This window comes from Apium graveolens, chromosome 4 (assembly GCF_009905375.1).
Source record: "Apium graveolens cultivar Ventura chromosome 4, ASM990537v1, whole genome shotgun sequence".
Lineage (NCBI taxonomy): Eukaryota > Viridiplantae > Streptophyta > Magnoliopsida > Apiales > Apiaceae > Apium > Apium graveolens.
Window position 1 is genome coordinate 228,840,565 of NC_133650.1, and position 72,089 is coordinate 228,912,653.

The 72,089-nt window shown below is 34.6% G+C and overlaps 2 non-coding genes across 2 annotated transcripts; both read left to right on the top strand.

Moving 5' to 3' along the window:
- The first annotated feature begins 27,872 nt into the window (after positions 1-27,872).
- LOC141721992 (small nucleolar RNA R71) lies at positions 27,873-27,979 on the top strand. Its single transcript, XR_012575031.1, has one exon. It is a non-coding gene; the product is annotated as a small nucleolar RNA R71 (small nucleolar RNA).
- A 6,852-nt stretch (positions 27,980-34,831) lies between these two features.
- On the top strand, positions 34,832-34,938 carry LOC141722440 (small nucleolar RNA R71). The gene has a single exon (XR_012575458.1). It is a non-coding gene; the product is annotated as a small nucleolar RNA R71 (small nucleolar RNA).
- Positions 34,939-72,089: the final 37,151 nt, after the last annotated feature.

Here is a 72,089-nt window from a genome sequence, read left to right on the forward strand (position 1 = left end):
CATTATTACAATTGATAAAGATACATAGTCTGGTACATCAAAAGTTGAAAGCATAGCCTATTGGTAGTTCCTACCTCAGCTAAAGCGACATCAACGCCTATAGGAAACTGCGGAACGTTTCCTATCCGCTCGCGAATTGGGAGCTTGGTCCTATTCATCTTATCTATCTGATGTTGTGTGATGAAAGAAGAAAGCAAGGGTGAGCAACAAGCCCACCGAAATAATATGTATAATAATTAACAATATATGAGCATTCTCATAGTACTCATGAAAGTCTTGGTCAAGAAGAAATGAACCAAGCTGATATCTTAATGCGATGAAGTCGTAAAATATTCAGTATATATACATATATACTTTTCAAAATCTTGGAAGTCCTCTTCCATGCATAATACACACAGAGTTCCGGTGTATAACTGTATAAAAATATCATTACAAGGTGATCTAATATATCTAACCTTGTCTCAACATTTTTTTTTAAACCTTTATCATTCATAAGACAATCATTAACTAGATATAAGTTTAAAAGATGAAGTTACAAGATACTCCAATATACTTATATCTTTTCCGAATACTACTTGAACTACCACCGTTCAATGTATAAATAGTTCATCCCATAGATTAAGCTACGAGACAAAACTTGTATAGAATCAATCTTTAAAATATCATCAAAATAAAATGAAGTTACGAGATACTTCATTTGATGCAAATATCATTTTGAAAACTTGACCCTGCCAACACTCAACAATCGCCCAACTGTAGCCTTTCTATCGAAGTGCTCCGGGTAGTGTTACAGAAATATCCAATTGGATGGTGAACTCATTACGGGAGTTTTGTCGTGCCAGGAAGACCACTTACGATGATCAGTCGTAGTAGTACAACCCCACCATTTTCTACATGTAGAGGAGAACCTGTCGGATTTACTTGTCAACCGAACACTAGACTCCTAAGGAATGGACCGTCTTAGCAGAACTTCTAGGCCATTTGGACCAATATAATTAGGCTGGGTCGGCGCCACTCGACCACTTATGCCACTCCTAGTTCAGATGAAATCCATGACTCTGAAACGTAAAGCTCGTCCCCACTTTCCCCAAGTAGAAACTTGTTGATACGGCTCCACCAAGAAGTCGTATCTAGTTGGAAAGGGAAACTCACCGATATTTCCCAGGCGATGCCTATTAATGGATTAACTTGTTCCTAGAATTTTACTTCCCGAGTATTGGGTAAGTAATCAAAACTCTTTTATCAAAATAGCAACCTTTTTGCGAATATACAATACACCACAGAGCCGGATCCCTCAGGTTTTGAGCGAGTATTTAAATCCCCTTCGCAAGGAGGATCTTAAATATAAAATGAGTTTTGGGATCCGCTCTAACTTTTAAAATCATTTTGAAGACTCGTAAAACATTTTTAAGAATGTTTGGAGTAATGCTGATTTAATAAATAAATCAGTCCCAATATATTAGAAAATATCTGAATATTATTATTTAAATAATATTCCCATAAAGAATAAACTTTATAAAAATAATTGAAGTAGAAGTTTTAAAACTTATACTTGAAATGAATATTAAATAACCAAAGATATACTTATACGAAAGTACTATCTTTATTTGAATAATCAAAAGTGAGTTTGATTATCGACACATTATTCTTTAATAAAATAAAGAATAATAATTAGTAAATAATCGGAGTCATAAGTCCTCGAATGAATATTCAAAATAATATTCATTAATAAAATAAACGGGGTCATAAGCCCTCGAATGAATATTCAAAATAATATTCATTAATAAAATAAGGTTATCGAATAAACCTTATTTGATTCATAGTTTTAAAAACTATTCATATATATATATATATATATATTATACTCGGGAGCCTCGACTCCCGGTTTTAGAAAAAAGTTCACCTTTGGGTCCCCTATACTAAGGATATATGCAAATTACCGCTTATCTCTAGCATAGGTATTATCAACTGAATCAACAGATATATGTATCAAGAATACGAAACAGGCATGCATATATACCATATCACATGCTACAATATATCGCAAGAATTTGCTAAGTAACCATTATGCATCTATCACAAGATAATGCATGTACAAATGTATACATCACAACAACAGTATAACGGATAGAAAACTTGCCTGAGCGACTGGGGGCTATAAATGGCTTAGGACGAGTCTGGTAACCTATAAACAACATATAAGTTGGAATTAAACCAAAGTCACTTATAAATCTATACTTTAACCAATTTAGACTCTAACGCTCGTTTTGCTCTTACTGATTCTCTTAAGTCACTCGAGTACCCTCGGCTCCACCATTTTTAATAAATTAACCACTACGAGTTTTAAGGAGATTCTTTCGCGAGTGTCTTATCAACTGCCTAACACACTTTACATAAATGTTTCATACTCCAATTAGTCCTTTTAGGTCTTTAACCTATGTTTCAAAGTAAGGCGAGGGGTAATGATTCGTTCGCGAAACGTCATTACTTAAAACGGCCGTTTCTCCTAAACCGTACATCGGAATCAAACGAAGTACATATCAAAACAAAGCTCGTAACATGAACTATCTAATCATGGCAATGGTCAAAACCTAGCAGTGAGTTCACGGGTCCTAATGTTAAGAACAAAAACAGCCTAAAGTAAATTGGACATTACGACGGCTTTGTTTACGCGATTACCCAAATTTAAAACACTCCAATTCAACCCACAATCAATCCACAATCACAACCCAATCAAAACTCCATAACAGCCCCAACACTCAACATTAACAATTTATACTTATTCTTAAATTTGAATTTAACTACACTTAAGTTCATTAATCAACAATCCAAGAATTACCACTCCAAAACTTCACAAAACTAACTAATCTCTACATTCACAACAAGCAAGCCTCCCATGAATTAAAATCAACAAAACTAAACCTAATTACTCAAATAAAGTTAGGGTTTGGAGGGGTTATACCATCCTTGGAGAGTGGAGAATAAAGAGAATGGCTTGGAATCACCCTTAAAGTCCTTATCCAAGCTTAAACTAAACAAAACTTCAAGAACAAAAAAAATAGTTCTTGAAAAACACTATTCACCATCTTCTTCCATGATTTTTAGGAAGAGATTGTGAATGATTTAGGAGCTCAAACTTATAGGATATCCATAACTATGCATAAGGAGTCTTAGATAATTACCTTGTGATTTAACAATGCTTGGAACTTGATTTTTGATTTTCTTGCTTTGGAAAAGAAGAAAAAGCCGAGAGCATGGAAGAAGAAAGGTGAGAAAATGTTGTGTTTTTGGTGAAAATGAATTGTTGGCTTGGTTGGTTGATTTTTTGATTTGTTTTGTTTTGTTTTATTACCTTTTTTACCATGGTAACTTTTGTGTGGTTCTAATTCAACCAACAACACACTTTGCTTGGTCATGCTTATGTCACCATGTGATGTCACCCTCCCTCCTTTGTCCTCTTCTCATTGGTTTGATGACATCATCCCCACTAATCTCTTTGATTAGCTTCTAATTACTTGGCTAATGACCGTTGATCTGTTATACGGTTCGCTTAACTTTCGTTTTCGTTTATCGTTTGAGGGATCATACCCGGGATCTTATTACTTGGGTTCCCTTAACCTTTCTCAATACATTATATTCCTTTTATGATCCTCTCTTACAATCCTTGAATTTAAATCCTTTTCATCCTGTTACTTTATACTCAATTCTTTCGATATCTGGTGGATTTTCGGGAAAAATCAAAGAGTTCGGATTTAGATTCTAACGATCTTTACATACACTTATATACCACATAGAGTACTAATAATATCCCAGAAGATCAATAAAAGAACCCATTCATAGTGTGGCATGAAAAGTTTTCTTAATCAGCATAATCAGCAAAACACTATTCATAAGGGTTTCAAAAATTCCAAAAATTGGGGTTATTACAGTCTCCCCTCCTTAAAAGGATTCCGTCCCGAAATCAGATAGAAAATGAGTAGGGATACTTTCTTAGAATTGTACTTTCTAACTCTTACATAATTTTCCCACATTATGGTTCTACCATCAAACTCTGACTAGTTTGATAACTCTTCTCCTAAGCATTTGTCCATTTTTGATCTATAACCCTTCTTGGTTGCTCCATGTAGGTTACGTCTGGTTGCATGTCTATGCGCTCATATGCCCCTATTTGTCTGGCATCCGAATTACACTTCCTTAACATTGATACGTGGAACACGTTATGAACTTGCTACATGTTCGGGGGTAGGGCTAGCTCATATGCTAACTTCCCAATACGTCTTAATACCACAAAGGGTCCAACAATTCGTAGGCTTAGCTTTCCTTTCTTTTTGAACCTCATCAATCCTTTCCAAGGGATACCTTTAACATTACTAGGTCCCCAATTTCATATTCTTCATCCTTTTGTGTCGTATCAACATACTTTTTATGTCCATCTTGGGCTACTACCAGCCATCCTCTGATTAAATCTATTATATCCTTGGTCCTTTGAATCACTGCTGGTCCGGGCATCTTGCGCTCTACAATCTTCATCCTAACATAAGGGAGATCGCCATTGTCTTCCCTCAAGGATCTCATAAGGCGACATCTCGATAATGACATGATCTATTGTCGTGAGAAAACTTAATCCGCGTTAAGTGATCATTCCAAATTCTTTCAAGTCTATTGCACAGACTCTCATTATAGCTTTTAGCATTAGAGCTTTTACTTCTCAATACCCATTCTTTTCCAGTTCGTAATCGCTACTACCTTCCGTTCCTAATATTATACTGATTACACTTTTGCTCGTTAGCGTTCTATAACCTCTTAATAATCGCGTCAACCTTAGTATCACGAACGCGTTAGAATCAGAATACCACCATACTTGGTACCACTTCATCTCTAGCTGCCTCCATCTTCGAAAGCTTGGTCCTTCATATAGAAGTAAAAGAATTTATTGAGAGATCACTATGATCATGAACACTTGTTCTATTGCATAGTTAGTACAGAAGGTGGCCAGCCTTTAGTACTTGACAAGCAATTAAACAACATGTGGTATCCTACTAGGCTTCTATCACACAGATAGATAGTCATTCGGCAATACCTCCCCTTCTGGAAGGGTTGTTCTTCTCAGCTTATACAAAATGAAAAGGAGAGAAAAGAATGAATTGAAGAGAATTGTATATATATAAATTATGCTGCCACAAAATATCTGGCTTGGAATTTACCTCTGAAACTCCCTCGATATCAAAACTCGAATCTGGGACCTCATTCTAGACATCATCGTTACTAGAATTTTATGCTTGCACTGCAACCTTCCTCGTATAGTAATACAACTCTCTATTGATAGATGGAATAAGTATTCAATAGGTAAATAATCGACCTAGTTTTTCTATCAAAGATAACTTATACGTCAACACGACCCGATTAGTGGTACTCAATCTCAACATCCATTCCAATACAACTCTCACGGTTGTAATCGACTCATTACTCGCAGAATCATTGCTGCATTATTATGGTCCACCACTGACCTACTGTCATCATTCACTTTCCATGAAATCTTAATATCTAACCATACGGAGTCCATACATGTCGTATAGAATTCTTCTAAGGAGTTAACATAATCACCATTCATAATTCATGAAGAACACTCCAAATTCTGACGTACTTTCATGACATGAAGCAGATAAAATTGCAGAAGAGTTTCAATCAAAGCAACGATAGCAGGTTAATACCATTCTTAATCATATGCCTTAAATAGAAGACTTAACTCAAAGGTTTGTTTAGTCCTTTTTAAACATGGTCCTGGCTTATCTCAAGATAGTACCTTCTGAGATAGATAGCCCGCTCATGGCGATTACACGAATTAAACCTTTACCAACTACTATTACGGTTGGGTATTGCACAGTCATCAGAAGGAATGTCAATCTTCCAAACCATAATACAACCTTCACAGCTTTTGCCATCATCACTGTATTCCCTTGGCACAAGCTCCTATAATTATCCTCTTACCTTTAAAGTGTCGGCCACCTCTTTGGCCTTTCCTGATAGTAAAATTTCCTTACAGTCAATGTCATTTTAACCACCTCCAAATAAATTTTCTACCTCATTTCAATCACTGCTTATGTGAAGATGTTTTCCTTAAAATCTGATGAGTAAAAAAAAAATATCACCATTTTTCCATAAGTTATTGCCTCAGTCTTTAGAGGTTAATCACTGTCACGACTGACTCTCCATCATACTTAGAACATCTTTTATCTTAGGCCCTATTTGCCCTGATCAAAGTCACTTCTAAATCTATACTTTAATCCAAATTAGACTTTAACGCTCGCTTTGCGCTTACTGATTCTCTTAAGTCGCTCGAGTACCCTCGGCTCCACCATTTTTAATAAATTAACCATTTCGAGTTTTAAGGCGATTCTTTCGCGAGTACCTTACTAACTGCCTAATACACTTAACATAATTGTTTCATACTCCAATTAGTCCTTTAAGGTCTTTAACCTATGTTTCAAAGTAAGGCGAGGGGTAATGGTTCGTTCGCGAAACGTCGTTACTTAAAACGGCCGTTTCTCCTAAACCGTACATCGGAATCAAACGAACCACATATCAAAACGAAGCTCGTAACATGAAATATCTAAAAATGGCAATGGTCAAAACCTAGCAGGGAGTTCTCGGGTCCTAATGTTAAGTACAAAAACAGCCTAAAGTAAATCGGACATTACGACGGCTATGTTTACGCGATTTCCCAAAATTTTACCAACCAATTCAACACCAAACCATCACCAATCAATCCCAATACAACCATGTGACCATATCACTCATCAACCACTTTAAACCATTTAAACCAAGCTCAAATCATACCATGAATCATCAAGAACAACTAGTGCTACTTTTTAACTCCAAAATCAACAAAAGCACTTAACCACTAAGATCTCAACATGACAAAACAACTACTACACTTAATCTCTCATTCCATCATCATAATCATTTATACCAAACAACTAAATGCTAAGATAATGAAGAGTTATACCTTCCTTGAAGTGATGTGAGTAGCTAGGAAGCCTTAAGAAGCCTTGAGATGTCTTAGGGATGCTTGGATCTTAAAGGAAAAACAAGAAAAATCAAGTTAAAAATCTTGAAATCACTATTCATTATCTTCTTCATTGATTTCTTGGAAGAGATTGAGAATGATTTGGAGGCTTAAACTTATAGAATAGCCATAACTATGCATAAGGAGTACTAGATAATTATCTTACCAATTTAGGAAGCTTGGAACTTGAATTTTGAAATTTCTTCTTCTTGAAATGAAGAAAAGCTGAGAGCAATGTTTGAAGAAATGAAATGATTTTGTGTTTGTGAGTTGTTTTGCCTAGCTTGGTTGCTTTTGATTTGTTTTTGGTTAATTACCTTATTAACCTTGAACTTTGTGTGGTTATCATTCATCCACACCTCCTTCCCCCCTATGTCATGTTTATGTCACCTTGTGATGTCATCATCCCTTACTTGCCCTCTTCTTATTGGTTGGATGACCTCATCATCCCTAACCTCCTTGATTAACTTCCTAATTGTTTGCGTAATGACCGCTGATCTGTTATACGGTTCGCTTAACTTTCGTTCTCGTTTATCGTTTGAGGGATCATACCCGGGATCTTATTACTTGGGTTCCCTTAACCTTTCTCAATACATTGTATTCCTTTTATGATCCTCTCTTAAAATCCTTGAATTTAAATCCTTTTTATCCTGTTACCTTATACTCAATTCTTTCGGTATCTGGTGGATTTTCGGGAAAAATCAAAGTGTTCGGATTTGGATTCTGACGATCTTTACATACACTTATATCCCATATAAAGTACTAATAAGATCTCAGAATAACAATAGAAGAACCCCTACATAGTGTGGCATGAAAAGTTTTCTTATTCAGCATAATCAGCAAAATCACTATTCATAAGGGTTTCAAAAATTTCCAAAAATTGGGGTTATTACAGTCGTCACCAACCTTTGCTTCGGTTTTTAAAATCTTTTCTCGCATTTCTCTGTCCATTCAAACTTCTCAGTCTTACGAGTAAGCCGCGTTAAAGGGGCTACTATTTTTACAACTTGAACGAACCTCTGGTAGTGACCGGCCAATCCTACCTCTGGTAGTCTCCCTAACCATGATCATCAATTCCTCAGTGGTCCTTTATTTATTCTTGTCAGGATCCTCCACGGGATCCTCCTAAGCAACAATCCCTTCTAGGACAACATCCTCAACCGCTACATCCTCAATATGAACATCTTCCGGTCCCGCGTTAGGATGCTCTATCGGATCCTCAATCTGATCTCCAATAAGTAATAAAACATCATCGCGTCGTTGCTCCTCAACCTTAGGGTTCGGAGTCCCACTACCATATACGATAACGAACTACGCTTCTATCACGATATTTATAAGGGTTCCCATAAGGGTTTTAACTGTCAGTACTACGTTTGGTAGCCCGACTATGAACTTGGCAAGAGTTCTTATTATCTTAGTGAACTTATTATCTTAACGTCACATCATCTCTGAGGTTTATAACGCTTGGCTCTGATACCATTTCTGTAACACCCTCAAATCCGGGGTCGGGGATCCGGGTTGTCACGAGTTCCATTTCCCTTAATAACACCCAATCTTAATAAACAATCAACTACTTTGTACTATGACCCCACAATAAACACACACACCACAAGTTATAGTCTCAGAGATGAATATTCAAAAATAACACGAGTCATTTTATTCCAAAATTATATGCCATTACACCATAAAAGGATTTCTGAATAAATTTAAATTTCTTTGCCATTATTACAATTGATAATGATACATAAGTCTGGTACATCAAAAGTTGAAAGCCTAGCCTATTGGTAGTTCCTACCTCAGCTACAGCGACATCAACGCCTATAGGAAACTGCGGAACGTTTCCTATCCGCTCGCGAATTGGCAGCTTGGTCCTGTTCATCTTGTCTATCTGATGTTGTGTGATGAAAAAAGAAAGCAAGGGTGAGCAACAAGCCCACCGAAATAATATGTATAATAATTAACAATATATGAGCATTCTCATAGTACTCATGAAAGTCTTGGTCAAGAAGAAATGAACCAAGCTGATATCTTAATGCGATGAAGTCGCAAAATATTCAGTATATATACATATATACTTTTCAAAATCTTGGAAGTCCTCTTCCATGCATAATACACACAGAGTTCCAGTGTATAACTGTATAAAAATATCGTTGCAAGGTGATCTCATATATCTAACCTTATCTCAACGTTTTTTTTAAAACCTTTGTCATTCATAAGACAATCATTAACTAGATATAAGTTTAAAAGATGAAGTTACAAGATACTCCAATATACTTTTATCTTTTCCGAATACTACTTGAACTACCACCGTTCAATATATAAATAGTTCATCCCATAGATTAAGCTACGAGACAAAACTTGTATAGAATCAATCTTTAAAATATCATCAAAATAAAATGAAGTTACGAGATACTTCATTTGATGCAAACATCATTTTGAAAACTTGACCCTGCCAACACTCAACAATCGCCCAACCATAGCCTTTCTATCGAAGTGCTCTGGGTAGTGTTGCAGAAATATCCAATTGGATGATGAACTCATTACGGGAGTTTTGTCGCAGCAGGAAGACCATTTACGATGATCAGTCGTAGTAGTACAACCCCACCATTTTCTACATGTAGAGGAGAACCTGTCAAATTTACTTGTCAACCGAACACTGGACTCCTAAGGAATGGACCGTCTTAGCGGAACTTCCAGGCCATTTGGGCCAATATAATTAAGCTGGGCCGGCGCCACTCGACCACTTACGCCACTCCTAGTTCAGATGAAATCCATGACTCTGAAACGTAAAGCTCGTCCCCACTTTCCTCAAGTAGAAACTTGTTAATACGACTCCACCAAGAAGTCGTATCTAGTTGGAAAGGGAAACTCACCGATATTTCCCAGGCGATGCCTGTTAATGGATTAACTTTTTCCAAGAATTTTACTTCCCGAGTATTGGGTAAGTAATCAAAACTCTTTTATCAAAATAGCAACCTTGTTGCGAATATAAAATACACCACAGAGCCGGATCCCTCAGGTTTTGAGCGAGTATTTAAATCCCCTTCGCAAGGAGGATTTTAAATATAAAATGAGTTTTGAGATCCGCTCTAACTTTAAAATCATTTTGAAGACTCGCAAAACATTTTTAAGAATGTTTGGAGTAATGCTGATTTAATAAATAAATCAGTCCCAATATATTAGAAAATATCTGAATATTATTATTTAAATAATATTCCCATAAAGAATAATCTTTATAAAAATAATTGAAGTAGAAGTTTTAAAACTTATACTTGAAATGAATATTAAATAACCAAAGATATACTTATACGAAAGTATAATATTTATTTGAATAATCAAAAGTGAGTTTGATTATCGACATATTATTCTTTAATAAAATAAAGAATAATAATTAGTAAATAATCGGAGTCATAAGTCCTCGAATGAATATTCAAAATAATATTCATTAATAAAATAAACGGGGTCATAAGCCCTCGAATGAATATTCAAAATAATATTCATTAATAAAATAAGGTTATCGAATAAACCTTATTTGATTCATAGTTTTAAAGACAATTCATATATATATATATATATAAATATATATATATTATACTCGGGAGCCTCGACTCCCGGTTTTAAAAAAAAGTTCACCTTTGGGTCCCCTATACTAAGGGTATATGCAAATTACCGCTTATCTCTAGCATAGGTATTATCAACTGAATCAACTGATATATGTATCAAGAATACGAAACAGGCAGCATATATACCATATCACATGCTACAATATATCGCAAGAATTTGCTAAGTAACCATTATGCATCTATCACAAGATAATGCATGTACAAATGTATACATCACAACAACAGTATAACGGATAGAAAACTTGCCTGAGCGACTGGGGGTTATAAATGGCTTGGGACGAGTCTGGTAACCTATAAACAACATATAAGTTGGAATTAAACCAAAGTCACTTATAAATCTATACTTTAACCAATTTAGACTCTAATGCTCGCTTTGCGCTTACTGATTCTCTTAAGTCGCTCGAGTACCCTCGGCTCCACCATTTTTAATAAATTAACCATTATGATTTTTAAGGCGATTCTTTCGCGAATGTCTTACCAACTTCCTAACACACTTTACATATATGTTTCATACTCCAATTAGTCCTTTTAGATCTTTAACCTATGTTTCAAAGTAAGCCGAGGGGTAATGATTCGTTCGCGAAACGTCGTTACTTAAAACAGCCGTTTCTCCTAAACCGTACATCAGAATCAAACGAACTACATATCAAAACGAAGCTCGTAACATGAACTATCTAATCATGGAAATGGTAAAAACCTAGCAGTGAGTCCACGGGTCCTAATGTTAAGAACAAACACAGCCTAAAGTAAATCAAACATTACGACGGCTATGTTTACGCGATTACCCAAATTTAAAACACTCCAATTCAACCCACAATCAATCCACAATCACAACCCAATCAAAACTCCATCCATACTACATCATAACAGCCCCAACACTCAACATTAACAATTTATACTTATTCTTAAACTTGAATTTAACTACACTTAAGTTCATTAATCAACAATCCAAAAATTACCACTCCAAAACTTCACAAAACTAACTAATCTCTACATTCACAACAAGCAAGCCTCCCATGAATTAAAATCAACAAAACTAAACCTACTTACTGAAATAAAGTGAGGGTTTGGAGGGGTTATACCTTCCTTGGAGAGTGGAGAATCAAAAGAATGGCTTGGAATCACCCTTAAAGTCCTTATCCAAGCTTAAACTAAACAAAACTTCAAGAACAAAAATTTTAGTTCTTGAAAAACACTATTCACCATCTTCTTTCATGATTTTTAGGAAGAGATTGTGAATGATTTAGGAGCTCAAACTTATAGGATATCCATAACTATGCATAAGGAGTCTTAGATAATTACCTTGAAATTTAACAATGCTTGGAACTTGATTTTTGATTTTCTTGCTTTGGAAAAGAAGAAAAAGCCGAGAGCATGGAAGAAGAAAGGTGAGAAAATGTTGTGTTTTTGGTGAAAATTAATTATTGGATTGGTTGGTTGATTTTTTGATTTGTTTTGTTTTGTTTTATTACCTTTTTTACCATGGTAACTTTTGTGTGGTTCTAATTCAACCAACAACACACTTTGCTTGGTCATGCTTATGTCACCATGTGATGTCACCCTCCCTCCTTTGTCCTCTTCTCATTGGTTTGATGACATCATCCCCACTAATCTCTTTGATTAGCTTCTAATTACTTGGCTAATGACCGATGATCTGTTATACGGTTCACTTAACTTTCGTTTTCGTTTATCGTTTGAGGGATCATACCCGGGATCTTATTACTTGGGTTCCCTTAACCTTTCTCAATACATTATATTCCTTTTATGATCCTCTCTTACAATCCTTGAATTTAAATCCTTTATATCCTGTTACCTTATACTCAATTCTTTCGATATATGGTGGATTTTCGGAAAAAATCAAAGTGTTCGGATTTAGATTCTAACGATCTTTACATACACTTATATACCACATAGAGTACTAATAATATCCCAGAAGATCAATAAAAGAACCCCTTCATAGTGTGGCATGAAAAGTTTTTTTAATCAGCATAATCAGCAAATCACTATTTATAAGGGTTTCAAAAATTCCAAAATTGGGGTTATTACAGTTATCCTTGTACCAATTACGAAGTTGTCATTTGGTTTGGATACCAGCTTCCCTTTAATCTTCTTGCTGACGGATTGAGCTCATCTTGCTTTACAATCACCGAATCAATCCGGATCTATCAGAGCTTCAGTACCTTTCTTAGTTTCTTCTTCAGATAGAAAACTAGAGAAATATAATTCATACTTAGTAGCCCCGCTAATCATTACTCCACCATCTGGATCACCTAAGAACTGGACTCTGGGAATAATATTGACATCAAAACCTTTGTCTCAGCAGATATGTTCTTCAGTGTCCTCTGATTTTCAATGTGGTGTAGTTTCTGACTAGTTGATCCTCCTTTTGCTCTCCCTAAGTTGTTGCTAGGATTTCCTGAAAATCCTTACCCTTGTTGACTTGCTTTATTGAAATAATGAGTTGTATTATACACTGCCATTCCACTGCTTGGATATGAATCATCAATTTCATTAGTTTCTCCTATAACAGCTTAGAGCATGGAGTTGTGGAACTATACATTTATACTTTCAATCACCTTCTGTTGATCAACCACAAATGCTCTGTAGGTTGTAGACTCCACTGAGTAGCCATGAAGAATATTCTTACAAGTCTTAGCTGCAAATGCCAAGATCTTCAAATAACTGAAAATATTTCATTGTTTGCTCATGTAGAACATTATCTCCAAACACTTTCAGGTTATCCAGTTTTTGCCCATGTTAGCCATTAACTCATTAATGGTCTTCATGTATACATCCAGATCAAGGCTTGATCTTACATGTTGCAAACTGTTTTCACTACTCCAACCCTTTGGTATTAAGAAAGTATTGATTAGCTTGATATTTCCCTTGTAGCTTTAATCAAGTTCCAGTTCTTCCTTTATACCACTCCATTATGATACGGAGCTCCCAGTGCTGAATATGTCTCAAAATATTCTTGATATTATAGATATTAATCAAAATTGCTTCTTGAGTTCAGTCCTATTATCTGACCACAAGATCATTTCTTTTACAGTTGCTTCCAGCTTGATCTTCATTGATATGATCAATCACCATCTGTGATGTCTTTTCTTGAGAACGCACGAACAACAATGTTTAATAAGAGTAGTCAACCACCATCACTAAGTTATATCTTTACTTTGATGTGATGTTGTCTTTGACTCCTCTTTCCGACATGCCTTACATTTATCATCTTTCTGAATTTCAGATGAGGCAGTCCTCTCACTAATCCCTTTTCACAAAAGATTTCCTTGAGTTGATGTTTAAGGGTGAGAGCTTCTAATGCTATAGCAAAACTTTTGTCAGGTGAAGCTTTATAATAGAAACCATTGAATTCACATTTCTTGATAGTCTAGCCACGAGCATATCCTTTCCTTACTCTAAGAAGAGTAAGCTTCTCAAACTTCCTGCTTCAGATGAGACACTAATCCTTCATTGAATTGACATTTTGTCCTTTGATGCAAAACTGTCTGATAAGAGGATTTGTGCCTTGATTCTTCGACAAGAAAGATGCTTCAATTGTTATCAGTGACTCCAATGATTAGTTGTTATCAGTGATAACAATTGTTGAATCCATGATGATATCCCTTTTCTGCATAGCTTGTCCCGTAATGAAAACCTTTGTTGTCATCTCCAAAGATGATTGACGGAATAGCTTTTGTCAACCATATTTGATTGTGAGGCTCTTTCTTTGATCATATGCCTTGAGTATGAATTACCAAGAATATATATGAATCATTTACCCTGTTATGTCCTTCACTCACAAATGGATTAACAGTTCTTGGTACCCAACTTATCAGTTTGGGTCCAGTTGGATTAGAGATTTTACTATAAACAGAGATAACAACAGCTGCAACCTTATCATGCTAATTCTTATCTTTGACTGACCATTTTCTCCATTTGCAGTGGTTCAAGAATTTGAAACCTGAGATATGTGAGTTGGACCATCTTCAGAGATTACTATGAAAGAAAGATATTCATTATTCTCGTCATCTGATCCATCCCAACTCTTTCCTGTGCATTATAAGTTTTGACTGGATGCTTTCCTAAGAAAACATTCCACCTTTGTCTCAACTCTTCAACTGAATCCCTACCCATCCTTGTTTGTCAAGCTTCTTGTTCTGTTGTAGCAAAACCCTGATAGTTACTTGACACATACTACTTGTCAAACCTATAGTTATCAAATCTTGTTTATGTCCCAGCCTCAGTCTGTAACCACCTCTTGAACTGAATCTATAAGAATCTCTGCTTCAGAATAGATAGACTTGATCCTTGGATATAGCTTATGTACTCCTTGTGAATCTGATGCGACTAAACTTCCCTGACAAGTGAAACACTGCCCTGAAGTCCAGTCCCTCAAGTACTTCTACCCGAGTTTCTTCTGATTCAACAATCAGTAACTCTTACATTCTATCATGAGGTTCCAACTTTATTGCATGTGACTGAGATATCTGTTTATCCCCACTATTCTCTCTGACCTCCACAATTCATGCATGTATGATCTCATTGATTCCTGGATAAATATAGCATTGGTACAAACCACTGTGTGAATGTATAATCTGGAATCATAGAGTTGTCTTAAAAAATCCGAGAAAAATTGTACCCGTAGAAATTTCATTCCTTTCCTGCATCTGAAAATCCAATGGTATCCTATGGAGTAAGCCTTTGAGGAAGTTCCACAATTTTCGTCTGTAGACCTTGAAATCAATTTTGTTGGAGTAAGAAAACCATTATCTATAATTTCCGTGTAAGGGAAATTTCCGTCTGAATAGAACATGGTCTTCGTTTTCTTCAAAAGATTAAAATCCACTTTAAAAGCCCGGAGGAATCCTGAGTCTACCAATCCTTGAGTACCCTTATTTAATATTTAGGAAAAATTTAAATTTCTAATATTTTTAATTTTCTTATAAAATAAATTAGTCAAAAATAAATATTTACATAAAATTTAATTTTCAAGAATTTTGAATTTTCTTAAAAATTAAATAAAATGTAAATTATTATTTAAGAAAAATTTAAATTTAAGAATTTTAAATTTTGTGGAAAAATAATTAAATCAGAAATAAAAAATATGGCTAAGTCCAAATTAATTAAAATTCAAAAATCTCAAGTGTAGATAATTTTTGAAAATTAAAAAATCTGAAAATATGAGAACTTGATTGTTTGGGCTGACACACTGGATATGATCTGTATATCGATCAACAAGCTCTGATACCAATTGTTAGGTCCCGAATTATCGTAGAATGGGGGTTGAATAAAATAATCACTAAATTAAAAATTCTTTCGAATATTTAGCGGATATAGATTTGGTGCTCGGTTAGTGGTTCCGTGTTCTTGAGATGAATAGTGTTTGGAAATATAAAACGAGAAACACAAGATATTCGGGGAAGTATATAATCATATATAAATCCGCGAGGGGTGTTGCTACACTCCGGTAAATAAATTAACTGGCTATAATTTAATAACAACAAAGTTCCTAGCTACTACAAAGATTTACAAATCAAATCATATACAATGATCTAGCTTTTATTTGTCTAAGGATTTAATTACCGGGTAACAATTATAATGCCCCTATGAATATACAAGAGTTAAATCGGGCATTATAACGTTACTCCAGTGAGAAGTTAAACGAATATCCAAGGTGTTGAAGCTTCTCTATAAATCTTTACTTCTTCTTTTCATCACCTCTCGTGAGAGAGAAGATAAACAGAACTACTAACAATGATAATTATTGATTGTTCTATATTCTGCTTCTCTGTGTAGACTTTAAATTCATTTGGACAGGTGGCAGCTTTGTGTCCACAAATATCCTTGAATTGTTGTTGTATAATTCACTGGAAAATCAACCAAGTGTTCTATGGCGACTGGAGTATCCTTTGGCTTTTCTTCTATGGCGACCAATTGAGCTCTATGGCGACCACTGGAGCTCTATGGCGACCACTGGAGCTCCATGGTGACCACGAAAATTAGTATGTGACGGTGATGATAACTAATCAGACAACACGAAAATAGTACACGCTACATTTCAATATACGTGTACCCTACTACTCAGCATCCACGATTCAGATAGAAGCTAGGTAGACATCAATTATATTTAGACCCTATATGTCTATAAGATTTGAAAACATAACGGTTCAAGAGCAAGTTATCTATTGAGATTACATAGGGCAACGTAAGATGGTTAAAATTAGACTACGAATCATGCATGTTAAAACATCCATAAACATATGCTAGCATGGCAAGTTCTAAACCCCTATATCCACTTTCGCAATCAACAGAGATTAACAAACAACTTAGATGTTAACTACGCATCGAAGAAGATTAAGCACAACCATACTAGGATATCAATAATTCATCATATGCTAAAAACTTTAAGGCAATCAACTACTAAACTCCATAAATAAATCTGCTAGAATCCCACGATAACGATTAGTTCATAATCGAACGTCTTGTCATCATGGGCTCCAATAAAAATATGATAGTAAAAAAGGTTCTGAATACTATAAGAGAATAATAAAGTATCAAGGTTTAGAAAACAAATCTAAAATAAGCATCCAAGGTATCACCTAATTAGAAGAATACAATAGAACGATTTATAACTTAATCTTCTTCTTAGCCTTGTGTGCTTTTGATTTCCAGAGTTCTCCCTTTGTTCCTTCTTGTTTAATTCGTCTCCTTTTCTTTATTTATATGCCCCTGGTTGATTTGGCCGCTCAGAATATCCAAAACGAACTCAAAACAGGATTCTGCAAATTCGACCTAGCGTGGGCGGGCCTGTATAGAGCGCGGACGCGCTCTGCTTCTGGGAAATGGGCACGGGCGCGCCTGAGTCAAGCGCAGGCACGCTTGGCTTCTGGAAAAATTCCTGCAGAATTCTCGTTTCTCGTTCTGATCTTCTCGCAAGCGATCACACTTCAAAATCCTGATCTCTTATCAACATAAAAGCATATAGAAGTCCATTCCTGTCTCCAACTAAATCCTTGCACATACTCACACAAACTGCATTAAAAATACCACATACTTGAGGTCAAATCATCAACTTAAGCCGATATGAAGCATTCTAAATGGATATAAAATCCACTTATCAGTGGTTGGTCTAGATGCGGATAACTAAGCGAACACGCCGATTGAACATCTGTTTCAATTCAATTCGTAGCTAAATTAACGAATTTGATTCTTATAAAAAAATTCAATCAGACAAAGACCCAATTCAAATGAGTAGATATGAATTTGGTACACTAATCTATTCTGAGACTTATATATAGATAATATTTATGTATATTATATGTTATTAAGTTAGGTTATTTTATAATGTAAATATGGATTTTTGTATGTATATGTTAAATTTTTTGTTTTATTATGTCCTTATAATTTTTTAAAAAATTATTTAACATGTCAGAACTCCAATATGATAACCCAAAATTATAACTGACCGAATATATAGACCAACTTAAAAAAATCGACTCTTGACCCAATTCAAATCTGAAGAAAGAAAAAAAGACATTCTCTATGGTACCATGGTACCACTGTACAATTGGCTTTATCGCTGGTATCATGACACTTATATTTGCGAATACTCTGAACATTTAGTTTTATGTATAATACCTTTGTATTAAGTAAAATGTAATAGAATTGATTTCACACTTCAAAAAAAATTGTAAATTTGATATATTTTTTAATTTGTGAAAAAATATATCAAATATATTCTTAAATCATGTAAAATGGATTTATTATGAGTGAAATATTAATGGTCAAAGTTTAGTTATGGAGTTTAAATATTTATATTTTTGAAATGTCTATTTCATGTATTTTGCACATAAATTTAAAATATAGACCTTTTTTCTAGTCCGAACTCCAAAATCAATCATTTTACATTTTATTTAACGAGTATTATTCATGAAAGATCAAATATAAAAAAATCAAATGTCAAAGTTATCACACGAATAAACAAATGAAGTGATGATACCATTGAGAAATATTAATTATATAATAATATCATAGAGAATATCTCAAAACTAAATTAATTTGTGTGAGAATTTAGAATTATCTGAATCAGATTTTTTTGGAAAATAAATTCATTAATCCCTAAACTATTGGTATTTTCTAAATTAGGTCCCGTAACAAAAATTTCCAACTTTAACGTCCCTAAATTTTTCCAAATTTTCCGTTCAAAAAACAGCAACAGATGTTATCTTTTTGATGATGTGGCACACGGGTTGAATATGTGGACATTTGTATTAACAAAAAAAGAAAAATGTAAATACCAGCATATGCCCCTCTCATGACTGTCAATACATACACCTTCTATATTTTTACGGGACATCACATGGAATAGAATTAGAAGGGGGTTTAGTTTTATCATAAACATACGAAAATAAGGGTTCATAACCGAGGCTTAGGGTTCTTAATTGAGGTTTCATACTTGGAATTAAAGTAATTAGGGTTTATTGCATTTTGATGTCGTTACTATTAAATCATTACTAATTAGGGTTTGGGTTTATTTATTGATGGAGTTTCGTCATTACTTTGTATATTCATCACTAGGGAAAGCTTCAGTTTGACAATGGTATGAGAAGCTACAACGGAGATACGGTCGACGTTCTTAATAATCAAACTGATGTATCTCTTCTGATATTTCAGAATTACATTCAAACTAAGCTTGGTTACAAAGACTTTAAGATTTATTGGCACAAATTTGGTAATTTTGATGACTCTAATTATAAGATTTTGTGGAATGATGATATTGTAGACTATAATTACATTCAAACCAGTTCAACTGATATTTACAAAACTTTATCGAATTAAAAAATATTTAATTTTAGGAGAATAGTATACAATGTTATCTAATTATTATATGAAGAAATATCAGAGTCATAACGAAAGAAACTTAAAAATGATTCAAATAATGATATAATTACAACTTTTCCTTCGAATTCTTTAAAAAAAATCATGAATATCAATAATAAGTCTTTACAAAATATAATTTATTTTTATATTACAACCATGGTTGATACTCGGTTGCGTAAAAAATAGATATGGATTGTTTGCTAGTGATAATGCGAATATCATATATAAATTATTGGAATTTATTTTTTTATTACATAATTTTAATATTGAATAATTATAAATGCATGTTATTTAAGTAATCAATTGTCTCACTAGATGTTAATCATGATTATACATATACATAAATCAGATATTTAACATATAAATAAATGAAACCATCGTGATGTACCAAAAAATATAAGATGCGATAATTACATGCTGACACACGCACATAAAACTTAATCTTACTTTGTTAATAGTACCGTAAATAAAAAACTAACATTTTTCTATATATACATATATACATGCGTTAAATTTAAAAAAATAACATTTTTCATTAAAATCAACTTTTATATTAACAGTATTGTGAATTTTACATTATTGTATATTATGATTGCAAGTCATTCTGAATTCAGTTATGTATTTTTTATCTTTTTAAATTGATTAAGTTAATTGTAAGTTGATAGTGAACTCAGTAATAAAATTGTTCAGTATATATAGTTTATTTAAGGGAAAATGAATTTTTTCGTCACCCAACTTATTGTGTGTTTATAAACTTATCACTCAACTATAATTTTTTTTATTTTACTCACCAATATTAGGTTCGAATATTTTTTAGACACTAACGTTAGGTTCGGATTTGATTATTAGCATTTTGTCAACTTTTTGTAGAATTATTAAAACATAGCGATAACTAGTACAAAAAGTGTCATATGCATCTTATAAAAAAGTTTATATGTGTCTAAGTTTGTCAGATGCATATGGAGGAGTCGTATAATGTCTGAATTATATATGTCTGTTATAGGAAGGACATATATTATTTTAAACATCTGGTTAGAACAGACTTAAATACATTGTAAATAGCCGCATAAAATCATATCATATATGTCTGTTATTTTTTAGGTAGGATACTAAGCTCAAAATCAAAATTATTAGGAAGAGGCATCCCAATTTGTGAACAATGCTAATATAATCCTAATAGTTGTAACAAGTCAACAACTATTTTAGCCTTTTAAGATTAAGAGGATTATTTAACTACTACATATACAAGGAAGAAGATACTATACTACTAAAATTTCTAGGAGATTTTTTTTGATTGAATTAAGAGATTTAGGAAATAAGAAAATAAAAAAAATCAATACAATCAAATTAGGAAATTGATCATAAAGTACTAAAAATATTAAAAAGTTACATGTCAATATTTTACCAAACGTCCACATTGACACTTTCAAAACCCAATGAAGTCACTAATCACAACTCCTTCATGCAACTCTTACCGACCCAGAATCAAAACTTTAAACCCATCCATTCTAATAGAAGCATGAAACAAGTATATATATAAACACAAAAATAGAATAATGTTTTAATAATGTGAATTTGGTATTAAATCAAACAACTCTCACAAGATATTTTTCTTATAAACATAGTTTTATAACTTATTTTTGAAATTTTCTTTTTTTTTATATATAAAAATTTAAACGTTAATTTTTATTAAGAAGAAAAAAATAAAATAATTTATGAAACTACATCTTTTAGGCAGTGTTCAAAAAAGCGCATTAAGCGGCCGCCGAAGTGGCCATTTAAGCGGAATCGAACCATAAAGCGCTTTGATTTTATACTAATCGGATGATTAAGCGTTTTAAAAGATTAAGCGGCAATGTAAACGGATTGCGCGGTTATTAAGCGGATTAAACGGTCATTAAGCGGTCAAACCGATTTTGACTTGTCTAAATTTTAATTGTAAAAATTAATATTTATTTTAATAAAACAATGATCTTCATTAAAAAACTTTAAAACAAATATTTTTAAAGAAAAGTTTATGTTAATATTCTTGATACTTTATTTATTTTTATTATTATAGTATTACACTATTATTATTATATTTAAATTTTTAAAAAGAATATTATTTATCCGCTAATAGACCCGCTTAAAATTCCGCTTAAACGTCCGCTTAAACGTCCGCTTAACCGTTTAAGCGCTAGAAGGTCTCCCCGCCGTTTAGGACCGATTTGTGCTTTTTAGAACACTATTTTTAGGAGCCTTAAAATGCGTGTCAAACTCTCATCACCCAAGGTACACGTCGTGGGGGACATATGGAGTACTAAATATAGAGATATAGACATATATCAAATTATTAAAAATATTACAGGCTACCATTATATTTTAATAATGCTACAAAAAATTGACATAATGCTAACAATCAAATTTGAACCTAACGTTAGTGACTAAAAAAAATATGAACCTAACATTAGTGAGTAAAAGAAAAAAATATAGTTAAATGGTAGGTTTCTAAAGACATGAAAAGTTGGGTGACAAAAAATCCATTTTCCTTTTATTTAAAATAAAATTCAATTTTTTTGGTTAACTCTGTATTCAACATATATATTAATTTTTAACTTTTCCTTTATTAACATACTAACAGCATTCTACAGATTAAGTTTAACGGTTTTGTTTTAAACATACACCGACTAATATGTTTATATTCATTCTTTAAATAAAAATTATACGACACAAACAAAAAAATATATAATTTGCTTAATGAACTGTATTATAAACGTTATATAATTCGGTAATGTCTTGTATACAAACAATACACATTGATAAACAATCAACTTGTATTTGATATATGTTAGATATTTTACAACATTTACAAATAAAAAAACTACTATGAACGTTATAATTGCATGATGCATAAAAAATTCTAAAAAATGACCCGTGCCTCACACGGGTTATTATGCTAGTTTTAAAGAATCAATGGTGGCTTGCAAAAAGACGTGCTTTGTCTGAGATTGAAGGAGAACTAGAAAAATAGTACAAGAGGTTGTACGATTATGGGGTTGAGATTTTAAGGTCAAATCCGGGTAGTACTGTCAAGATTAGTGTGGATAGGACTGATAATGAACAATTATCTACTTTTAAGAGGATTTATATCTGATTTGATGCTTTGAAAACTGGATTTAAGGTGGGATGTAGAAGGATCATGTGACTGGATGGATGTTTTTTAAAGAGTTAGGTCAAGGGAGAATTATTAGCAGCAGTTGGAAGGGATGGAAACAATAGGATATATCCCATTGCTTGGGCTATTGTGGATGTTGAATCTACTGAATCTTGGGAGCTGTTTATATCTCTACTCAAACAAGATTTGGAGCTTGACACTAATTTTGGATACACCTTAATGACTGATGAGCAGAAGGTAGCTTTTGTTAGTCCCTAACAATGCAACAAGGATTACAGAAGGGGGTTGAATGGAATTCTTTAACCATTTTTTTCAAAAATATTAAATGTTCTAACTTAAGATATATATGACAGTGTTTTGATTTGCAAAGTGCGGAATAACAAGTTAAATGAATCGAAACACAAAGTAATAAAAATGCAAGTCTTTAAAACTTACTGGTGGATTAGAAAGTATCCACCAGATATATATATATATATATATATATATATATATATATATATATATTGATAGAACTCTGTGAAAGCTTGAATAGCTCACAGCTGCTTACAAAATAAGAACAACTAAACTTACAGAGAAATGCTAAGGATACAGCTTACAAATGTTTCTCAGAGAATTTTCTTGCTTAGTCTTGTTGTTGTTTTAATTGCTACTCTTGGTTTATATATCACCAAGATTACACAGTAATAAGACAAGATAATAAAACAAAACCTATCAAGTCTAATACTATGCTACTTCATTACTCTATTCCAACATCTTTCAATATCTTCAAAATAGCATGGAAATGGCAATGCTTCTTTGTTCTCAAAAACCCAGTTGAATAGGCTTCCATATTCCTTTTGCATATACACAACGCATTTGATTGTGTTATCGCTGTCAACAGATGTTTGAATTGATTATCCATCAGGTACATGATCATTCGTCGGGTTTCCTTGTTGATCATCCGTCGAGTAACATTGTTGTTTATCCGTCGGGTAGCTATTTGGCACTTGACTTCATTTCATTTATGCAGAATTACAAGACATCATCTATGTACAATTAATCAACCTATTCTGCATATCTAATTAAAGTCAACATGACATATATGCTACTACAGAATCTAAACAAAGGTGTTTGCAGAAATGTGCTACATGACTTATTATAACATAAGCTACTCACTCGGTGGATGTCAAATCATCATCCGTCGGGACTGTATTGAGTCATCCGTCGGGACTATATTTGCTTATCCGTCGATTGCTACAAAATACACTGAGTTAAATCTACTAAGGTGTTTTGTTAATGAAATCATCAAGTTCACAACATATACACAACAATCTCCCCCAATTCATGTCTACTAGAATTGTAGCCATAAATTAAGAGAAACTTGATGATAACAAATCACCCTAAAAATACACATTTAAATGAAAGTAGATAAAACTGTAAAGTGCTGTAATTATCAAAATGTCCAAAAATTTGCTCACAGTCATTTTCAAGGTGCTCCTCTAGCCTGAGCAGATTAATCTATTTCCTTGAACATCTGGATCTCTTTCCAAGCTTTCTGTTGTTTTCTTCTATCTGATTTTGGAGCTGTCTGTGGAATTTCAGTTCATCAGATTCTGAGAGATTTAGCATTTCTTGCATTTTCAAAAGAGTCTCATTGCTAGAGATGCTCAATTGGTCTTCTAATCTGAAGAATCTTCTAACTCCTTTATCATCCATGAATTCCATCAGCCAGTAGGGCCTTAGATGCACTCTACTCCCTGTGTAAGGAATAGTTAGAGTCTTTGGGAGTGCATCTTTGGCTCTAATACTCCACAGTTCTTCAATATTCTTTAGAACAAGTCTTCTAGCTGTCACATTGAATCCAAAGTTCTTCTTGAAGGATGAATAAACCTTTATCAGCACAGATTGGCTTTCTTGAAGGGTCTTGTAAAGTGGCCACTGTATCTCTTTTCCTCCCTTATACTAGAATATTAACCTTTCAGGTAGATTCCTGTAAGCATCAATCCCTCTAACTTCTTCCAGTTCATCTAGATAGAGGTTTAAATCTGAGAATTCCTTGATGTCACAGATGTACATGATGTCTCCCTTGTTGACTTTGGTTTGAGCTTTGGTTAGGGACTTGGATCTGAGAGTTGAGGGCTTCACTTTCTTGACTACTATGGTCTTTGTCTTCTTTGGCTTCATGAAGTGAAGTAGATTGAGTTCAGGTATTGGTAGACTATCCCAGTCTATTGGTTCATCCATTGGAATGATAGGTTCACCATGGAAATTCTTGGATGGATCTATCTTGAATTCTACATGTGCCACAGAGGGCATGGATGTTTGAGTTGTTGTAGAAATAGACTCTTTGGGAAAGTACCCCTCCATCTCCTCATCACTGAAATCCAATTTTCTCTTGATTCTTTGCTTGTACCTTGGCTTCTTTGTCTATGGAGGTTCATTTTACATTACTTGATCTTGAGATTCAACAGTTTCAGATGGTTGTGCAGAAATTTGTTGTGTGGGCTTCACAACTTGTAGCTTGGCCAAGATAGCAGCTTGCTCCTTCTTTTGTTTGACCTTTTTAGCATCTAGAGCAGCTTGCTTCTTTTCTTGCTTCAATCTTGCCTTTTTTTCTCTCTTTGCTTCAGCAAATTGAGGGTGTCCAGCCACCACACAAATTTCCTTACCATTCCTGAAAATTTTAGCAATTCTTCTTTTCAATGCTGAATCAGCTGGATCCTTGTAGAATGCTATAGACCTGGCCAATAGCTTCTTTTCATCAGGCTTTGGTGTCTCATACACTGTGTCCAAGGGGTTCTTTAGTGAAGATTTTGGATAGTTCACCCTTGGCTTCAAGATTAGCTTAGCCTTTGGAGATTTGATGTAGGATGGATGTCCTCTTTCCAGATTCTTAATGCGCATTTCATTCACAGAGATTCGCCTGACTTGAGAGTGATGAATGGCTGATTTTTCTGGCTTCTTTACTAGCCCAAATCTCTTTTGAATATTCTCATCAATTTTCTCCCAGTTGATTGGACTCAACTGCTTCTTCTCAGCTGCTCTCAATGTGGATGTTGCTTCATTAATCAGATCAATGATGTTTGTAGTTGGTGGCTTGGTGAAAGCAATTATAGGCACAATTACTTTGCTAACTTGAATATTGAGTTGTTTCTCCCCCTCACTTGATCCTTTCTCCCCCTTTTTGTTATCATCAAGTTGTGTGGGAGGGAGTTGAGCAGCCACCAATTATTGGAGTAGTGCAGTCTGAGCTTCTTAATTGGTAAGTATCTTGGCCATTGACTTCTCTACAATAGATAATCTTGATTCCATGGCCTCAACTTTCCTATTTAGATCAGCCTCCTTCCTTAGCTTTTGAGCAATTTCAGTCATGGTGGTTGCAGGGAGTCTAGCATCCATCCTTTCTATAACATCTTGCTTGACTTCAAAAATTTCTTGCTTGATGGCATCCACACTCTGACTGTATTGGAGGGCTTAATTTTATGCAGCTGGAGTGCTTCAAGATGTGTTGTGAGTAGCTTCTTTGTGCTAGCATTGGAAGATGCCTGAATAGCTGCTTGGGTGTTATGAATTAGCTTGAATAAAGTTTATTGGAGATGTGAGTAGGAACATTCTTTTGTAAGCATCCAGGCAGGAACAGCTGTATCTCCCCTATCTCCATGCTGTCTTCCTCAGCATCCCCAAAAGAAGCTTCATCCAGTTCCAAATCACTGCCAATGTTGGAAGGCATAACAGTGATTGCATCCTTTGCTCTTTGTAAAGATTGTGTAGTATGCACCAAATTCAGCAATCTTTCAGCCTCCTCATTGCCCTGTACAGCTAGAGTTTGGTAAGTTATCACAAAGTGAGTAAATGTCTCAACATCCAGGGAAATGGAATCTATAACAGCTTGATATTTTTGCTGAAATAGCCTTTCCCTTTCTGCATCATTGACATTCATTGACTCACTTGCAATGGATTCCATCCTTATCACTCCTGTACTTGCATTTCTCTCTTGATCTCTCTTTTATTGCATTAAGGTCTCACCTTGGCTCCCCACCCTCACACCCTCACCTTCACCATCTAAGGTGGGACTCCTCACACTTACTTTTGCCAATCCTGAAGAAATAGATTGCAGTTGTTCACTCTTTTCCTCTCCTTTTTCCTGGGAGCAACCCAGACTCTCACTCATTTCACTCCCTTCCCTCAATCCTAGGAGTGATTGCACTACCACTAAGTCTTCCGCACTTGTAATAATTGATGAAATTTGAAGCTGAGCAGAGACACTCGACAGATAAGGGATATCCGTCGGGTTAGCAGTTTCACTATCCAACGGATAACTGCTGTTAAGCTTATCCGTCGGGATACAATCACTACTCGACGGATACAATCACTAAGTCTTAGCTTTTTCAGGATTTGCAACCTTACCAGACCTCAATGTAATTGCCTTAACATGTTCCTTAGTTTCCTTCTTGTCCGACACTTCAGTATCGCTTGGAAGCATGTCAAGTTAACAATTCATTAATGCATTAGCAATCTGCCCAATCTAATTCTCCAAGGTCTTGTTAAAAACAGCTTAGATCTTGCACATGAGCCTCAACTCCTCCAATTTAGATTTTTCATTAGCTTGCGGTAACTGATGAAGTTGAATTTGTTACCTAGGGGCATATTGTGGTTGTTAAAAACCAGGAGGGTTATACTGCTTTGTTGTGTATGATAAGATTGTTGCATCACATTTTGATTGTTGCTCCAGCTAAAGTTGGGATGATTTCGGTTATTTGGATGATAAGTGGCTGGAGCTTGCTGCTGTGATCTCTGAAAGTTGCTCACAAATTGAGTTGATTTGCTAGAAATAGAACACTGCTCAGTTTCATGTGCCCCCGCACAAAGTTCACAAACACTAGTGATTTGATTAACTCCATAATTAGCCAAAGAGTCCACTTTCATCGTCAAAGCTTGAAGTTGAGCAACTATAGCAGTAGTTGTATCCACTTCCAGAATTCCTGCTACCTTTCCTTGCAACATTCTTTGCGTAGGATTCTGGTATTCTTTAGCTTCCATGAGCTCAATCAACTCATAAGTTTCATTATAGCTTTTGCCCAATAAGGCTCTACCAGATGCTGCATCGAGCATAGGTCTAGACTATGCGCCCAAACCATTATAGGAACAGTTTATAATCATCCAATCAGGCATCCCATGGTGTGGGAACTTCCTTAGTATCTCCTTATATCGATCCCAAGCCTCACATGGAGATTCTCCAGTTTGCTGTGCAAACTGAGTAAGAGCATTCCTGATTACAACAGTCTTCACCATAGGAAAGAATTTAGTGAGAAACTTTTGAGCAAGATCCTCCCATTTGGTAATAGACCCTGGTGGTAGAGAATGTAACCATCACTTTACTTTATCCCTCAGCGAAAATGGGAAAAGCCTCGGCTTGATAGCATCTTCAGTCACCCCCATTGAACTTAAAAGTGTCACAGATCTCGATGAAATCTCTGATGTACATGTTGGGGTCTTCTGTAGGAGAACCCCCAAACTAAACTGAGTTCTGTATCGCCTGAATCATGCTTGACTTGATCTCAAAAGTGTTAGCTGAAATGGCTGGTCTGATGATGCTCGACTGAATATCATTAATCTTAGGCTGAGAATAGTCCATCAAAGCCTTAGGAATTTCTGTTTGATCTCCCATCACTACTAAAGCTGGTTCCTCGACTTTCTCTTCTTCTACTTTCTCTTCGTCCTCAAAAACTTCCCTTCGAATCACTACAGCTTCCTCCTCGGCTTGATCCAGAGTTCTCTTAAGAGCCCGTGAACGCGTATGCATACACGCTCGCTAGAGTACCTGAAACGCGCTAAGGAAAAGAGTAGATAAGTAACAATTTCCGAGTCAATGAAATTTTGCGATCACTGATGACGAACACATAAACTAAAAGTTAACACTGAGTCCCCGGCAGCGGCATCAAAAACTTGTTAGTCGCTGAACACGTTCTAAAATTCACTCAAGTATACGCGATCGCAAGTAATATAGAATTATTTCTAGTTCATTCCCACAGAGACTGGTTAGATTAACTTTGTGATCTATGCACTTATGCAATAAGGATATGGCTATTATTCAATGCTAAGATGAATAATAAATTGGGTTTTGATTATACTACGATTAACTATTGAGAATTATACTAGAGAACATTAACTAAGAGATTAAAAAGAGTTGAGTAATATATAACAAAAACATGGGATTCTAACTTCATTAAATACTTCATTCAATAGCCTTTTCATTCTTAACCTTAGCATGTAATGGTGATGACACTAATCAGATTACACGAAACTGATAAATGCCAACTTTCGTTGTACGAATACCAGACTACCAGAAATCCACAAAAGAGATAGAAGCTGAATAGACACCAATTATATTGACACCCTATATGTCTATAGAATTTAATAACATAACGGATTAATGCACAAATTAATTATCGTGATTACATAGGGCAAGTAAGATGGTTAAAATTACCTACGAATCATGCATAACAATAACATATGAACATATGCTAGCATGGCAAGTTCTAAACCCTTAAATTCACTTTCGCTTCATTAAAATAACACGCTATCTTATAGGTTCGCGACGCTCATAAGACGAATAAGCACAACCAATACTAGGTTATCATACAATCACCACACACTAAGGCATCGAAATAAATTAACTAAAGAAATCCATAAATAAATCCCCTAGAACCCCACGATAACGATTAGCCCATAATCGGACTCATCATCAACATAGGTTCCGATGAAAGCATGGTATAATAAATGTAGTCTTTATAAAACAAATAATAAACAAAGTATGTAATCCACAATATTAGGTTCAACAAAACAAGAAACGAGCATCCAAGATTATAACTTAGAATAAAGATTCATAAGAATAAACTAGATCTTCTTCGTCTTCGTTGAATTGTGCTAGAGGTCTTCTTGTCGTCTTCTCCTTAAGCTCCATTATGAAAAACGTCTTTTAATTATCTTTAAATAGCACCCCAATTAATCCAAAGGCCCAGAAAAATAATCTTCTAATTGAAACAGGAAACTTGATTCCCGACCTGGCGCGACCGAGCACTTCACCATCCTAACACCATATTAGCATCAAATCAATGCTAATTCACCTAAATTCCGGATTGATGCCTGAAATGCAAAAATACTAGAAAACACATTAAAATACCAACAACTTGAGTACAAATACACCAATTCTAAGCTTAATGGAGCGTTATAAAGTGTCATAAATGCCACTCAACAGTTGCCTCCCACGAAGCGCTTGTTTTACGTCTTTAGCTTGACGTGAAACCTCAAATTCAAGTCATAGCAAGAATGGCGGTTACCGCCTTGCGGTTCGTCGTATCACCATAGTAATGCTTTAACCTCTGACCATTAACCGTGAATGCTTGGTCTGAATGCTTATCAAAAATCTCCACTGCACCATGTGGAAACACTGTCTTGACTATGAACGGACCTGACCACCATGACTTAAGCTTTCCTGGAAAAAGTTTGAGAAGAGAGTTGAAAAGTAGGACTTGCTGACCAGGCACAAATGACTTGTGCACTAACCCCTATCATGCCATCTTTTGACCTTCTCCTTCTATAACTTGTTGTTTTCATAAGCCTGTAGATGAAACTCATCGAGTTCATTAATTAGAAGCATTCTCTTTTCTCCAGCCGCCGACATGTCACGATTTAGATTCTTCAAAGACCAGTATGCTTTATGTTTTAACTCAGCAGGAAGATGACACGCCTTACCATACACCAACTAGAAAGGAGACATTCCTAGAGGAGTATTGAGTGTTGTTCTGTAGGCCCACACAACTTCATCTAGCCTTAATGACCAATCCTTCCTTGACGGACTTAAAACCTTCTCCAAGATTCGCTTCATCTCTCGATTAAAGACTTCAGCCTGTCCATTAGTTTGAGGATGATACACTGTGGCAACACGATGATTCACATGATACCTTTCTATTAATGCAGTATATTTGTGATTGCAAAAATACGATCCCTTATTATTGATTATTATCCTTAGAGTACCGAAACGTGTAAATATGTGCTTATGAAGAAAATTTATCACCACCTTAGCATTGTTGTTTGGCAAAACTTTAACCTCAACCCATTTAGATACATAATCCACTGCCAAAAGAATATTTTGATTGTTGCATAATGATATAAATGGTCCCATGAAGTCTATTCCCCACACATCGAAAATTTCAACTTCCAAAAGCACATTAGGAGGCATCTCGTCTCTCTTGGACATATTTCCAACCCGTTGACAGTGATCACATCTCAACACAAACTGATGAGCATCTATAAACAAAGTTGGCCAGAAAAATCATGCCTGAAGAATACGGGCAGCTGTCTTCCTTCCACCATAATGGCCACCATACGCAGTGGCATGATAATTTCGCAAAATACCCTCCATTTCACTATACGGAATGCACCTCCTGATAATCTGATCTGCCCCATGTCTGAACAAGAATGACTCGTCCCAGTGATACTACTTAAATTTATGTAAAAACTTCTTCCTTTGAGCATAAGAAAATTCTGAGGGAATAACATTACTCACAAGATAGTTCACAATATATGCAAACCATGGTTCTTCTTTTTGCACCCCAAAAATTTTCTCATCAGAAAAAGATTCATTGATCAACGCGTTATCTTGTGAAGGTTTACCTTAATCTTCCAAACATGGTTGATGATCCACTACCTGGTTTTCTGGTACCTTTCATGTCTTTGATTTCCAACTCAAATTCCCGAAACAAGAGAATCCATCGAGGTTTTGAATCTTTCTTCGAGAAAAGATATCTAATAGCAGCATGATCAGTGTAAACCGTCACTTTTGTCCCAAGCAAGTAAGATCTGAAGATCTCAAACTCGTAGACAATTGCCAAAAGCTCATTTTCCGTAGTAGTATAATTCAGCTGAGCATCATTAAGGGTTTTACTAGCATAGTAAACCACATGGAAAATTTTCTTCTTTCTCTGACCAAGAACAACTCCAGCTGCAAAGTCGCTAGCATTATACATCATCTCGAAGGGCTCATCCCAATCAGGTGCAGTAATAACAGGTATTGTAGCCAAACTCTTTTTCAGAGTCTCGAAAGCAACCAAACATTCTTCATCAAACTTGAAGGTAACATCCTTCTCCAACAAATTGCAAAAGGGTTTAGAGATTTTGGAGAAGTCTTTAATAAATCATCGATAAAAACCCGCATGACCAAGAAAACTGCGGATTCCTTTAACTGAGATTGGTGGAGGAAGATTTTTAATGACCCCCACCTTCGCCTTATCCACTTCCAGCCTCTTTCTATATACCTTATGCCCGAGAATGATACCCTCTTGCACCACAAAGTGACATTTTTCCCAGTTAAGCACCAGATTGGTCTCAACACACCTTTCCAGCACCAAGCTCAAATTATGCAAACACTCATCATAAGAAGACCCAAAAATAGAAAAGTCATCCATGAACACCTCCACATTAATACCAATTATGTCATAGAATATGGACATCATGCATCTCTGAAAAGTAGCAGGTGCTCCACAGATCCCGAAAGAAACTCGACGGAAAGCGAAAGTGCCAAAAGGACAAGTAAAAGTGGTCTTCTCCTGATCTTCTGGGGCAATGCAAATCTGATTATAGCCTGAGTACCCATCCAAAAGGTAATAATACTCATGACCAACCAACCTGTCAAGCATTTGATCGATGAATGGAAGCAGAAAATGATCCTTCCTGGTGGCTTTATTCAGCTTCCGATAATCCATGCATACTCTCCACCCTGTGACTGTCCGAGTAGGGATGAGCTCATTCTTCTCATTACCCACAACTGTAATGCCTACTTTCTTGGGCACACACTGCACCGAGCTCACCCATGAACTATATGAATATGATATATGATCCCTACATCCAGCCATTTAAGAATTTCTTTCTTCACCACCTCTTTCATGATAGGATTGAGTCTTCTCTGATGTTCAACTGTAGGTTTACTTTCTTCCTCAAGCAGAATTTTATGCATACAATAAGAAGGGCTGATTCCCTTGATATCTGCTATAGTCCATCCGATTGCTGATTTAAACTCTCTAAGAATTCGCAAGAGCTTGTCTTCATCACTACCTGAAATGTCAGATACAATAATGACAGGTAAGGTAGATGCATCACCTAAAAAAGCATACCTCAAGTGAACATGCAGTGGTTTGAGCTCAAGTGTGGGAGCTTCTTCAATAGATGGTTTAAGATGCTCCTGAGAATTTTTTAGCTCTGCTAATCCAAGAGACTCGAATGGAAATTCTAACTTCCTCTTCCATGATGATTCATTCAAAAACTGAAGTTGCTTTTCCTCTTCTTCGTCTTCACTATCAGATTCCCCTGTTAAGGCTCTCTCTAAGGTGTTTGACCTTAACAATTGATCAAGTTCCAAATTCACTACAGCGTCGATCAGCTCTACCTTATAGCACTCCTATTCATCTGTGGGGAATTTCATTGCGTTGAAGACATTAAAAGTGACATCCTGATCCTAAACCCTCATTACAAGTTCTCCCTTTTGCACATCGATCAAAGTTCGGCCTATAGCTAAAAATGGTCTTCCCAAGATAATATGAATCTTTTTATCCTCCTCCAAGTCTAGGATGACAAAATCAGTAGGGAAGATGATTTTATCCACCTTAACTAAGACATCCTCCTCTATACCTCGCGGATAAGTGATGGACCGATCAGCCAGCTGTAAGGACATGTTTGTAGGTTGTTGATCAGGCAGACCAAGTTTCCTGAAGACAGACAATGGCATCAGATTGATGCTAGCTCCCAAGTCACACAAACACTTGTCGAAAGATAACTCGCCAATGGTGCATGGTATCGTGAAGGTTCCTGGATATTTAAGTTTAGGAGGAAGTTTCTATTGTAGCACCGTACTGCACTCTTCCGTTAGAGCAACGGTTTCCAACTCCTCAAGCTTCAACTTCCGAGGTAAAATACCCCTCATGAACTTAGCATAGCTCGGCATCTGCTCTAGAGCTTCCGCAAAAGGTATGTTAATATGCAATTTCTTGCAAACCTCTAGAAACCTGGCAAATTTCTTGTCGAACTTCTGCTTCTAAACTCTTTTAGGATATGGAGGAGGTGGATAGACCTGTTTGTCTCCTGTATTCTGCTCAGGAATAGTGTGTTCAGCAGAATTTTTCTTCATTTCTGCTTCGCCATCCTTCTGATCAGCTGTATCATCAACATTTACAATTTCTGGTACAGGGGCAGCGCGCTTGGATAGGGCGTGAGCGCACTTGCCTTCTGCCAAAAATTTTTAGATTCTGATTTTTGATGGTTAGCGACCTTTACAGACCTCAAAGTGATTGCTTTCAACTATTCTTTGACTTCCCTCTAGCCTGGGTTAACTTCCGTATCAGTAGGAAGAGTTCCTAATGGTCGATTCAGCAACGCATTAGCAATTTGGCCTATTTGATTCTCCAATGTTTTGATCGAAACCGCTTGGCTTTTACACATCAGCCTCAATTCCTCCAATTCAAATTTTTTATTAGCAGATAGACCGACACTTACATAAGATTGTTGTTGCATTACCAATGGCTGAAATTGTTGCCTTGGTGCATACTGTTGTTGAAAACCAGGAGGGTTAAATGGCTTGGCTCCAAACTGCTGATAAGGTTGTTGTGGATGTTGCATACCCCTTTGATTATTGATCCAGCTGAAATTAGGATGGTTTTAGTTGTTAGGATGTAAATGGCAGGAACTGGTTATTGTGGTCTCTGAAAATTGCTCACAAACTGTGCCGACTTACTAGATATAGCACATTGATCCGTCATATATGTACCTGCACAAAGCTCATAAAAACTTGCTATCTAATGAACTCCAAAGTTAGCCAGAGAAACCAGTTTCATAATCAACGCCTTTAGCTGAGCAGCTATAGCCATAGTTGTATCCACCTCCAGAATTCCTGCTATCTTGCCTTGTAGCAGCCTCTGACTTGGATTCTGATGTTCATTAACAGCCATCATTTCAATTAGCTCATAAGCTTCCTCATAGCTCTTAGCCTATAAGGCTCCACCTGATGCTGCGTCGAGCATGGGTCTTGACTGTGCTCCCAAACCATTATGGAAGCAATTGATTACCATCCAATCAGGCATTTCATGATGAGGACACTTCCTAAGCATCTCCTTGTAGCGCTCCCAAGCTTCACATAAAGATTCTCCCGACTGCTGTGCAAATTTAGTGAGAGCATTCCTGATTGCAGCTGTTTTTGCTATAGGAAATAATTTAGTAAGAAATTTCTGAGCAAGATCCTCCGATGTCGCAATAGAATCCGGTGGTAGAGAGTACAACCAGCTCTTAGCTTTATCCCTCAGAAAAAATGGGAAAAGTCTCAGTTTCACAGCATTTTCCGAAACACCGTTGAACTTGAAGGTGTCGCGGATCTCAATAAAATCCCTAATGTGCATATTGGGATCTTCTATTGGAGAATCCCCAAACTGGACTGAATTATGTACCATTTGAATTGTGTTAGGCTTAATTTCAAAGGGATTAGCCGTAATGGCTGGTCTGACAATTCTAGACTGAATGTCATTGATTTTCGGTTGAGAATAATCCTTCAGTACTTTCATTTCTGCAGCTGGTTCTCCCATTGTAATGATCACTTCTTCTTCTAGTTTGTCCTTATAATATTGAGAACGTGTTAACATACACGCTCGATCGAATACCTGAAACACATAAACAAAGTAAACTTTGTAAGAAGAATAATCCGAATTAGTGACCTTTAACGACCACTGATGACAAACACATAAACTAAATTTAACACCGATCCCCGACAGCGGCGCCAAAAACTTGTTCGCACAAAACACGCAAGCGTACGCGATCACAGGTAGTATAAGATTAAGTTAAGTTCATTGTCACAGAGATTGGTTTAATTCGAAATGTGCACTTATGCAAAAATGTATGATTATTATTAACTATTAAGACAAGTATCAAATTGAGTTTGAGTATCTAAAGTAATTATGCTAGAATGAGTTAACTATGAGATTAAAAATCAAGTTACTTATATGAAATAAATCATGGGATTCTAATTTCATTAAATACTTCTGTTAGGTCCGGAATTATCATAGAATGGGGGGGTTGAATACGATAATCACTAAATTAAAAAATTATTTTGAATCTTTAGCAGATATAGATTTGGTGCTCGGTTAGTGGTTCCGTGTTCTTGAGATGAATGGTGTTTGGGAATATAAAATGAGGAACACAAGATATTCGGGGAAGTATATAATCATATATAAATCTGTGAGGGGTATTGCTACACTCCGGTAAATAAATTAACCGGCTACAATCTAAGAACAACAAAGTTCCTAGCTACTACAAAGATTTATAAATCAGATCTTATACAATAATCTAGCTTTTGTTTGTCTAAGGATTTAATAACCGGGTAACGATTATAATGCCCCTGTGAATATACAAGAGTTAAATCGGGTACTATAACGTTACTCCGGTGAGAAGTTAAATGGATATCCAAGGTGTCGGAGCTTCTCTATAAATCTTTGCTTCTTGTTTTCATCACCTCTCGTGAGAGAGAAGATGAACAGAACTACTAATAATGATAATTATTGATTGTTATATAATCTGCTTCTATGTGTAGACTTTCAATTCATTTGTAAAGGTGGCAGCTTTGTGTCTACAAATATCCTTGAATTGTTGTTGTATAATTTACCGGAAAATCAACCAAGTGTTCTATGATGACTAAGTATCCTTTGGCTTTTCTTCTATGGCGACCAATATCTGTGTGGCTCTATGGCGACCAATTGAGCTCTATGGCGACCCATTGAGCTCTATGGCGACCAATTGAGCTCTATGGTGACCAATTGCACTCTATGGTGACCACTGGAGCTCTATGGAGACCACTGGAGCTCTACGGTGACCACTGAAGCTCTATGGCGACCACAAAAACTCTATGGCGACCACTGGAGCTCTATGGAGACCACTGGAGCTCTATGGCGACCACTGGAGCTCTATGACGACCACTGGAGCCCTATGGCGACCACTGGAGCCCTATGGAGACCACTGGAGCCCTATAGCGACCACTAGAGCCCTATGGCGACCAATGGAGCCCTATGGCGACCATGCTTACACTTCTATGGTGCCCAGAGTGAAAAGTCTTCTGCCTTAGAATATTTTGCTTCTATTTTTCCATTCTTCACTGTATCAACACTTTCTTCTGTAATTGAATTAAAATCCCTTCTTATATACTGATGTTTGGTGCACTGGTCTGGTTCACAAAGAACTAGCATTGAGAGAACCTAATTCAATTTGTCTTGTGTTTCTGAGTTGATACAGATTGGTTGAATATCCATTGCTTCTAACACTGACCGTCAATAAACAACTGTAATTTCACTGGAATCCTTTTCGGTACTTTAAACAGCGTCTTCATTGCTACTACAATCTTGAACACTTCATTTACTGTTCTTCACCGATGTTTGAACATATAAATGAGCTCCTATCAGTGAGTATAACTTCAAGACTGCAACTGTCTTCTTTAACCTCTGTTTATACCATGTCTTCAATTCTTCAGATTCTTATGCTTCATACACTGTCTATCTTCAATCAATGCCAATACACTGAAATCTTCTAGTAGCACTTTATACACTGAAACTTCATCATTTCTGAAACCTTGAAAGTCTATAACCTTTATTCTTCACTGAGGCATGAACATATTAATGAACTTCTTTCAGTGATCTGTAAACAAATTCAAGCCTTCTTCTAATCTTTTGATTCTTTGTATTTGCCTTGTCTTCATTCATCTTGATTTCTTGTGTAGTCGTAGTATTATTAGCCTGTCCTGTTCTAGTGTTATTTTCGTGTTGAGCTATCACGTAACTGTTCATACAGCTACGTAGTCTCACCAACAATCTCCTCCTATTTGATTGGTAAACCTAACAAACAAATTAAATAGAGAGGATAACTCAACTAACAACTAGAAAAAGTAATGTACCAGGACTTGTAAATAATGCTACTGGTTTTCTGGATCAAATACTGCATTCCCAGATTTTTTGAGTAACTGAAATGAAAGATTCTTGTTCCTCTAGCATTGAACTGATCTTCAAGTATTTTCATCATCATTTCCTTGGTTCTTCAAATCTCTGCTAGATAACACTTCTCAGTCTTAAAGTAATCATCAGCAGCTTCTTTTGTACAACCACATTTCCTGTTGAGAAGCACATATCTCTCTTGCTTCTCCCCTATGAGAATCAACTGCTTAAAGGAGATCACCTTCGTTTACCACCTCTCCCGTACAATAGGATCCATAGATAAAAACCAATGGTACTCCCTTTTTGGAAAATAACTTATCCCCTTATAAAGAATAGTGATGAACCAAATCACTTCTTCTGATTACTAGGAAATCACCATGTGTTTATTACCTCTCCTGTATAATAGGATCTCTAGTTACAAACAACAATGGTGTTATGTAGTGTACATGTGCTTTACCTTTTTCCTCATGCCTGCTTTCTCCCCCTTAGTTGAGGAATCCTCCAAACTATTATATAAGATTTTATCTCCCCCCTAAGAGAAGGAATGTATGCTATCGTCTGAAGGAGTTCTCATATTTCACCTGGTTGGAAAAGAAATAACAAGTCATAGTCTGATTAACCATGTCCTTTTAAATTCTGCAAAATGGCTTCACTGTTGATCATCATATTCACCAATCTTCCCAACTCCTTATACCTCCCAACTGTGAGATCGCCAATTGTTACCAATTGTTAGCTCCCAACTCGTTAGGTCCCGAATTATTCTAGTCCAATCTGTAAATGTTAGGTCCCTAAGAGTTAGGTTCTAATCATAAACAGATTCTAGACCTGAAGTATCAAGAACCATGTTTAGTGATAAGGAATGGGATATGGTGTTTCTCTTTCTTCCTCACTGTGGGTGTGTGATTCTATTTTGTGTACCTCACATGTGTTTCACTCTTCTCTCTACTCGTGTTTACACTCATTCTCACAAGTGTCTCACTCCTCTCATCGCACCAAAATCCAACTGTACCTGCAAGGAAAATCACCTTAGCCATCCTTAAGGAGGTCACAAGTGGTGCAATGGGAGTTCACAAATCCCCATCTTTCTTAGACTCGTCAAATGAATCTGAGTCATAATCTACAAGTTGCTAGTTTCCCTTTTAGGGTTCCATATTTGAACTCTGGGAATGTAAACAATGATCCAAAGAATTTAGCATAAAGATCAAAGTTCCCTTCTAATGTCTGTGAAGACATTTCCTTGTGACTCATCAGGTAAATTTGAATCATTGTCAACAAGTTGTCGATATGCAACTATGTCAGATCCACTATTCGCAGATGCATCCAGGTTTATTAGTCCTGGGGGAGGTAGACACTGACCACTGACATATGGCTATTGGATCAGTATCCTCTCCTAACTCCTGTAAAGCAATTGGTCCATTAAAGACCCTTGAACAATCGAATCTAACCGTAAAATGGTCAAAACTCTGGTTTCCGTCAACTCTTCCTTTGTGTGTGTAACTTATCCTTGTGCATCATGAATTGATTATATTTGAGGTGGTGATACTACATCGGATACCCTGGCCGATAGACGAATTTCAATAGATGCACCCTGTTGAGAGGATGAATCTGGTAACTGTTTTTGTGCCTTTTCAGCCATTACATCTTTTTGAGAAGATGTATGGGGGCTAGCAGTTGCCTCGGTTTAAGTACTACTCATCTTTGTAGGAGACAGAGCTGTTGGGTTGACTTCGGAACCTTCCTTATGTGGTGCACTAAGGCACTTTCTCCCTCACGCTCATTTATACTTCATTTTAGGGGTAAGAGAGTGTTGGTTGGTTCTGTTTTCATGTGTTTGTCTTTACAGTCTGGGATAGAAGTTGTGGGTTTTCAACCTCATGACTATCAAATGAAAGAATGCCATTGGAGGCTGAACCTGCATCACAGAGCATATGGCAATATAAAGATAAAATACACTTAAGATCTATAATGAATGAAAATTATGCATTTAATCTTTTGAGAGAAATGATGTACAATAGTGATTTCAAAAGGATTTTAATGAAATAAGAAATCACCAATGTGGAAAGAAGTTTAATTTTTCTCTTAAAAATTATTCGAGTGCACAAGTCTATTTTTATGCCTAAAAGGATAAATGGTTTAATAAGACACAGACTGGTGACCTAGCAGTATTAAGAAGAGAAAGAAAGATTTTTTCTTTCAAGATGAATGAGTTTTTATAAAAGCATTGATCACTTAGGGTAAAGTATAAGCAATTCTTATTCATATCAAACGCTCCATAATCTATCTTTATAAGATTATAATCAACAAAATTGTTTAATGATAAATATCCTTAATAAGACTGACTATGCTGCTGATTTCAAATTGTAGTGAATCTGTCATATATAGCAACTCATATAAATCCATTAGAACTTAAAATCTCACAATTATCTGCAATAAAATATTAACAATATATCATTGTCTGATACTTGTCAAGTACTTTAGATACCAATAATTATGTTGCATCCTATTTTAAATATTAAAATAAGATATCAATGAATTAAATACCAATTATCTATCAAAAAGACATCAACATTCAATTTCATATATCATATCTCAAACAATATTGGTTCGATAAATAAAGCAACATTAACCAACATTGACTTGTTTGCGATCTTAGAAAAATATTCTAAGTTTCATATACTTTGATTCATTGAGTATTGCATTTATTACCAAAGTGTTTAGGAATTCGCAAATAAGTATAAAAATTATTCTAATCTTGACAACATATGGTTACTTTAATAAAGCAATCAAACATTTTAACCATAGTTGTACTTAAGAAAAATTTCCACACTTTCTATATTAGTATACGTGACTGAAGATAAGCATTGATTACTTAGAGGAGTTCTAAGTAATGTCACAAATACTAATACTTCACAATTAGTTCATAGTTAAAATCTTAATTAAATATCATTAACTGATATAAGTCAAAAATTTACACACAACCAATCATGCTACAATCATATTCTGATTTCAGTGAATTCTTGAGATATAAGTATTGGTAAATTCACTAAAACCAAAATCTCATAATTAACTTATAACACATAAGTTACAATCAATATTCTAGATATCAATTGTTGACAGATTTAGTTATAATCAATCATGCTGCTTATTTATTTTAAGTTAGTTTAAATTATGGAGCAAATAACATCATTGAATTGCTTCAATTTCATAATCCAAACAACCCAAAATAAATATTAAATAAATAAATACTAAATATCTATGAGTTAGATACTAGCACTTAAATATTTATAATTATCCTTGAGTAAGCACCAATAGGATATATGACTTATATACATGGCAATCACTCTTTTGATAATTAGTAATTTTAGAAATACTTTCTAAACATATAAATATTGAGAGTTTTATACACATGACTTAGAAAATACTTCAACTTTCAATATTAGTGATTTTAGAAATAAGCATTGATTACTTAGAACAAAAATTCTAAATAATCACTAATACTAAGAGTATCACAATTATTCGTACAAGATACAAATAACTATGTTGCATATTATTTTAATATAATTTAAATTATGAGACTGATATAGAACGGAATTGACTACAGTCATAATTTAAATCAATTAAAATAGTATTCAAACTTAATGTTATAATACTTAACTACCACAAATGTATATCACATTGTAATCATGATAATCAAGATAGTAGCACTAAGTACGAGGTACTGGATTACTGATAAATTCACAAGTCCTTTAAATATTTAAGATTTAATACTTGTGAACTTATATGAAGAATTCCTTACAGATGGGATTTCTAACTAATATGCAATGAATGATATCCCACACTTACAAACCAGTCTTGAAAAATTAATTTTATCAAGTGATTTAATAAATGTTTCTGTCAGTAACTCTTTGACTAAAAGACATGCTCTCTAAAGTAATGATACATGGTGTGAAGGTGCTTTGTCATAGAGTGTTCCACAGAGTTGTTGGATTTGAAGTTGTTTCTTATCATAATAAGAAATCAATCTTCTTCCACGAAGTTGACAGCTTCCTGAGATGCTTCTCTTATCACTTAAGTTGATAGCTTCAGAGATGCTTCTCCTGTCTTTCTTACAACCTGCATAATCTGTATCTATATAGCCAAACATGTTAAGCATAATATCTTTAGGGTACTTTACTCCAAGAGTTGGTAGTCCCATAAGATATCTAATAATCTTGTTAATAGCTATAAGATTGGATTCTCTAGGATCCATTTGGAACCTTGCACATTGGCATCTTGAGAACATTATGTGTTGTCTATTAGCATTTGAGTAAAAGAGTGAGCTTGTAATACCTCTATAGCTTGTCATTATACCTGAGTTGCACTGATCAAGCTTTAATGGTTTCCGTTGGTAAGTAGTCTTGGCATATTCAGAATCTTCCAAATTTTGCATCTTCAAAAGATCCTTAACTTACTTGTATTTCCATCATTCTTTTGGTTTACTTGTGCTCCTAAAAGAATTGTTCTTTTGGCTTGCTTGAGCTTCTAAAAGAATTATTCTAATGGCTTGCTTAAAGTAATCCTAAAAAGAATTGCAACCTTTCCAACACGCTCTTCCATACCTACTCTGCAATTACTTAGCAAATAATCTTGCACAAGTTTTTGTTAGTAGACCAACATATAACATTATCATTATATACTGCATATATAAAACAATATGTTTGTTCCTAGTGATAAGAGAGTTGTTAATATGATCACTCTACTAGTTAATATTAAACTGTAACTTCAGTTAGAGTGTCATACCATGTCCTTGACGATTGCTTGAGTAGTATACTATTTCATACCAACCTGAAGTGAGCTTGTGAAGAAGAGATATATGTAGTCCAATAGGTCTGCAACTGCAAAGTCCATGAACTGTTATGCATTGACTTCCTCTTTTGACTCACCAACCAGGTGTACACTTGTACACATCTACTAGAGTCCAATTCTAAGTGTAATGTGCATCAGGTGCCTGATATGTCGTAATATCCTCGAGTCTCGTCACTGGTGCTATCTGTTAGATATTGCTTCCTGATAATAACCTAGCATCTAGTTTGGCCTTGTCCCTCATAATAATGCCATTGTCATCCAGTTTGACTTCTGGTTATCCTTGTACCAATTACGAAGTTGTCATTTGGTTTGGATACCAGCTTCCCTTTAATCTTCTTGCTGACCGATTGAGCTCATCTTGCTTTACAATCACCGAATCAATCCGGATCTATCAGAGCTTCAGTACCTTTCTTAGTTTCTTCTTCAGATAGAAAACTAGAGAAATATAATTCATACTCAGTAGCCCCGCTAATCATTACTCCACCATCTGGATCACTTAAGAACTGGACTCTGGGAATAATATTTATATCAAACCCTTTGTCTCAGCAGATATGTTCTTCAGTGTCCTCTGATTTTTAATGTGGTGTAGTTTCTGACTAGTTGATCCTCCTTTTGCTCTCCCTAAGCTGTTGCTGGGATTTCTTGAAAATCCTTACCCTTGCTGACTGGCTTTATTGAAATAATGAGTTGTATTATACACTGCCATTCCACTGCTTGGATATGAATCATCAATTTCATTAGTTTCTCCTATAACAGCTTAGAGCATGGAGTTGTGGAACTATGCATTTATACTTTCAATCACCTTATGTTGATCAACCACAAATGCCATGTATATTGTAGACTCCACTGAGTAGCCATGAAGAATATTCTTACAAGTGTTAGATGCAAATGCCAAGATCTTCAAATAACTGAAAATATTTCATTGTTTGCTCAACATTCTCTCCAAACACTTTCAGGTTATCCAGTTTTTGCCCATGTTAGCCATTAACTCATTAATGGTCTTCATGTATACATCCAGATCAAGGCTTGATCTTACATGTTGCAAACTGTTTTCACTGCTCCAACCCTTTGGTATTTAGAAAGTATTGATTAGCTTGATATTTCCCTTGTAGCTTTAATCAAGTTCCAGTTCTTCCTTTATACCACTCCATTATGACACGGAGCTCCCAGTGCTGAATATGTCTCAAAATATTCTTGATATTACAGATATTAATCAAAATTGCTTCTTGAGTTCAGTCCCATTATCTGACCACAAGATCATTTCTTTTACAGTTGCTTCCAGCTTGATCTTCATTGATGTGATCAATCACCATCTGTGATGTCTTTTCTTGAGAACGCACGAACAACAATGTTTAATAAGAGTAGTCAACCACCATCACTAAGTTATATCTTTACTTTGATGTGATGTTGTCTTTGACTCCTCTTTCCGACATGCCTTACATTTATCATCTTTCTGAATTTCAGATGAGGCAGTCCTCTCACTAATCCCTTTTCACAAAAGATTTCCTTGAGTTGATGTTTAAGGGTGAAAGCTTCTAATGCTATAGCAAAACTTTTGTCAGGTGAAGCTTTACAATAGAAACCATTGAATTCACATTTCTTGATAGTCTAGCCACGAGCATATCCTTTCCTTACTCTAAGAAGAGTAAGCTTCTCAAACTTCCTGCTTCAGATGAGACACTAATCCTTCATTGAATTGACATTTTTTCCTTTGATGCAGAACTGTCTGATAAGAGGATTTGTGCCTTGATTCTTCGACAAGAAAGATGCTTCAATTATTATCAGTGACTCCAATGATTAGTTGTTATCAGTGATAACAATTGTTGAATCCATGATGATATCCCTTTTCTGCATAGCTTGTCCCGTAATGAAAATGTAATAACCCCAATTTTTGGAATTTTTAAAACACGGATGAATAGTAACTTTTGCTGACAATGCTGATTAAGGAAAATTATCAGACCACGTTATATAGGAGTACTGTTATGGAAATTCTAAGATCGTATTAGTATTCCATAAATTAAATGAGTGTATGTAAAGGTCATTAGAATTCGGATCCGGACACTTTGATTTTTCCCGAAAATCCACCAGATACCGAAAGAATTGAGTATAAGGTAACATGATTAAAAGGATTTAAATTCAAGGGTTATAAGAGAGGATCATAAAAGGAATATAAAATATTGAGAAAGGTTTAGGGGAACCCAAGTAATAAGATCCTGGATATGATCCCTCAAACGATCAACGAGAATGAATAATAAACGAGTCGTAAAGCAATTAAACGACTAAGGATCAAGCTTGGGCAAGTAGCTAGGGGATTAGCAAGGATAATACAAGTATTAAAGCACCTAATTAACAAGGATTAAGCTTAATGAAAAGCTTCCACCATAAGAAGAGGACAAGTGGCAAGAGTGATGCAAGTGGTGACATAGGCTTGCTTACATCACTTTCCACTAACTAACCAAGAGTTAGCCAAACAAATATCCACCTACCATTCCATTTACACCACAAAATAAGTCAACACAAGCAAGTTTTTTTCTCCCCCATTTTCATTGCTCTCGGCCAAAACAGAACCAGCACATTAAAACTGTTGTATCTCCTTCATTTCTCACTCAAATGTTGTGTTCTATAGCTCGTTGGAAAGGTATTGAGATGGCCTACAACTCTTGTTCACAAGTCTCATCCAAATAAGCATGGTAAGACCCTCATTTTTACAGTTCTTTAAATCGGACTTTTAGAATCTTCAAAGCCTAACTTTGTGTTCTTGATTTCTTTGGAAAGATCAAGCTTGTAGCAGGGTCCATAAGGCTTCCTAGTAACTTTCCACCCTCTAAGAAAGGTATAAATCTTCACACCCTTTAGAAATAAGTTTGAATGTTGAAGTTTGGAGATGGTTTGGATGGATGAGTAGTAATTTGAATGATAAGCATGATTCGAGTTTACTTGTTAAGTAGTTTAGTTGAATTTGGAGATGTTATAATATATGATTGGACTGAGATCCTTGAGCTTATTATGACTGAAATCAGTAGCATTGATGTATATCTTGAGTTGTTGTTGATTGGTAGTTGGATTGATATGATTTAGAATGGTAAAAAATTTGGAAATCGCGTAAACATAGCCGTCGTAATGTCCGATTTACTTTAGACTGCTTTTGTTCATAACATTAGGACCCTAGAACTCCCTTCTAGGTTTTGACCATTGCCATGTTTAGATAGTTCATGTTACGAGCTTCGTTTTGATATGTGGTTCGTTTGATTCCGATGTACGGTTTAGGAGAAACGGCCATTTTAAGTAACGACGTTTCGCGAACGAAACATTACCCCTCACCTTACTTTGAAACATAGGTTAAAGACCTTAAATGACTAATTGGAGTATGAAACATTTATGTAAAGTGTAATAGGCAGTTGGTAAGACACTCGCGAAGGAATCTCCTTAAAACTCGTAATGGTTAATTTATTAAAAATAGTGGAGCCGAGGGTACTCGAGCGACTTAAGAGAATCAGTAAGCGCAAAGCGAGCGTTAGAGTCTAATTTGGTTAAAGTATAGATTTACAAGTGACTTCGGTTTAATTCCAACTTATATGTTGTTTATAGGTTACCAGACTCGTCCCGAGCCATTTGTAACCCCCAGTCGCTCAGGCAAGTTTTCTATCCGTTATAACTGTTGTTGTGATGTATTGGTGTATATGCATGATCTTGCGTTAAATGCATATTTGTTATAGCAAATTCTTGCGATATATTGTAGCATGTTATATGGTATATATGCATGCCTGTTTCGTATTCTGGCTATATATATCTGTTGATTCAGTTGATAATACCTATGCTAGAGGATAGCGGTAATTTGCATATACCCTTAGTATAGGGACCCAAAGGTGAAAATATTTTCTAAAACCGGGAGTCGAGGATCCCGAGTAGATTTTGTATATATGGATATATATATATATATACTTATATATATATATATGGTCATAGTTTTCAAAACTATTAATCGAATAAGGTTTATTCGATAACTTTAACCTTATTTTATTATTGAATATTATTTCGAATATTATTCGAAGGCTTATGACTCCTTTATATTAAATGAATATTATTTTAAATATTCATTCGAGGGCTTATGACTCTTTTATATTATTTATTGAATATTATTCGAATATTCATTCGAGGGCTTATGACTCCTTTATTTTATTTAATGAATATTATTACGAATATTCATTCGAGGGCTTATGACTTCTTTATTTTATTAAATGAATATTATTTTGAATATTCATTCGAGGACTTATGACTCCTTTTATTTTATTATTTGAATATTATTTGAATATTCATTCGAGGACTTATGACTCTTTTATATTATTTAATGAATATTAATTTGAATATTCATTCGAGGGCTTATGACTCCTTTTATTTTATTATTTGAATATTATTTGAATATTCATTCGAGGGCTTATGACTCTTTTATATTATTTAATGAATATTAATTTGAATATTCATTCGAGGGCTTACGACTCAGTTTATATTATTTAATAAATATTATTTGAATATTCATTTGAGGATCTATGACTCCGATTATTTGCTGAGTTATATTCTTTATTTTATTAAAGAATAAGGTGTCAATAATCAAACTTATTTTCGATTATTCAAATAAAGATAGTACTTTCATATAAGTATATCTTTGGCTATTTAATACTCGTTTCAAGTATAAGTTTTAATACTTCTACTTCAATTATTTTTATAAAGATTATTCTTTATGGGAATATTATTTAAATAATAATATTCAGACATTTTCTAAATATTCTGGGGACTGATTTACTTCATTAAATCAGCTTTACTCCAAACACTCTTTAAAGTGTTTTCGAGTCTTTAAAATGATTTTTAAAAGTTAGAGCGGATCCCAAAACTCATTTTTATATTTAAGATCTTCCATTTTAAGGGGACTTGAATACTCGCTCAAAAATCTAAGGGATCCGGCTCTATGGTGTATTTTATATTCGCAACAAGGTTGCAGTATTGGTTAATGAATTAATTACTTACCCAAGGTTCGGGAAGTAAGTCCATCTATTGAGTCGGCATAAGCAACATGGGCTCAGTGGGCGTCCATGATAGTGTAAGTGGCTCAGTGGGAGTCCATCAAATGCATAAATGGCTGAGTGGCAGTCCAGCATAAGGTCCTATTGCGACCAGGGTGATGACCAGTGGGGAATTCGTCCATCTACTAGTAGAAAAGGTTACTTATGGGTATCTTTGCCTGATCAGCAAGATATCTGGTTTATGCCAAAATTCTTTTCCTTTCCAAATTTATTGGATATTGCAAGTCTGTTCATACTTTACATGACAGAGGTTTTCAGGAAATGTATGGGAGATATATATGAATATATATATATCAGAACTTAATGAAGTATATCATAACTTCATTTCCTTTAATAATATTTCAAAGATTGAATCTATTCAAATCTGGTCTTGTAGTCTCATCTATGTGATGAACTGTTGAAAGCTCATTATATTTTGAACAGTGGTAGTTCAAGTAGCTTTATAAATGATATAAGTGTAGTGAAGTATTTGGTAACTCCATCTTTTAAACTTATATCTAGTTAATAATTGTCTTATGAATGACAAAGATTTTCAGAAAAAACATTGAGACAAGGTTAGATATATGAGATCACCTTGCAACGATATTTTTATACAGTTATACACTGGGACTTTGTGTATATTATGCATGGAAGAGGACTTCCAATATTTTGAAAAGTATATATGTATATATATACTGAATATTTTGCGACTTCATCGCATTAAGATATCAACTTGGTTCATTTCTTTTGACCAAGACTTTCATGAGTATTATGAGTAGGCTCATATATTGTTAATCATTATACATATTATTTTGGTGGGCTTGCTGCTCACCCTTACTTTCTTCTTTCATCACACAACATCAGATAGATAAGATGAACAGGACCAAGCTCCCGATTCGCAAGCGATTATGAGACGTTTCGCAGTTTTCTAGAAGCGTTGATGCCGCCATGGCTGAGGTAGGAGCTACCAATAGGCTAGGCTTTCAACTTTTGATGTACCAGATTTATGTATATTTATGAATTGTAATAATGGCAAAGAAAATGTAAATTTATTCAGAAAACCTTTTAAGGTGTATGGACAGATAATTGTGGAATAAAATGACTTGTGGTTATTTTTGGATGTTCATCTCTGAGACTATAACGTGTGGTGTGTGTGTTTATTATGGGGTCACAGTATAGAGTAGTTGAGTAATTATTAAGATTGGGTGTTATTAAGGGAAATGGAACTCGTGACAACCCGGATCCCCGACCCCGGATTTGGGGGTGTTACAGAAATGGTATCAGAGCTAAGCGTTATAAACCTCAGAGATGATGGGACGTTAAGATAATAAGTTCACTAAGATAATAAGAACTCTTGCCAAGTTCATAGTCGGACTACCTAACGTAGTACTGACAGTTAAAACCCTTATGGGAACCCCTATAAATATCGTGATAGTAGCGTAGTTCATTATCGTACATGGTAGCGGGACTCCGAACCCTGAGGTTGAGGAGCAACAGCGCGATGATGTTTTATTACTAATTGGAGATCGGATTGTGGATCCGATAGAGTGTCCTAATTAAGGACCGGATGATGTTGATATTGAGGATGTAGCGGTTGAGGATGTTGTCCTAGAAGGGATAGTTGTTGAGGAGGATCCCATGGAGGATCCTGACAAAAATGAATAAAGGACCACTGATGAATTGATGACCATGGTTAGGTCGACTATCAGAGGTAGGATTGGTCGATCACTACCGGAGGTTCGTTCAAGTTTGTAAAGATAGTAGCCCCCTTTAACGTGGCTTACTCGTAAGACTGAGAAGTTCGAATGGACAGAGAAATGCGAGAACAGCTTTCAAGAACTGAAGCAAAGGTTGGTGACGGCCCCTATATTGGCGTTGCCGGAGGGAAAAAGGAGATTTTGTGATTTGTAAGTGACGCTTCGCATAAGGAATTAGGGTGCTTCTTATATAGCACAGCAAGGTAATCGCGTACGCGTCAAGATAATTAAGGGAATATAAAATTCGATATCCCCACCTATGAGCTTGGGCTCATGGCAATAGTTTTGCCCTAAAGATTTGAGGCCCTACTTGTATGGAGAGAAGTGTGAGATTCACAAACCATAGGAGCTCTAGTACATTTTTACGTAGAAAGAGCTCAACATACTCCCGAGGAGGCGGTTAGAGCTAATCAAGAATTATGATTGGGAGATTCTGTATCATTTGGGGAAAGCCAATGTGGTGGCTGATGCCCTTAGTAAAAAGGAGAGACTCAAGATGATAATGTCTTTGGGAGAATTGATAAGAGATTTCGAGAAAATGGAAATAGTAGTGAAGGTAACCGGAGCCGGTACCGAAAAGCTGTTTGAGATTGCAATACAGACCGAATGATCGGAAAAGAACATATTGTGCCAGAAAAAGTTATGAATGAAGGCAGAGAGCCAACAATTAGATAAAAGATTAATACCGAGAAAGATGATAAGGGAATAATGAGGTATTCCTACGGAATTTGGATTCCAAATGTTCAAGAGCCTAAAGATGAAATCTTAGATGAAAGCTAGTTTGAGGAATAAGATTTAGAGCAAACCCTAAACCTGATAGTCAGGGAGGTCGCCATCAAGATAGAATGAACCCATAACATAATGAAGTGGAAAAATGAGGATTTAAAATGTATAAGATTACCCCAAGTATGGGAGAAGGATGAAACATTTCATACTAAGGAAACAGAAAGTCGAGTAAGGAAAGGAGACCCGAGACGGCACTCCTATACGGCAATTCATGGACCTGTCTAAAAAGAACTTAGACTATTATCCCCAACCACCACCCTGAGGAGACAGTGTGATGAGAAATTCTTTCAGGACCTTTAAGTCACTAAGCTCTCAGAGTTCAAAGGAACAAGCTGACCCAGTCGAGGCAAAAGCCTTGCTAAAGGAAATAGAGGAATCATTTGAGATTCTAAATGATTGACGAATCACAAAAGACTGTTTTGTCACTTACCCTCCTAAGAAAGAGACCACCCGCTGGTGAAAGGCCAAGGAAGGCACGAAGCAAGAGATTATAATAAACTGATTTAAGTGCAGTCAATTGTTTTCGGGAAAGTAATTCCCAAAGATAAGGAGATAGTGTAAAAGCTTTAGAGCCAGAACAAAGGCAGACGAGTATGATGAACTATGAATCTAAGTTGTAAAAGTTATCAAGATTCGTTCTGAGGACACGAATCCAGAATGACGGGATGTTTGAAATCAATGTTTATGTTGTGTTGGTTCATGAAATAATGATAAGAGAAAGGAAAATTAAAAGAAATTGTAGTGGAAAGGAATATAACGGCAATAGAGTTTGAGGAATGATAAGGGAGTTAGGTATAGGGAAACCCTAAAGACTCGTAGCAATAGAAATAGAAAAGTATGTAATCGTCAGGATGAGGGTGATTCACCATGAGTTAAATTGATGGTGGAAGGCATAAGAGATACATATATTTTATTTCCTGTAAGTTGGAAGGATCCGAGGAAACCTTGAGATAGTTCGAAGGATGAAAAATAAAATACGGATAGACTGAGGAGACAAGGGAGTAAGAAATTAGGAAAAATTGAATGAAGGAAGTGACCTTCAAGAAGGTGAAGTGTAAGACCGGTGGCATGATACCCAGAAAGGGAGACGCCAGGTATGGGAGATATCCCAACATTGAGATGACTGTTGGGATAAACAACAAAAGTAAATAAGGAATTATTAAGAAGAAGTTCACGTTGAACATGACCAATATCTTCCAGAACATCCTTGTTATCATTACCAAATTTAGGCAAGAAAAGCGGGTAACCATTGTTATCTTTTGAAGGCCATTTGGGTTGACCTCAGTTTGAATAAGGATGCTATCGTGAAATTGGTATAAACTATCAAGGTGGGAATGATTGATTAAGATAATCTATCAAAGATATAAGACTTGATTTATCCATGGAAGGATGCAAGTACCTTTTTAAAGGTGGAATTAAGGATAAAACATCAGTAACTTAAAACGAATCCTAGGGGAATACATAAAGGTTGGCATTTCACCCTTAATAGGGATAGTATGAGTTTTGACAGTATGAATTGGAAAGGATTAAGGTAATAACAACCTTTAAGAATCAGTGGAGAAATTTTTCAGAAGGTATAGACAATGGTTCTAGTAATAGTAAATGGTATTTCGATATGCCCTGTATCTAGGGAATACAGGAGGAACTATTGAAAGATAACCTTAGAGGTTTTGCATAGAGATAGGTAATATTCAAATTTCTCAAGAATAAAAATGTTGATAAAAGGAATGTGATGTAATTATAATGATGCCAAGTGGGGCACGTGTTACACCACGAGAAAGTATGGATCGAACCAGTAATGGTCGAAATTGTTCAGGGCAATTAGGACTTAAGATAAAAGATGTTCTAAGTATGATTGAGAGTGAGTCGTGACAGTGATTAACCTCTAAAGACTGAGGCAATAACTTATGGAAAAATGGTAATATTTTTTTTTTACTCATCAGATTTTAAGGAAAACATCTTCACATAAGCTGTGATTGAAATGAGGTAGAAAATTTATTTGAAGGTGGTTAAAATGACATTGACTGTAAGGAAATTTTACTATCAGGAAAGGCCAAAGAGGTGGCCGACACTTTAAAGGTAAGAGGATAATTATAGGCGCTTGTGCCAAAGGAATACAGTGATGATGGTTAAAGCTGTGAAGGTTGTATTATGGTTTGGAAGATTGACATTCCTTCTGATGACTGTGCAATACTCAACCGTAATAGTAGTTGGGTAAAGGTTTAATTCGTGTAATCGCCATTAGCGGGCTATCTATCTTAGAAGGTCCTATCTTGAGAATAAGCCAGGACCATATTTCAAAAAGGACCAAACAAACCTTTGAGTTAAGTCTTCTATTGAAGGCATATGATTAAGAATGGTATTAACCTGCTATCGGTGCTTTGATTGAAACTCTTCTGCAATTTTATATGCTTCATGTCATGTATGTATGTCAGGATCAGGAGTGTTCTTCATGAATTATGAATGGTGATTATGTTAACTCCTTAGAAGAATTCTATACTACATGTATGGACTCCGTATAGTTAGATATTAAGATTTCATGGAAAGTGAATGATGACAGTAGGTCAGTGGTGGACCATAGTAATGCAGCAATGATTCTGCGAGTAATGAGCTGATTACAACCGTGAGAGTTGTATTGGAATGGATGTTGAGATTGAGTACCACTAATCTTGTCATGTTGACGTATAAGTTATCTTTGATAGAAAAACTAGGTCGATTATTTACCTATTAAATATTTATTCCTTCTTAGGAATAGAGAGTCGTATTACTATACGAAGAAGATTGCGGTGCAAGCATAGAATTCTAGTAACGATGATGTCTAGAATGAGATCCCAGATTCGATTTTCGATGTCGAGGGAGTTTCAAAGGTGATTGTGTATAAGCTCGAGGGAGAGCATGGGTCCATAGAATGATGGACGGAATAGCAAAAATATTTAGGCATGTGAAATACGATGCTATAATACTTGATGTTGATATAAATACATATATGTTTTGTTCTCCTATGACAAACCTCTATAGTTCAGAGGTAGATTCCAAGCCAGATATTTTATGGCAATAAAAATTTTTTTTACGAATATACAATTCTCTTCAGTTCGTTCTTTTCTCTTCTTTTCATTTCATATAAACTGAGAAGAACAACCCTTCCAGAAGGGGAGGTATTGCCGAATGACTATCTATCTGTGTGATAGAAGCTGAGTAGGATACCATCTATTGTTTAATTGCTTGTCAAGTACTAAAGGCTGGCCACCTTCTGTACTAACTATGCAATAGAACAAGTGTTCATGATCATAGTGATCTCTCAATAAATTCTTTTACTTTTATACGAAGGACCAAGCTTTCAAAGATGGAGGCAGCTAGAGATGAAGTGGTACCAAGTAAGATGGTATTCCGATTCTAACGCGTCTGTGATACTAAGGTTGACGCGATTGTTAAGAGGTTATAAAACTCTAGCGAGTAAAGGTATATCTAGAATAGTATCATGTACGGAAGATAGTAACGATTACGAACTGGAAAAGAATGGGTATTGAGAAGCAAAATCTATAGTGCTAGAAGCTATGATGAAATTCTGTGCAATAGACTTGAAAGAAATTGGAATGATCACTTAACACGGATTGAGTTTTCTTACGACAATAGATCATATGTCATTATCGAGATGTCGCCTTATGAGATCCTTGAGGGAAGACAATGTCGATCTCCCTTATGTTAGGATGAAGTTGTAGAGCGCAAGATGCTCGGACCAGCAGTGGTCCAAAGGACCAAGGATATAATAGATCTAATCAGAAGACGACTGGTAGTAGCCCAAGATGGACATAAAAAGTATGCTGATTTGACAATGAAAGGACAAGGAGTATGAAGTAGGGGACCTAGTGGTGTGAAAGATATCCCCTTGGAAAGCCTTGGAAAGGATTGATGAGGTTCGGAAAGAAAGAAAAGCTAAGTCCACGATTTATTGGACCCTTGGAGATATTAAGACGTATTGGGAAGTTAGCATATGAGCTAGCCCTATCCCCGAACCTGTAGCAAGTTCATAACGTGTTTCACATATCAATGTTAAGGAAGTGTAATCCGGATGCCAGACAAATAAGGGCATATGAGCGCATAGACATGCAACCAGGCATAACCTATATAGAGCAACCAGGAAGGGTTATAATTGGAAAGGGATTAAGTGCTTAGGAGTAGGGTTATCAAACTAGACCAAGTTTGGTGGTAGAACCACCATGTGGGAAAAATTGACTTGGGAGTTAGAAAGTGCAATGCTAGACAAGTATCCCCAACGGTTTTCTATCTGATTCCGGGACGGAATCCTTTTAAGGAGGGGAGACTGTAATAACCCCAATTTTTGGAATTTTTAAAACACGGATGAATAGTAACTTTTGCTGACAATGCTGATTAAGGAAAATTATCAGACCACGTTATATAGGAGTACTGTTATGGAAATTCTAAGATCGTATTAGTATTTCATAAATTAAATGAGTGTATGTAAAGGTCATTAGAATTCGGATCCGGACACTTTGATTTTTCCCGAAAATCCACCAGATACCGAAAGAATTGAGTATAAGGTAACATGATTAAAAGGATTTAAATTCAAGGGTTATAAGAGAGGATCATAAAAGGAATATAAAATATTGAGAAAGGTTTAGGGGAACCCAAGTAATAAGATCCCGGATATGATCCCTCAAACGATCAACGAGAATGAATAATAAACGAGTCGTAAAGCAATTAAACGACTAAGGATCAAGCTTGGGCAAGTAGCTAGGGGATTAGCAAGGATAATACAAGTATTAAAGCACCTAATTAACAAGGATTAAGCTTAATGAAAAGCTTCCACCATAAGAAGAGGACAAGTGGCAAGAGTGATGCAAGTGGTGACATAGGCTTGCTTACATCACTTTCCACTAACTAACCAAGAGTTAGCCAAACAAATATCCACCTACCATTCCATTTACACCACAAAATAAGTCAACACAAGCAAGTTTTTTTCTCCCCCATTTTCATTGCTCTCGGCCAAAACAGAACCAGCACATTAAAACTGCTGTATCTCCTTCATTTCTCACTCAAATGTTGTGTTATATAGCTCGTTGGAAAGGTATTGAGATGACCTACAACTCTTGTTCACAAGTCTCATCCAAATAAGCAAGGTAAGACCCTCATTTTTACAGTTCTTTAAATCGGACTTTTAGAAACTTCAAAGCCTAACTTTGTGTTCTTGATTTCTTTGGAAAGATCAAGCTTGTAGGAGGCTCCATAAGGCTTCCTAGTAACTTTCCACCCTTTAGAAATAAGTTTGAATGTTGAAGTTTGAAGATGGTTTGGATGGATGAGTAGTAATTTGAATGATAAGCATGATTCGAGTTTAATAGTTAAGTAGTTTAGTTGAATTTGGAGATGTTATAATATATGATTGGACTGAGATCCTTGAGCTTATTATGACTGAAATCAGTAGCATTGATGTGTATCTTGAGTTGTTGTTGATTGGTAGTTGGATTGATATGATTTAGAATGGTAAAAAATTTGGAAATCGCGTAAACATAGCCGTCGTAATGTCCGATTTACTTTAGACTGCTTTTGTTCATAACATTAGGACCCTAGAACTCCCTGCTAGGTTTTGACCATTGCCATTTTTAGATAGTTCATGTTACGAGCTTCGTTTTGATATGTGGTTCGTTTGATTCCGATGTACGGTTTAGGAGAAACGGCCGTTTTAAGTAACGACGTTTCGCGAACGAAACATTACCCCTCGCCTTACTTTGAAACATAGGTTAAAGACCTTAAATGAGTAATTGGAGTATGAAACATTTATATAAAGTGTAATAGGCAGTTGGTAAGACACTCGCGAAGGAATCTCCTTAAAACTCGTAATGGTTAATTTATTAAAAATAGTGGAGCCGAGGGTACTCGAGCGACTTAAGAGAATCAGTAAGCGCAAAGCGAGCGTTAGAGTCTAATTTGGTTAAAGTATAGATTTACAAGTGACTTCGGTTTAATTCCAACTTATATGTTGTTTATAGGTTACCAGACTCGTCCCGAGCCATTTGTAACCCCCAGTCGCTCAGGCAAGTTTTCTATCCGTTATAACTGTTGTTGTGATGTATTGGTGTATATGCATGATCTTGCGTTAAATGCATATTTGTTATAGCAAATTCTTGCGATATATTGTAGCATGTTATATGGTATATATGCATGCCTGTTTCGTATTCTGGCTATATATATCTGTTGATTCAGTTGATAATACCTATGCTAGAGGATAGCGGTAATTTGCATATAACCTTAGTATAGGGACCCAAAGGTGAAAATATTGTCTAAAACCGGGAGTCGAGGATCCCGAGTAGATTTTGTATATATGGATATATATATATATACTTATATATATATATGGTCATAGTTTTCAAAACTATTAATCGAATAAGGTTTATTCGATAACTTTAACCTTATTTTATTATTGAATATTATTTCGAATATTATTCGAAGGCTTATGACTCCTTTATATTAAATGAATATTATTTTGAATATTCATTCGAGGGCTTATGACTCTTTTATATTATTTATTGAATATTATTCGAATATTCATTCGAGGGCTTATGACTACTTTATTTTATTTAATGAATATTATTACGAATATTCATTCGAGGGCTTATGACTTCTTTATTTTATTAAATGAATATTATTTTGAATATTCATTCGAGGACTTATGACTCCTTTTATTTTATTATTTGAATATTATTTGAATATTCATTCGAGGGCTTATGACTCTTTTATATTATTTAATGAATATTAATTTGAATATTCATTCGAGGACTTATGACTCCTTTTATTTTATTATTTGAATATTATTTGAATATTCATTCGAGGGCTTATGACTCTTTTATATTATTTAATGAATATTAATTTGAATATTCATTCGAGGGCTTACGACTCAGTTTATATTATTTAATGAATATTATTTGAATATTCATTTGAAGATCTATGACTCCGATTATTTGCTGAGTTATATTCTTTATTTTATTAAAGAATAAGGTGTCAATAATCAAACTTATTTTCGATTATTCAAATAAAGATAGTACTTTCATATAAGTATATCTTTGGTTATTTAATACTCGTTTCAAGTATAAGTTTTAATACTTCTACTTCAATTATTTTTATAAAGAATATTCTTTATGGGAATATTATTTAAATAATAATATTCAGACATTTTCTAAATATTCTGGGGACTGATTTACTTCATTAAATCAGCTTTACTCCAAACACTCTTTAAAGTGTTTTCGAGTCTTCAAAATAATTTTTAAAAGTTAGAGCGGATCCCAAAACTCATTTTTATATTTAAGATCTTCCATTTTAAGGGGACTTGAATACTCGCTCAAAAATCTAAGGGATCCGGCTCTATGGTGTATTTTATATTCGCAACAAGGTTGCAGTATTGGTTAATGAATTAATTACTTACCCAAGGTTCGGGAAGTAAGTCCATCTATTGAGTCGGCATAAGCAACATGGGCTCAGTGGGCGTCCATGATAGTGTAAGTGGCTCAGTGGGAGTCCATCAAATGCATAAATGGCTGAGTGGCAGTCCAGCATAAGGTCCTATTACGACCAGGGTGATGACCAGTGGGGAATTCGTCCATCTACTAGTAGAAAAGGTTACTTATGGGTATCTTTGCCTGATCAGCAAGATATCTGGTTTATGCCAAAATTCTTTTCCTTTCCAAATTTATTGGATATTGCAAGTCTGTTCATACTTTACATGACAGAGGTTTTCAGGAAATGTATGGGAGATATATATGAATATATATATATCAGAACTTAATGAAGTATATCATAACTTCATTTCCTTTAATAATATTTCAAAGATTGAATCTATTCAAATCTGGTCTTGTAGTCTCATCTATGTGATGAACTGTTGAAAGCTCATTATATTTTGAACAGTGGTAGTTCAAGTAGCTTTATAAATGATATAAGTGTAGTGAAGTATTTGGTAACTCCATCTTTTAAACTTATATCTAGTTAATAATTGTCTTATGAATGACAAAGATTTTCAGAAAAAATGTTGAGACAAGGTTAGATATATGAGATCACCTTGCAATGATATTTTTATACAGTTATACACTGGGACTTTGTGTATATTATGCATGGAAGAGGACTTCCAATATTTTGAAAAGTATATATGTATATATATATATACTGAATATTTTGCGACTTCATCGCATTAAGATATCAACTTGGTTCATTTCTTTTGACCAAGACTTTCATGAGTATTATGAGTAGGCTCATATATTGTTAATCATTATACATATTATTTTGGTGGGCTTGCTGCTCACCCTTGCTTTCTTCTTTCATCACACAACATCAGATAGATAAGATGAACAGGACCAAGCTCCTGATTCGCAAGCGATTAGGAGACGTTCCGCAGTTTTCTAGAAGCGTTGATGCTGCCATGGCTGAGGTAGGAGCTACCAATAGGCTAGGCTTTCAACTTTTGATGTACCAGATTTATGTATATTTATGAATTGTAATAATGGCAAAGAAAATGTAAATTTATTCAGAAAACCTTTTAAGGTGTATGGACAGATAATTGTGGAATAAAATGACTTGTGGTTATTTTTGGATGTTCATCTCTGAGACTATAACGTGTGGTGTGTGTTTATTATGGGGTCACAGTACAGAGTAGTTGAGTAATTATTAAGATTGGGTGTTATTAAGGGAAATGGAACTCGTGACAACCCGGATCCCCGACCCCGGATTTGGGGGTGTTACAGAAAACCTTTGTTGTCATCTCCAAAGATGATTGACGGAATAGCTTTTGTCAACCATATTTGATTGTGGGGCTCTTTTTTTGATCATATGCCTTGAGTATGAATTACCAAGAATATATATGAATCAATTACCCTGTTATGTCCTTCACTCACAAATGGATTAGCAGTTCTTGGTACCCAACTTATCATTTTGGGTCCAGTTGGATTAGAGATTTTACTATAAATAGAGATAACAACAGCTGCAACCTTATCATGCTAATTCTTATCTTTGACTGACCATTTTCTCCATTTTAATACCCTTGATAGATTTATCTCTAGGCTAAGGGAAAAATGGTTCCAACCTTACATAAGGAAGACTAGCAGTCTTTGCCCTATTGAAATCCTAAACATGCTTTCTACAATTAATGCAAGTACTAAGAGATGCATTCATGGCATAAAATTAAGCAGACATTAAAATAGGAATACATGGCATTCATTCAGAAATATGACACATAAGAATTAAGCAATATAGGCATGATATGGAACAAATAGAATTAACAAAAAAATTACTAATTCTATCTAGTCCAATCATGTTGATGTATCTCATCTAGCTATCTCAATCCAATTATAAACTAACATATTTTAACAAATAATTCAGAACAAATGAGCAAATCATATTATAATAGGATATAGAGAATAAGCAAAAACAAAGGTCTTAAGTGTTGGAAAACATATATCACACTAAAGCAATTAATCATGTTCAACAAATATTCAGTCACATATTTAAGATCATCTAAAGTAGCATGCACAAGTTAAACATCTATCCTAGTTACCAGAAAAATAATCTAGTGAACTAGTTCAGCACTATCTATGTGTGATGTTATCATGCTTTTGCGAGTTTTAAATATTTAAACACTATGATCTTATCATGCATTGAATATTGAAAGCAAAGTATTGCAGTGGTTCAAGAATTTGAAACCTGAGATATGTGAGTTGGACCATCTTCAGAGATTACTATGAAAGAAATATATTCATTATTCTCGTCATCTGATCCATCCCAACTCTTTCCCGTGCATTATAAGTTTTGACTGGATGCTTTCCTAAGAAAACATTCCACCTTTGTCTCAACTCTTCAACTGAATCCCTACCCATCCTTGTTTGTCAAGCTTCTTGTTCTGTTGTAGCAAAACCCTGATAGTTACTTGACACATACTACTTGTCAAACCTGTAGTTATCAAATCTTGTTTATGTCCCAGCCTCAGTCTGTAACCACCTCTTGAACTGAATCTATAAGAATCTCTGCTTCAGAATAAATAGACTTGATCCTTGGATATAGCTTATGTACTCCTTGTAAATCTGATGCGACTAAACTTCCCTGACAAGTGAAACACTGCCCTGACGTCCAGTCCCTCAAGTACTTCTACCCGAGTTTCTTCTGATTCAACAATCAGTAACTCTTACATTCTATCAGGAGGTTCCAACTTTATTGAATGTGACTGAGATATCTGTTTATCCCCACTATTCTCTCTAACCTCCACAATTCCTGCATGTATGATCTCATTGATTCCTGGATAAATATAGCATTGGTACAAACCACTGTGTGAATGTATAATCTGGAATCATAGAGTTGTCTTAAAAAATCCGAGAAAAATTGTACCCGTAGAAATTTCATTCCTTTCCTGCATCTGAAAACCCAATGGTATCCTATGGAGTAAGCCTTTGAGGAAGTTCCACAATTTTCGTCTGTAGATCTTGAAATCAATTTTGTTGGAGTAAGAAAACCATTATCTATAATTTCCGTGTAAGGGAATTTTCCGTCTGAATAGCACATGGTCTTCGTTTTCTTCAAAAGATTAAAATCCACTTTAAAAGCCTGGAGGAATCCTGAGTCTACCAATCCTTGAGTACCCTTATTTAATATTTAGGAGAAATTTAAATTTTTAATATTTTAAATTTTCTTATAAAATAAATTAGTCAAAAATAAATATTTACATAAAATTTAATTTTCAAGAATTTTGAATTTTCTTAAAAATTAAATAAAATGTAAATTATTATTTAAGAAAAATTTAAATTTAAGAATTTTAAATTTTGTGGAAAAATAAATAAATCAGAAATAAAAATTATGGCTAAGTGCAAATTAATTAAAATTCAAAAATCTCAAGTGTTGATAATTTTTGAAAATTAAAAAATCTGAAAATATGAGAACTTGACTGTTTGGGCCGACACAATGGATATGATCTGTATATCGATCAACAAGCTCTGATACCAATTGTTAGGTCCCAAATTATCGTAGAAGGGGGGGTTGAATAAGATAATCACTAAATTAAAAATTCTTTCGAATCTTTAGCGGATATAGATTTGGTGCTCGGTTAGTGGTTCCGTGTTCTTGAGATGAATAGTATTTGGAAATATAAAACGAGAAACACAAGATATTCGGGGAAGTATATAATCATATATAAATCTGCGAGGGGTGTTGCTACACTTCGGTAAATAAATTAACTGGCTATAATCTAATAACAATAAAGTTCCTAGCTACTACAAAAATTTACAAATCAAATCCTATACAATGATCTAGCTTTTATTTGTCTAAAGATTTAATTACCGGGTAACAATTATAATGCCCCTATGAATATACAAGAGTTAAATCGGGCATTATAACGTTACTCCGGTGAGAAGTTCAACGAATATCCAAGGTGTTGAAGCTTCTCTATAAACCTTTGCTTCTTGTTTTCATCACCTCTCGTGAGAGAGAAGATGAACAGAACTACTAACAATGATAATTATTGATTGTTCTATATTCTACTTCTCTGTGTAGACTTTAAATTCATTTGGACAGGTGGAAGCTTTGTGTCCACAAATATCCTTGTAATTCACTGAAAAATCAACCAAGTGTTCTATGGCGACTGGAGTATCCTTTGGCTTTTCTTCTATGGCGACCAACATCTATGTGGCTCTATGGCGACCAATTGAGCTCTATGGCGACCACTAGAGCTCTATGGCGACCACTGGAGCTCTATGGCGACCATAGGAGCTCTATGGCGACCACTGGAGCTCTATGGCGACCACTGGAGCTCTATGGTGACCACGAAAATTAGTATGTGACGGTGATGATAACTAATCAGACAACACGAAAATAGTACACACTATATTTCAATATACGTGTACCCTACTACTCAGCATCCACGATACAGATAGAAGCTAGGTAGACACCAATTATATTTAGACCCTATATGTCTATAAGATTTGAAAACATAACGGTTCAAGAGCAAGTTATCTATTGAGATTACATAGGGCAACGTAAGATGGTTAAAATTACACTACGAATCATGCATGTTAAAACATCCATAAACATATGCTAGCATGGCAAGTTCTAAACCCCTATATCCACTTTCGCAATCAACAGAGATTAACAAACAACTTAGATGTTAACTACGCATCCAAGAAGATTAAGCACAACCATACTAGGATATCAATATTTCATCACATGCTAAAAACTTTAAGGCAATCAACTACTAAACTCCATAAATAAATCTGCTAGAATCCCACGATAACGATTAGTTCATAATCGAACGTCTCGTCATCATGGGCTCCAATTAAAAATATGATAGTAAAAAAGGTTCTGAATACTACAAGAGAATAATAAAGTATCAAGGTTTAGAAAATAAATCTGAAATAAGCATCCAAGGTATCACCTAATTAGAAGAATATAAAAGAACGATATAGAACTAAATCTTCTTCTTAGCCTTGTGTGCTTTTGATTTCCAGAGTTCTCCCTTTGTTCCTTCTTGTTTAATTCGTCTCCTTTTCTTTATTTATATGCCCCTGGTTGACTTGGCCGCTCAGAATATCCAAAACGAACTCAAAACAGGATTCTGCAAATTCGACCTAGCGTGGGCGGGCCTGTATAGAGCGCGGATGCGCTCTGCTTCTGGGAAATGGGCACGGGCGCGCCTGAGTCAAGCGCAGGCGCGCTTGGCTTCTGGAAAAATTCCTGCAGAATTCTCGTTTCTCGTTCTGATCTTCTCGCAAGCGATCACACTTCAAAATCCTGATCTCTTATCAACATAAAAGTATATAGAAGTCCATTCCTGTCTCTAACTAAATCCCTGCACATACTCACACAAAATGCATTAAAAGTACCACATACTTGAGGTCAAATCATCTACTTAAGCCGATATGAAGCGTTCTAAATGGATATAAAATCCACTTATCAGTGGTTGGTCTAGATGCGGATAACTAAGTGAACACGCCGATTGAACATCTGTTTCAATTCAATTCGTAGCTAAATTAACGAATTTGATTCTTATAAAAAAATTCAATCAAACAAAGACCCAATTCAAATTAGTAGATATGAATTTGATACACTAATCTATTCTGAGACTTATATATAGATTATATTTATGTATATTATATGTTATTAAGTTAGGTTATTTTATAATATAAATATGGATTTTTGTATGTATATGTTAAATTTTTTGTTTTATTATGTCCGTATAATTTTTAAAAAAATTATTTAACATGTCAGAGCTCCAATATGATAACCCAAAATTATAACTGACCGAATATATAGACCAACTTAAAAAAATCGACTCTTGTCCCAATTCAAATCTGAAGAAAGAAAAAAAGACATTCTCTATGGTACCATGATACCATTGTACAATTGGCTTTATCGCTGGTATCATGACACTTATATTTGTGAATACTTTGTACATTTAGTTTTATGTATAATACCTTTGTATTAAGTAAAATGTAATATAATTGATTTCACACTTCAAAAAAAATTATAAATTTGATATATTTTTTAATTTGTGAAAAAATATATCAAATATATTCTTAAATCATGTAAAATGGATTTATTATGAGTGAGATATTAATGGTCAAAGTTTAGTTATGGAGTTTAAATATTTATATTTTTGAAATGTCTATTTCATGTATTTTGCACATAAATTTAAAATATAGACCTTTTTTCTAGTCCGAACTCCAAAATCAATCATTTTACATTTTATTTAACGAGTATTATACATGAAAGATCAAATATAAAAAAATCAAATGTCAAAGTTATCACACGAATAAGCAAATGAAGTGATGATACCATTGAGAAATATTAATTATATAATAATATCATAGAGAATATCTCAAAACTAAATTAATTTGTGTATGAATTTAGAATTATCTGAATCAGATTTTTTTGGAAAATAAATTTATTAATCCCTAAACTATTTGTATTTTCTAAATTAGGTCCCGTAACAAAAATTTCCAACTTTAACGTACCTAAATTTTTCCAAATTTTCCGTTCAAAAAACTGCAACAGATGTTATCTTTTTGATGATGTGGCACACGGGTTGAATATGTGGACATTTGTATTAACAAAAAAAGAAAAATGTAAATACCAGCATATGCCCCTCTCATGACTGTCAATACATACACAATCTATATTTTTACGGGACATCACATGGAATAGAATTAGAAGGGGGTTTAGTTTTATCATAAACATACGAAAATTAGGGTTCATAACCGAGGCTTATGGTTCTTAATTGAGGTTTCATACCTGGAATTAAAGTAATTAGGGTTTATTGCATTTTGATTTCGTTACTATTAAATCGTTACTAATTGGGGTTTGGGTTTATTTATTGATGGAGTTCGTCATTACTTTGTATATTCATCACTAGGGAAAGTTTCAATTTGACAATGGTATGAGAAGCTACAACGGAGATACGGTCGACGTTCTTAATAATCAAACTGATGTATCTCTTCTGATATTTCAGAATTACATTCAAACTAAGCTTGGTTACAAAGACTTTAAGATTTATTGGCACAAATTTGGTAATTTTGATGACTCTAATTATAAGATTCTGTGGAATGATGATATTGTAGACCAATTGTATCATCATGCTTTGAGAACTCGTAGAATATATTTGTATGTTGATCAATCATGTGAAATTAATGAAATATATGATGATTCTAGTGAAGATGACTTTGAATATAACGTTGATAGCGCATATAATATTGAGAGTGGAGAGGATAGTGATAGTGGGCAGGGTAACGAGAGTGAGGAAGGTAGTGAGATTGGAGAAGACTGTGAGGATATTGATGACTACAAGCAGAATTGAGTGACTTTGATGATGAGTTTGAAGATGTATTGAAAAAGAAGAAGAAAGTATATGAGTTTAAGCATAATCCATCTAATTACGAGTTTAAAATAATGATAAAAGATAAAAAATTAAGGAGAGTGAAGAGGTTGATGCAAAAAATAGAGGATGGGGGAGTGATTATGAATCAAGTGATTCATACAAAATATTAGAGGATGAATCAAGTGATTCCAGTGATAATGAGGTTGAATCAGTTAACAAAAAGAAGAAAAAAGTTAGCTCCAAAAAATACTTCAAAATATTTAACCTGATAACCCCTATGAAAAACATTAACTTTGAAGTTGGGTGGTTGTTCACTGATGTTAAGATTTTAGAAAATGCTATCATAGAATATATTGTTGAACAGAAGAGGGTGGTCTGGTTTAAAAAAATGACTTTTAAAGGGTACAAGCTAAATATAGAGAGAATTGCCCATGGTATCTCTTTGCTAGTAAAATAGATCTAACTGGTGCTTTTCAAGTTAAATCATACAATGAGTAGTATAGTAGCATACTTTTGCATAAGCATAAGTTTGTTACATCATATTGGCTGGTCAGATTATTTGGGATAATATTAGTGAGATTAAAAAGTCTCATTGAAAATACTAAATTACCCATATTTTTAATATTTATATAAAAGATGTGGTTTGTGGGAATCGAACTCGAGATATTTTATTCACCTATACAACCTCACACCACTACACCATATTGTCACATGTGATTTTTATCATACACATAATATGTAAATGTGCTAAATTAATATTTTATTTAACTTTAACATAGTTACTTGAATTCCGGAAAAAAGATAGTTACTTGAATATTTTTACAGTTAGTTTTAAAGAATTGAATTCCAGATTTAAAGTTATACATAGTACATAAATAGATTATTATCTTATTTATGAATCATTGTTTTAGTTTAAATATATATCTCATATATTTTTAACATATTTTTATTATAAAAAATTATTAATATGTGCATATATAATTTCTAAAAAATGTTGAAAATAAAATCGCTTATATATAAATAATTTATATTGGTATTACATATTTAGATAAGTTCGAATTATAATAATTCAATGCATATATTTCAAATTTGAAATCAGAACTTGGCCCATTGTTCAAAAAATACTCAAAATTTGACTACATGACCCGACCGAAAAATTTCGTCACATTCTACATTTTGTAAATTTAAATTATAAACTCGACGAGAATATCTTACCAATAATGTAAATTTTTTTAATATCTTATGTTAATATAAATGAATGTGTTTGAGTTCTTTATATGATCAAGTCAATTGATTATTTGTATTAAAATTACTAACTTGACCGGTAGTGCATTATTGTTTTTGGGACTTGTCCTGATTTTAAAAATATTCGAAATTTGATATAAGACCTCACGAGATTTGTTAAAACTACGACGGTATATTAAAACGATTAATTTTTTATTTTTCACTTTTTATAAAATTGGCTTTTTAAAAACAATTCTTTCAAACAAGCAATATTCATTAACGAAGATAATATTATTTGATCGAAAACATCATACAAATATCTTGAATTATTTTAATATTTTGAATAATTTAAATAAAAGTTAAATCTATAATATACTTTAGCATTTGATTCATTCCATTTTACTATCATTATTTAAAGATTTTTTAAGAAAATTATTGAAAATAGAATTGCATATATATAAATAATTTATATGTGCACTACATATTTAAATGTGTTTGAATCATAAAGAGTCAATGCATTTTAGTTTATTTCGAATTTGAAATTAGAACTTGGTTCATTGTTAAAAAAAACTCGAAATTTGACTACATGACCCGACCGAAAATACATCATCATATTCTAGGTTTAGTCAATTTAAATTATAAACTCGGCGAGAAAATCTAACCTATAATGTTAAAAAATTTAATATTTAGGTTAAAACAAATTAATGTGTTTGAGGTTTTTATAGACAAAGTTAATTGATAATATGTAATAAAATTACTAAGTTGACTGTTAATGCATTATTGTTTTTTAGACTTGACCTAATTTTAGAAATATTCGGAATTTGATACGAGTTTTCACAAGATTTGTTAAAACTACGATGATATATTAAATCGATTTATTTTTTTTTTACTTTTAAAAAACTAGCTTTTTTACAAATAATTCTTTCAGATAAGTAATATTCATTGATGAATATAATATTATTTTCTAGAAGACATTGTACAAATATTTTGAATTATTCAAATAAAATTTATATCTATACTATATTGTAGCATTTGAATCAATGCATTTTATTCCATTTAATATATATATATTATTCAATAATTTAAAGGAATTAACCAGTTCAACTGATATTTATAAAACTTTATCGAATTGAAAAAATATTTAATTTTAGGAGAATAGTATACAATGTTATCTAATTATTATATGAAGAAATATTAGAGTCCTAACGAAAGAAACTTAAAAATGGTTCAAATAATGATATAATTACAACTTTTCCTTCGAATTCTTTAAAAAAATCATGAATATCAATAATAAGTCTTTACAAAATATAATTTATTTTTATATTACAACCATGGTTGATACTCGGTTGCGTAAAAAATAGATATGGATTGTTTGCTAGTGATAATGCGAATATCATATATAAATTATTTGTTAGGTCCCAATGTGTTTGTAGAAGGGGGGTTGAATACAAACAATACCAAATAATCGAATTAAATGCGGAATAAAAATATGAAACAAAATTCAAGTTAAATAAGAATATTATTAAACTTGAAAGGTGTTACAACAACTGTATCGATTACAAGGAATTAATCTCAAATTAATTATCACAAATCTAGAATAAATTCGACATAAACTTTTTCTATTTTTGCAATAAAAAAGATTCAAGTGCTAAATGCAATTTGAGATTAAGTTATAGGGATTTTGATCCGCTAGATAGTTACACAAGAACAAGAGAATGATTTCTAGTTGATTGGATTTAACTTTACAAACTAGAAATTATGATCTTGAAGTTTGCAGATGAAGGATGAAATATTTTGCTTCTCTTTTCTGTTGAGTTCTTGTTTGTTGACTTGTGTTATGTGTGTATTTTTTTGTCTTCTGCTTCTTCTTTTCTTTTTAAATCAATCAACAGACTCTCATTGAACTGGCAAGACAATCCTGAGCTCAGCAAGACAATTGGTAGGACTATTGATTGTACTAGCAAGACAATCTGATTGAAATACAATGACTTTCGGTATGACAATCAGTTGAACTAGCAAGACAATCTCCTTCCCAGTAGAACTTTCGGTATGACTATTGAAATGACTTGGCATGACAATCGGTATGACAATCCAGATTGTCATGCTAGTTCATTTTCAATTGTCTTGCTGATTTAAGACTGTTTTAATCCAATTAAACTTCTGAAAATTCTTAATATTAATTCTGAATTAATTAATCAATTTATTCAATTAATCAATAAATTAATCTTTGCAGATATAATTTATTTTCTTAATTAAATTATATGACTTAATTAATTAATAGAGAATTAATACTAATCTTGAGCAGCAACCATTCTTCTGAAAATCTTCTGATAATCACAGTCAATTATGAATCAATTCCACCACTTTACTGTTGACACTCGATGTACTGTCTGGTTCATGAGTGACTAACTTCCGTGACGTTTCTTCATGTCTTAACTTTGATAATTGATTTTCTTCAGATTAAATCCTTGTAATTCTTTGATACCCTGACGAGATCTCTGTCACTTGATTAAATCCACAACCTTGATTTATATCACTGAGGCTTGATCAATTTCTTGAACTTCTTCCAGTGAATTAATTCCTCAAGTCTGTAGATGAACCTTATTTCTGAATCCTTTGACAGATATTACTTTGCGAGATCTCTTTGACGGTAGATCCACTATTTACTTATTACATTCTTATTTGAGTTGAGTTAAATCCTCGAATGTACAAATAGGCTATGACATATGCCTTACAATCTCCCCATATTTGTTTGCTAGACAATAACACACAAATACCTAGAGGATAACTCAACTAACAAATAAGAAAAAGATATAAACAGAAATGCAAAGTAAATAGTAGAAAAGTTCTGGATGACATTTAACCTTTTCCAGATTCCAAATAGATGTTCCTCTAGACTGAACATATATTCAAGTAGTTTCATTTTCATTTATACAACCACATTTCCTGTTGAGAAGCACATATCTGTCTTGCTTCTCCCCCTATGAGAATCAACCGATTAAAGAAGATCACCTTCGTTTACCACCTCTCCCGTACAATAGGATCCGTAAATAAAAACCAATGGTACTCCCCTTTTAGAAAACAGCTTCTTCCCTTACTAGAAAATCACCTTGTGTTTACCACCTCTCCCGTACAATAGGATCCGTAGTTACAAATAACAATAGTGTCGTGTAGTGTACATATGTAGGATCTTTTTCTTCCTCCCTGCTATTTCTCCCCCTTAGTTGAGGAATCCTCCAAACTATTTCTTAAGCTTTTATCTCCCCCTTAGAGAAGTAATGTATGCCGTTGTCTGAAGGAGTTCTCATATTTCACTTGGTTGGAAAAGAAATAACAAGTAGTTTCTCTTTCTTCCTCACTGTGAGTGTGTGATTCTGTTTAGTGTACCTCACATGTGTTTCACTCTTCTCTCCACTCATGTTTACACTCATTATCACAAGTGTATCACTCTTCTCTCATAGCTCCAACATTCAGCTATACCTGCAAGGAAAATCACCTTAGCCATCCTTAAGGAGGTCACAGGTGGTGCAATGGGAGTTCGCAAATCCCCATCCTTGTTAAACTCGTCAGATGAATCTGAGTCATAATCTACAAGTTGCTAGTTTCCCTTTTAGGGTTCCAGATTTGAATTCTGGAAAGGTAAACAATGATCCGACGAATTTAGCATAAAGATCAAAGTTCCCTTCTAATGTTTGTGAAGATATTTCCTTGTGACTCATCAGGTAATATCTGAATCATTATCAACAAGTTGCCGATCTGCACCTATGTCAGATCCACTATCCGCAGATGCATCCAGGGGATTTAAGCCTAGGGAGGTAGACACTGACCACTGACATATGGCTTTTGGATCAATATCCTCTCCTGACACCTGTAAAGGCAATTGGTCCATTAACGAACCTTGAACAATCGAATCTGACCTTAAAATGGTCGAAACTCTTGTTTCCGTCAACTCATCCTTTGTGTGTGTAACCTTTCCTTGTGCATCAAGAATTGTTTATGTTTGAAGTGGTGACACTACAACGGATACCTTGGCCGACAGGCAAATTTCAATAGATGCACCCTGTTGAGAGGATGAATCTAGTAACTGTTTTTATGCCTTTTCAGCCATTACATCTTTTTGAGAAGATGTATGGGGGCTAGCAGTTGTCTCGGTTTAAATACTACTCATCTATGTAGGAGACAGAGCTACTGGGTTGACTTCAGAACCTTTCTTATGTGGTGCACTAAGGCACTATCTCCCTCACGCTCATTCATACTTTATTTTGGTGGTAAGAGAGTGTTGGTTGGTTCTGTTTCTGTGTTTGTCTTTACAATCTGGGATAGAAGTTGTGGGTTTTCAACCTCATGACTGTCAATGAAAGCAAGTCATTGGAGACTGAACCTGTATCACAGAATATATGGCAATAGAGAGATAAAATGTGCTTAAGATATATAATGAATGAAAATTATACATTTAATCTTTTGAGAGGGATGATGTACAATAGTGATTTCAAAGGATTTTACATGAAATAAGAAATCACTAATGTAGAAAGAAGTTTGATTTTCTCCTAAAACTCACTGCACATATAAAACAATATGTTTGTGCCTAGTGATAAGAGAGTTATTAATATGATGACTCTACTATTTCATATTAAACTGTAACTTCAGTTAGAGTGCCATACCATGTTCTTGATGATTGCTTGAGTAGTACACTAGTTCATACCAACCTGAAGTGAGATTGTGAAGAAGAGATTGCATAGCCCAATAGATCTGCAGCTGCAAAGTCCATGTGGTGCACCGACTTCCTCTTTTGACTCACCAACCAGGAGTGCACTTGTACACATCTTACTAGAGTCCAATTCCAAGTGTAATATGCATCAGGTGCGTGATATGTCGTAATATTCTCAAGTCTCGTCACTGGTGCTATATGTTAGATACTGCTTCCTGATAATAACCTAGCACAATATACAAATTTTCAATGATAACATTACCAGCTTACAAACAGCCATATCCCTCAGATAAACCTTTGCTGTTATCTCCAAAGGTAACCAGTGGGCCGGCTTTCTCAACCACATTTGATAGCAGGGCTCTATCTCCGGTCATATGTCTTGACGATCCACTGTCAAGAATCCACACTACCGGTTCCACCTGTTTAATGCCCTGCACTACAAATGGATTAGACCTTCTTCGGAACCCAAACTTGGTTGGACCCGGCATACTTGTAGAATTGACCTTTGTCAGGAAAAACAACATTCTTAACTTTAATGGTCTCAACTTTCTCAATGACAGAACATTTGACCTTGTAAACAGCCTTAACAAATTTCTGTTTAGGCTTAGGCACAAATGTCTCCTTTGTAGCCTTAGAAGGACTAGCAGTCTTAGACCTATCATGCTTCTTATTATTCACATGCTGACGAGGAGTAGTCTTATCACTAGAAACATGCTTACCATTAAAATAAGCATACATCAGATTAAAAGTACAAGACATACAATTAGAAACATTACATGCTTTATGAGAGAGATTAACAACAGGCAAAATATGCATGGTAGACATGGCATTTTTGTTATCCAACTCATGTGTGCCTGAGTTAGTCTCAGTTGTTTTCACAACTTTGATTGGAGCTTTCGACACACTTGACTTGGAAACAACCTTCTCATTAGCAAGATCTTCAGCACGCGTTTCTTCGTGAATAATAGAGGAGGTCGTATCAAATGGTTCAGCAATTGATCTTTTATAGAGGGGTTCATTAACACCCTTAAGCACATGTGGTACTTCCCTACCTTTAGCACATACATGAGGAGGGGAGTTTATGCCTAATTCTCCAATAGCAACATTATAATCATAACCTATTCCAGATGTTTGATTAACAG